A 72,089-nucleotide genomic window follows, 5' to 3' on the forward strand; every position below is an offset into this window, starting at 1 on the left:
GGGGGAAGTGAAGTAGAAAAGGATTCAGCCCCTTAGGCACTTCTCTCTCTTTCGAATTTGCTTAGAAAAATTGTTTCCATGAAGAAAATCCAAGCCGAGGCGCTTCCGTAACGTTTCCGTGAGTGATTTCGCGAAGGTTTTCGACCGTTCTTCGACGTTCTTCATTCGTTCTTCATCGTTCTTCGGTCTTCAACGGGTAAGTACCTCAAACTAAGCTTTTCAATTCGTTCTATGTACCCGTGGTGGTCCACATTGTGTTTCGTGTATTTTCATTCTCGTTTTCATTTACTTTCCGTACCCCTTTTGACGTGCTTAAGCCATTTTTTTTAAGTCATTTCTCGCTTAACCTAAAAATAAAATAAATTTCCACCGATCGTTTGAATTGTATTATCCGTTAACTTTGGTTAAAATGAATTCCGACCGTTCGGTCGTGCCGCAACCACGTTGGAAATCAAAAAAGAGGTAAAATAATAATATAATAATAAAAAAAATGTCTTTTAGTAAAATAAAGCAGAAAATCAATCGGACGTTTTCTCTTTGGAATTTCTCATTCTTAATTGAATTGACTAATAACTAAAGTGAAACTAAGGCTAAAATCAACTCGCCTAGTCAAGCTCGTCCACAAAAATAGGTTTTTGAAAGTTTACCATTTCAATTTCTTACTAAGTAAAATGGATCATTTTCAAGGTCCAACGCCTTAAAATGATCATCTTTTAAGTAAAAAAGAATCACTTGATTCACGCATAAGAAAGAACTACGTAGGTCTGATTTCCTCATCGCAATTGAGGAATACGTAGGAGCAAAGGGGAAACACCCTTGTCGACCACAAAAAGAGAAAAAAATATAAAAAGGGTATAAAGGATATAAAGACATAAAAAGGGAACGTAAAAATCAAAGTCATGTTTGCACATTCGATTAAAGGCTGCCGTCCCTTGGGACGGACGTATGGGGTGCTAATACCTTCCCCGTGCGTAAATACAACTCCCGAACCTTTCACTTAAAAGTTCGTAGATCGCGTCTTTTCCGGTTTTTCCGACGTTTTCCTCAAATAAACGTTGGTGGCGACTCCGCGCGTATTCCTTTCGTGGAACACGCATCCCGCGAGTCACGCGTCGCCCTCCCGCCGAAGGGTAGGTTGCGACAGTTGGCGACTCCACTGGGGACCTATTTTTAGAGAGTTAGGCCATTTAAATCTTGTGCAATGTTTTATCGTGACTTTCTCCTTTGTTGGTTTCCCTTTATTTGTCTTATGTTCTTGTGTATATAAACTCTTTGTTGCTTTTAGTGCGTTTTAAAATGTATGCATGAGGTAAATATTTATTCATTTGATGCACACAAACACCAACACTATTTGCACACACTGTGAGTTGAAAAAGGGCCCTATACCCGGGTTCATAGGAACATAAGGAGTGGAGGTGAATCTGTGATCATGCTAGGTCTCCGACTTGCTTGATTACAGTGAACCCTCATCTAGAGTTTTCCTCTTTGAAAACATATTGTTGCTAGTAGTCCCTACTGCTGCTGTATGTTCTTCGAAGAGGATAATACCTCTAGAAACCATCAAGAGAGATATGACTACCTTGGGGGTTATCACTAAATGCCTAGTTAGCTCTCTCCCATATAGGTCCCTTAAATAGGGGCACGGAGCAAACACGCTGCGTGCCATTTTTCACACTGCCATGCATAAGTATCATATACCCTTTTGCTTATGTTCAGTGAATATTGTCATACTATGTACATTCCCGCATTGCGCCTTTTGCATATGCATCGCATATGGGTTCTGTCTTGATCCCCTCTATAAACAAATCAACGGAGGGTCCGGGTCACCGTTTTAAATACATACGTTGGGGCACTTTGCTACCGCTAGACGTTGTGTCTAAGAAGGAGACAATGTCCCGGACACCCGCATTCTTAAATTACATCTGTGTCATATGCATTCCTTCATGCATTCATCCATTCCACCCATGAGATATCAGAGTTTTGATTTGCACCAACTTTTTGTCTCACTTTAGTAAGCATGGGGACAAATCAAACCGGCAAGAGGTTTTACCAAGTCAAGGTTAAAGGCCTAGATACCACCAGCATCAAGGAATTAGGGCGGTTGATGGAACCTCTCCAAATGCAAGCCTTCCGCAAGACTTACGGAAAGATCTTAGAGTTGACCATAGCAGAGGTATCCATAGAAGCCATTGCATCACTCACCCAATACTACGACCAGCCTTTGAGATGCTTCACGTTCGGAGACTTCCAATTGGTACCAACCATTGAAGAATTTGAGGAAATTCTAGGATGTCCTCTCGGGGGAAGAAAACCATACCTTTCCTCCGGGTGTCTCCCCTCTTTGAGCAGAATTGCAACTGTGGTCAAGGATTCAGCAAGAGGTTTGGACCGCATAAAACAGACTCGAAACGGCATAGCGGGCCTACCACGAAAGTACCTAGAAGACAAGGCGAGGGGTATGGCCAGTCAAGGAGATTGGGTCCCGTTTATGGATGTGTTAGCTTTGCTAATTTTTGGGGTCGTCCTCTTTCCAAACGTAGATGGTTTGGTGGACCTAGCAACAATCGACGCTTTCCTTGCATACCACCATAGCAAGGAAAGTCCGGTGGTAGCTGTCTTGGCAGATTTATTTGACACATTTGACCGAAGGTGCGAAAAGAGTAGCGCACGGATCATCTGTTGCTTGCCCGCTCTCTGTGTTTGGTTGGTTTCACATCTGTTCCAGCAAGACACGAGGCATCCATGTCCGCTCCAAAGCCATCGCTCGTGTACTGAAAAGAGAAGAATAGATTGGGACCGGCTTTTGGCTGGGATAGGAGGTAGAACAATCAATTGGTTCCCCCGATGGAAGGAAGGAAAGGAGGGAGTCCTTTTCTCATGTGGAGGGTACCCAAACATTCCGCTGATAGGAACGAGGGGTTGTATTAACTACAATCCTGCGCTCGCTATAAGACAACTCGGGTACCCCATGAGGGGAGCACCGATGGAAGAAAGCATGTCTCCTTTCCTTGTGAGGGATTTCGGCGCGCAAAATTTCAAGGCAATACAAAGAATCCATAAGGCATGGGAAACCCCGTTAAGGAAAGATCAAGAACTTAGGGGCATTCGTAATGGCATCATTGGTGGTTACCATGAATGGCTGAAAGTTCATATACGAGGTTTAGATTGGCTCGCCAAGTTAAAAGTTGTCAGCGAAGAGAGTTTTGAAGCACCGGAAGAGGACGAGGAAGTCCAAGCTCTCAAAAGCGAGTTAGGAAAGGCGAAACTTGCCAAGGAGAAGTTCAAGTTGGTCGCTACACACATCCGGAAGGAGTGTGCCGGACTACGGGAAAAGAATGCAACTACCGCAAGAGCCCTTGAACAAGAGGCCAAGAGGGCTCGCAAGGAAGAGTATGGCCGTAACAAATTTCGCGGAGCTCTGTGGGGTAGCATCAATGAACTCAAGCTGCGAAGGGAAGAGAGGGACCAGTCGCGAGCACATAGCATGGTCTTGAAAGAGGAGTTAGTTGCTTGTTCAAGGTCCAAAAGGAGCTTATCTCAGCGTTTATGTGAGACAGAGACCAACATGCTAGCTATCATCGCCAAGTACCAAGAAGAGTTAGGTCTAGCCACAGCCCACGAGCATAGGGTTGCAGACGAGTATGCCCAAGTATACGGGGAAAAAGAGGCTAGAGGAAGGGTGATCGACTCTTTACACCAAGAGGCAACCATGTGGATGGATCGGTTTGCTCTTACCTTGAACGGGAGTCAAGAACTTCCCCGATTGTTAGCCAAGGCCAAGGCAATGGCGGACACCTACTCCGGCCCCGAAGAAATTCATGGGCTTCTCGGCTATTGTCAGCATATGATAGACTTAATGGCCCACATAATTAGAAATCGCTAGAAAACTTGTATGGTCTCTCAGACCTTGACTAGATACGACTTTCTGAAATAAAATGAGTTGGTCCCATGTTTCTACTCCAAAAAGCTTGTGCTAATCAAATCACTCCTGCATTTTATCTCTAGCATGCATTTTTTCTTTCTTTACCCACTCCTCATGTTTGGTTTTTTAGGGAAAAACACATAACTAAACGTGCCACAAGGAATCCCTATCGCACCAGATCCAAATCTAGAACGATGGGTGATCAAGAGGAGACACAGGAACAGATGAAAGCCGGCATGTCGGCTCTGAAAGAACAGATGGCTTCCATGATGGAGGCCATGTTAGGAATGAGGCAGCTCATGGAGAAAAACGTGGCCACCGCTACCGCAGTCAGTTCGGCTGCCAAAGCAGACCCAACTCTCTTGGCAACCGCGCACCATCCTCCCTCAAATATAGTAGGACGGGGAAGGGACACACTGGGGCACAATGGCAACCCTCATCTGGGATACAACCGAGCGGCTTACCCTTATGGATTGCCGCCCAACTACTCACCACCCGTCCTACAAGACGATGCGGGCCATATTGCTTCTCCCGTCCTTGAAAGAGAGCCTCCTCAACAGCCCGACGAGGTCCACAAAGACCCTCAAGACTATGCTCGAAGGGATGTCGAGTTCTATCCCCCAATCCCCGAAGGGCCGGCACCCAGCACGTTGCCTCAGCCCAACATCACGACACAACCAATAGTTTTGTCCACGGAAGGACCGCCCCCGGCAACTGAAGAAAGGAGGAAGCTCGATCTCCTCGAGGAGAGATTGAGAGCCGTGGAAGGATTTGGGGACTATCCGTTCGCAGACATGACGGATCTTTGCTTAGTACCCGATGTTGTTATCCCCCCGAAGTTCAAAGTACCGGACTTCGACAAGGATAAAGGGACGACTTGTCCCAAGAACCATCTCAAGATGTACTGTCGCAAGATGGGCGCACACTCTAAGGATGAGAAGCTATTAATACACTTTTTTCAAGATAGCTTGGCCGGAGCCGCGGTAGTTTGGTACACTAATTTGGAAACTTCCCGTATCCGCGGTAGTTTGGTACACTAGTTTGGTACACTAAGGCAATATCAGTATAATTCCGATCGCACTCAGCTGCAGAATATGTTCAAGAAAGAGGGCGAAACCTTTAAAGAATACGCACAGCGGTGGAGACACCTGGCGGCACAAGTGGCTCCTCCTATGGTTGAGAGAGAGATGATCACCATGATGGTAGACACTCTGCCAGTGTTCTACTATGAGAAGCTAGTAGGTTACATGTCGTCCAGCTTCGCGGACCTAGTGTTCGCCGGGGAAAGAATCGAGGTAGGGTTGAAAAGAGGAAAGTTTGATTACGTTTCCTCCACAAGTGCGAATGCCAAAAGAATCGAGACAACGGGGGCAAAAAGGAAGGAAGGAGATGCCCATGCCGTCTCTTCAATGCCCGCGTGGGTCAAACCCCCGCAGACACCCCCTGGTACCCATCAGTACGCGCAACATCACCCGAGCTTCTCGGCTCATACCGGGAACGCCTCTAGTTCAGCACCTGTGCAGCCTAAGGCACCCACCCAGAGGGAAGCTCCCCAAGTTCCAACTCCGAACACAGCTCGCCCGGCCGGTAATTCCAACGCAACAAGGAACTTCCCTCTGAGGCCATTTCAAGAATTCACCCCACTCCCAATGACGTACGAAGACCTCTGGCCATCCCTCATCGCCAACCATTTGGCCGTGGTAACTCCCGGAAAGGTCCTCCAACCCCCTTTCCCAAAGTGGTATGACCCTAACGCAACTTGCAAGTACCATGGGGGTGTCCCGGGGCATTCCATTGAAAAATGCCTGGCCTTTAAATACAAGGTCCAACATTTGATAGATGCTGGATGGCTGACTTTCCAAGAGGATCGGCCCAATGTGAAAACCAACCCGCTCGCCAATCATGGAGGGGGAGCGGTTAACGTCGTTGAGTCCGATAGACCGCGCAGGTTTAAACCTTTAAGGGATGTGGCAACCCCTAGGAGGTTTATCTTTGAGGCCCTACAAAAGGGAGGTGTGATTCCTCATAGTGGGCGTAAGGAGGATTCCTGTTTGCTGCATTCCGGCGAGCTGCATGACATGGAAACATGTTTGGGAATAGAGGAATTGTTACAGCGAATGATAGATCAAGGTCGACTGGAAGTTAGCAGTGAAGGAAGAGAGGAGCAGCATATATGCATGCAGTCCACGGATGGGAGCAGTGTTGCGAAGCCCAAACCCTTGGTGATATACTTCACCAAGGGCACAGCTTCGCAAAAGCCCGGACACCCCTTAGCAGCTAAACCTGTTCCTTTCCCATACCAAAATAGCCACGCAGTCCCATGGAGATACACACCTCCAAGGGGGAAGGAAGAAGAAGCCACCGATGTCAGCTCGTTGTCAGCTAAGGTAATAAATATCACGGGACTGAGTGGTGTGACCCGTAGCGGTCGTGTGTTTGCGCCTCCGGACCTACCAGTCCAACCCGCAAACGTCAAGGGGAAAGGAAAAGTGGTGGAGGAACAAGATGGCGAAGAACCCCACGCTTCGAATAAAGATATTCCGGTTAAAGGTCTTCCGGAGAAAAAGGATGGTAAAAAGGAGGTGTCGCTAGAGGAAGCCAGTGAGTTCCTCCGTATAATTCAGCAAAGCGAATTCAAGGTTATCGAACAGCTCAACAAAACCCCGGCCAGGGTCTCGCTGTTGGAGTTACTCATGAGCTCCGAGCCTCATTGGGCTCTGCTAGTAAAAGTTCTGAACGAGGCCCATGTGGCCCAAGACATCTCGGTAGAAGGTTTCGGAGGGCTGGTCAATAATATCACTGCCAACAACTATCTCGCATTCGCCGAAGAAGAAATCCCCGCCGAGGGGAGAGGGCATAATAAAGCTTTGCACGTATCAGTCAAGTGTATGGATCATATCGTAGCCAAAGTGCTCATTGATAATGGTTCCAGTTTAAACGTGATGCCTAAGAGCACTTTGGAGAAACTACCATTCAATGCTTCCCACTTAAAGCCGAGTTCAATGGTGGTTCGTGCCTTCGACGGCACCCGCCAAGAGGTTAGGGGAGAGATCGATCTCCCAGTACAGATAGGACCTCACACCTATCAAGTCACTTTCCAAATAATGGATATTAACCCCCCTACAGCTGTCTGTTGGGACGTCCGTGGATCCACTCAGTGGGAGTTGTTCCCTCTACACTCCACCAAAAGTTGAAATTCGTAGTGGAAGGGCATCTGGTCATCGTGTCAGGCGAGGAAGACATCTTGGTGAGCTATCCAACCTCTATGCCTTATGTAGAGGCCGCAGAGGAGTCATTAGAAACCGCTTTCCAGTCTTTTGAGGTGGTAAGCATTTCCTCCGTGGACTCCTTCTCTGGGCAAGCTTGCCTGTCCGATGCAGCAGTAATGATGGCCCGAGTCATGTTGGGGAACGGTTACGAACCCGGAATGGGTTTAGGCAAAGACAACGGCGGCATAACTAGCCTGATAAATGCCAAAGGAAATCGTGGGAAGTATGGGTTAGGCTATAAGCCCACTCAGGCAGATGTAAAGAGAAGCATCGCGGGAAGGAAGAGCGGTAGTCAAAGCTCGCGGTTGAGACAAGAAGGTGAAGGAAGCCCGCCCTGCCACATAAGTAGAAGCTTTATAAGCGCGGGTCTAGGGGACAAAGGTCAAGTGGTCGCGATGTACGAAGATGATGTTCCGAGTACATTGGATTTGGTACGACCATGCTCTCCTGATTTCCAGCTGGGAAATTGGCGAGTGGAGGAACGCCCCGACATTTACGCAACGAGCATAATGTAAACCTTTACGGTTTTAAAAAACTCTATAGTTAGGCCTAGGCTTTAGAGTTTCTTTTGTTAAGGCTTTGTGTCTTTTGTTTTAAATTTATAATACAAGGATCTTTCTTCATCTGTTCCTACGTCTCTACCCATTCTCATCCATTTGCATGTTTACTTCTTTATTTCTGAAACGGCAGATCTGATGACGAGTCCCCCGAAGGTACTAATACCTGGGACCCGCCTATCAACTTCGAGCAAGAAACGAATCAAACGGAAGATGAAGGGAATGAGGATGTGAGACTTCCCCCAGAATTAGAAAGGATAGTCGCCCATGAGGACCAAGAAATGGGGCCTCATCAAGAAGAAACTGAACTAGTAGACTTGGGAGTTGGCAGTGGAAAAAGGGAAGTAAAGATAGGCACAGGTATTACCGCACCTATCCGTGGAGAATTAATAACCCTGCTGAGAGACTACCAAGACATCTTTGCTTGGTCATACCAAGATATGCCCGGTTTGAGTTCTGACATTGTACAGCACCGATTACCTCTAAATCCCGAGTGTTCCCCGGTAAAGCAGAAACTGAGAAGGATGAAGCCCGAAACATCCTTGAAGATAAAAGAAGAAGTGAAGAAGCAATTTGACGCTGGTTTTCTGGCCGTCGCTCGGTATCCAGAATGGGTTGCCAACATTGTACCGGTCCCTAAGAAAGATGGGAAAGTACGAATGTGTGTGGATTATCGGGACCTGAATCGGGCCAGTCCCAAGGACAATTTTCCTTTGCCACACATCGATATCCTCGTGGATAATACGGCCAATTTCGCTTTATTTTCCTTCATGGACGGTTTCTCCGGTTACAATCAGATAAAGATGGCGCTAGAGGATATGGAAAAGACTACCTTCGTCACCCTGTGGGGAACATTCTGTTACAAGGTGATGTCCTTTGGACTCAAGAATGCCGGGGCAACTTATCAACGAGCCATGGTAGCTTTGTTCCATGATATGATGCATCAAGAGATCGAGGTCTACGTGGACGACATAATTGCTAAATCTAAATCCAAAGAAGAACACCTTGTCAACCTGCGGAAGTTGTTCAAAAGGCTTAAGAAATATCAATTAAGGTTGAACCCCGCCAAGTGTACCTTTGGGGTCAAATCAGGGAAATTGCTTGGTTTGATCGTAAGCCAGAAAGGGATAGAGGTAGATCCCGAAAAGGTGAAGGCCATCCTTGAGATGCCGGAACCCCGTACTGAGAGGCAAGTCCGAGGTTTCCTGGGACGCTTGAATTATATTGCCAGATTCATATCGCAGCTCACCGCCATTTGTGAGCCGTTGTTCAAGCTCTTACGCAAAAACCAAACTGATCGCTGGAATGAGGGTTGCCAAGAGGCTTTTGGAAGGATCAAGAAGTGTCTTATGAATCCCCCTGTGCTTATGCCACCAGTACCTGGAAGGCCTCTCATCTTGTACATGACAATCTTGGACGAGTCAATGGGGTGTATGCTGGGGCAACATGACGAATCCGGAAAGAAAGAGCGCGTTGTTTACTACCTAAGTAAGAAGTTCACGACCTGTGAAACGAATTACTCCTTGCTCGAAAGAACGTGTTGTGCTTTAGTATGGGCATCCCATCGCCTAAGGCAATACATGCTGAGCCATACTACCTGGTTGATATCCAAGATGGACCCGGTTAAGTACATCTTTGAAAAGCCGGCTCTCACGGGACGAATCGCCCGGTGGCAAGTCCTGCTATCCGAGTTTGATATAATCTACGTCACCCAAAAGGCGATAAAAGGAAGCGCCTTAGCAGATTATTTGGCTCAACAGCCTCTTAACGACTATCAGCCCATGCATCCTGAATTCCCGGATGAGGACATCATGGCCTTGTTTGAGGAAAAATTGGACGAAGATCGGGACAAATGGACCGTATGGTTTGACGGAGCATCAAACATTCTAGGCCATGGCGTTGGAGCAGTATTGGTCTCTCCGGACAATCAATGTGTACCTTTCACAGCCAGGCTAGGATTCGACTGCACCAACAACATGGCCGAATATGAAGCATGTGCCCTGGCCGTCCAGGCAGCGATTGACTCCAATGTCAAACTACTCAAGGTGTACGGTGACTCAGCGTTGGTAATCCATCAGCTGAGAGGGGAATGGGAAACTAGAGATCCCAAGCTGATACCCTACAAAGCCTATATCAAGGAATTGGCTAAAACCTTTGATGAGATCTCTTTCCATCATGTTCCCCACGAGGAAAATCAAATGGCGGATGCGCTTGCTACTTTGGCGTCTATGTTCCAGCTAATGCCGCATGGGGATCTACCGTACATTGAATTTTGGTGTCGTGGCAAACCCGCGCATTGTTGCCAAGTAGAAGAGGAACGGGACGGTAAGCCTTGGTATTTCGACATCAAGCGATATGTCGTAAGCAAAGAATACCCGCCAGAGATTGTCGACAATGATAAGAGGACATTGAGAAGGTTGGCGGCCGGCTTCTTCATGAGCGGAAGCATACTGTATAAGAGAAACCACGACATGACACTCCTGCGGTGTGTGGATGCCAGGGAGGCGACTCACATGATCGAGGAAGTCCATGAGGGCTCGTTTGGAACGCATGCCAACGGGCATGCTATGGCCAGGAAGATCCTAAGAGCAGGTTATTACTGACTTACCATGGAAAGTGATTGTTGTGTCCATGTAAGGAAATGCCACAAATGTCAAGCGTTCGCAGACAATGTCAATGCTCCACCGCATCCTCTGAATGTCATGTCCGCCCCTTGGCCTTTCTCCATGTGGGGGATAGATGTCATCGGGGCCATTGAGCCCAAGGCCTCGAATGGTCATCGCTTCATCCTCGTAGCGATAGATTATTTTACCAAGTGGGTCGAGGCGGCCTCCTACACCAATGTGACGAGGGGTGTGGTGGTCAGGTTCATTAAGAAAGAGATCATCTGCCGATATGGTTTGCCAAAGAAGATTATCACGGACAACGGCACCAACCTGAATAACAAGATGATGGGGGAAATGTGCGAGGAGTTTAAAATCCAGCATCACAATTCCACGCCCTACCGGCCAAAGATGAATGGAGCCGTGGAAGCGGCCAATAAGAATATCAAAAAGATTATCCAAAAGATGACTGTGTCGTACAGAGATTGGCACGAGATGCTCCCATTCGCGTTACACGGTTACCGAACTTCAGTGCGAACGTCAACTGCGGCAACGCCGTTCTCATTGGTATATGGGATGGAGGCTGTGTTACCGTTTGAGGTAGAGGTCCCGTCATTAAGGATCTTGGCAGAATCCAGATTAAAGGAATCAGAGTGGGTTGACGCGCTATGACCAGCTCAACCTCATTGAGGGTAAGCGCTTAACGGCCATGAGTCATGGGCATTTGTACCAGCAAAGAATGAAGAGTGCATTCGACAAGAAGGTACGCTTGCGCAAGTTCCATGAGGGAGACCTTGTGCTAAAGAAAATGTCCCATGCTGTCAAGGACAATCGAGGAAAATGGGCCCCAAACTACGAAGGGCCTTTTGTTGTGAAGAGGGCTTTTTCCGGAGGAGCCCTGGTGCTTACCAACATGGATGGCGAAGAGCTACCTTCACCCGTGAATTCTGATGTCGTCATGCGATATTATGCTTAGAATCTGGGGCAATTAAGGATGTCGCTGCATGTTCTTTATCTTTATGTGTTTTCTGGGTATCCCCCAGGGATTCCCCGTCTACTGTATCTCTCGTCACAATCTTTCAAAGAAGTAAACGTGGGTTCGAGGCTTTAGTCCTCACGTTGGTTTTAAACTTTGCGTTAATTTGTGATCACCTGAGCCCTGCCACTCAAGTCATGGGATGCCCCAAGCGCTTAATTAAAATTTAACCTAAACCAACTTTCACTAAAAATTTGTTGCGTTTGAAAACATTCATGTATACGCATACGCATGCATATTGTTGTGGTAAAACAGGGGCAGGATCATCTTGAACTACCTTCTGGGGTAGAGACAAAGCTAGAGCAGCAGGAAACCAATCAAGGTAAGACAATAACCCGGTCATGATTGGCTGCACATTGTTTGTTTCCTACTTGTAGGTACTTAGGAACGGACGCAAATGGAGGCTAGGGTCACGACCGACCGATCGTTGCCCCTTCTCTACGCTAAACAAGCAGAGAACGTCACTGCAAGGCAACCCAGTATCCTTTGTATTTGCGGTTTTCTTTTACTATTTTTTGTTTTAAGTAAGTAAAACGATGCCTAAATTCTAACTTAAGTAAATTCGAGTGGGCGAACGCTATCCTGTAAAGAGAGGGGGGCCATGGTTACAGTTTCCCCTAAAAAAAAAAAAAAAGTGCAGGTTAGCTTGCTTGGGCGAGCTGAGCTCGCCTGGGCGAGCAACCCCTACACCAAAATATAAAAATGACAAAAGGGGGACGTTTTTGCATTCAAAAACTTATTTTCCCCCTTTTCAAAAGCCATACCTACGGAATTTACGAGTTTGCAGCCCTAGGATCTCTACTTTTCGCATTCTTCGATTCCGTTTTGCACTTTTATTTATCACCAACAAGTAAGTATTCCATCTTTAAGCTTTCTAGCTTTTCATTGGTGTATTTTGATCTCCTTTTGGTGCTCTAAATTGTGGAAATGTGCTCAAATATGTGGGGCAATTTTGGTTTGTTTTCTTGCTTGATTGGTTTGAATTGGGGGTTTGTATGAGATGGCCCTAGGCCTATAATGTATTTTGAAGTAATGGGGCATGCCACACTGTCCCCGTTCTCTTGCTATTGATGCCCAAACGCGCGCCCACCAAGTGTTCGGTGAAATGCCTCAATGGCATTAGCGCGTGATTTTTGTAGGGAAACAACCTATGGGACAATTAGGTATGCACATGTTTTCTATTTTTTGGGGGCATGTATTCGGTTTCGTAAGGGCTAGAGTAATTGCCCCCCATATATACTAGGCCTAGGAACCAAAGTTTTTATGCAAGAGAACACAAGAGTGGGTGCATACTGGGTAAAGTTACCCTTTTTGGCCAGCAATCAGCTATGAGCCACGCTACAATAATTTCCCTACGCCTAGATGTTTAGGAATTTTGTTCATCATAAATGTGTAGGTTTAGAATAGGTAGCAAAATACTTGGATGTATGTACATGTAATTTTTGGTAGTCAAAATGTCTCACAAAAAATATATATATGTTGCATTTTTATGTAAAGAAAATACCTTACAGAGATACTTTTTAATTTGAATGCCATATACTTGAATTTGCATGCGGCTTTAGGTGGCAAAAACACTTGAATAAAGCATGAAATGTAGCACCTTATTGTGTAGGTAGCCAAGATTCATCATGAAGTTTGTGTATGTATAGGTATTAGAAATACCAGAATGTGCACGTATGCAATTTTTGGTAGCCAAAATGCTTTGAGTATGCATGTATGTAAATTTAGCCAAGGAAGTGCATGTGATGTAGGTAGCAAATACACCTTGGAAGTACATATAAATAATCTAGGTAACGAAGGTGCCTTGATTACGCATGGGTGCATTTTTCTTAGGTAGAAGAATATCTTGTGCGAGTGAATGTTCGTAAGGAAGTATGTGCATGAGTTTGCTCTAAATTTACATTGATTGGAGGAGGTTGTATGCCATTTTTGTTTTAAGAGTAGCATTTCTTGGTAAAATTAACTTTCCAAATGTTTGCCTTCGCAGGAAATGGCCCCGAGGAAGCTTGCCTCAAAAAGGTCCAGGAAGGATAAGACGGCCGAAGGAACTAGTTTCGCTCCTGAGTATGACAGTCACAGCTTTAGGAGCGCTGTACACCAGCAGCGCTTCGAGGCCATCAAGGGATGGTCATTTCTCCGGGAGCGACGCGTCCAGCTCAGGGACGATGAGTATACTGATTTCCAGGAGGAGATAGGTCGCCGGCGGTGGGCATCACTGGTTACCCCCATGGCCAAGTTCGATCCAGAAATAGTCCTCGAATTTTATGCCAATGCTTGGCCAACAGAGGAGGGCGTGCGTGACATGAGGTCCTGGGTGAGGGGTCAGTCGATCCCGTTTGATGCAGATGCTATCGGCCAACTCCTGGGATATCCGTCAGTGCTAGAAGAGGGCCAGGAGTGCGAGTATGGCCAGAGGAGGAACCGGTCTAATGGGTTCGATGAGGAGGCCATCGCCCAGTTGCTATGTATACCGGGGCAAGATTTTGCCCGGACTGCTGCCAGGAGACGGGTGCGGATCATGCGCACCAACATGACCACCCTGACTCAGATATGGATGACTTTGCTGCTCAGCAACATCCTGCCCACCGATCATAATTCCGACCTCCCCCTGCCGAAGTGTCAGCTGGTGTACGCCATCCTGACGCGGATGAGCATCCATATGGCTCAGTTAATCGTTGATGCCATCTATATTTTTGCAGGTATGGCGCCTACCAGGCACCCTTTGGATCCAGATAAGTCCAACAGGGCCCTGGGATTTCCCGCGCTGATCACAGGACTCTACCAGTCGTTTGGAATCCCCGTTGCACCTACCAAGGTGATTCGGCCACCCATCACCCGGGCTTTTATTGAGAAGTACTGCACCCAGAGACAGGCTCAGGGTGATGCTCCACAGACCGCAGGCGCGCCACCACCACCTCATCAGGCTGGCCCGGCTGGGTCGTTTGACACGGAGCAGTATTTACGGCATTTGGTTCGCCAGCAGGCAGCCAACCACCGGGCACATGTACAGACTCATGATTGTCTTTACCAGCTGAGCCTCAGCATGTAGAGTCAGGGCTTCGCTTCTTTTTCATGCCCTACTCCAGACCAGTTCAGGGCAGAGGTCGCATGGCCCGGGGATTGGCCCGAGGCCCAAGCAGGAGAGGCGCCCCCAGAGGCTCCCGGCGATGGAAAGGAGGCCCACGAGGACGAGGAGATGGCCGATTTGCTTGACTTCTTGGGAGGGAGTGGAGCTACATGACTGGGAGATCCCCAGATTCATGTTTTCTTTCATATTTCTTTTATTATTTTTATGTTAGGTTATTTTTTGTTATGAGAGACTAATGTTTGTTTTTGTTGTTTCGATTGTCATTTGTACAGCGCATACATTTTTGTTTGGATTGTTGCGTTAGTGTTTATATCATTATTATCAATGATGTTTGAAATTCTGGAACCGTGTAGAGTTTTTCGTTTAGGAACATCGTCCAAAAAAATAAGACAAACAAAAATCATGATAAAAATAATAATAAAAAAAAAAGAGGAAAGAGAGAGCAAGTAAGGAGAAAAAGAAGGAAAATAGAAGATAAAGAACCAACATGTTTTTGAAAGAGATGATTTCCGACTTTTGATTGAAAGGAAAATTCGCCGATCATAGCTAGTTTTTTAAAAAATGTGTGTACACCTGAAGGGTGGACGCTGTAAAAATTTTCCCAGACGCCCAAAATGGACTCGGATGAATGCACAAATGGATAAAAGAACATGTTTTGGAAACATTGGGTTGACTAAAATAGAGGAAATGAATCCTGAGCCCTAGCATCACATGACCATAAAAATTTGACGCTTGAGTGTCCGCATAGGTGCATGCATGACCAGTTTTGCATAAAATTTCCAAATCATCATTTTTGCATTTGTGTCATGGAAATAATGTGGGGCATCCCTTTTTGTCCTTGAACCAAACCAAACCCTGACATGTATCATGTCTAGCTGTTCTACAAGCCTTGAGCCAAAATCCTAACTCACCATAAACCTTGACCCAGGGTGAGAATGTCAATCCTTACCCTCGGAAGCAAAAAATAAGAGAAGGAAAATTCCCAATCAAAGAGTGGGAGAAAGCAAAAAGAAAAGAAAGGAAATTCCCAATCAAAGAGTGGGAGAAAGCGAAATGAAAAGAAAGAAAATTCCCAATCAAAGAATGGGAGAAAGTAAAAAAGGGAAGAAGAAGAAGGAAAGAAAGCTCCTGATCAAGGATCGAAAGAAACCAGAAGAAATGTGCAGAAAGGTCTTTGGACCGGACAATATCTGTACAATACATAATTGTCACCAAATGAACAAAAAGAAGGAAAGGAAACCATGACCTGAAAGTGGTCTTCTCCCTTTGATTACCAACCAAAATCCTGTGCGTCGGTGACTTGTTCGCCTCGCGCAAAACAAAAACAGAAAAGGAAAAGGCCAAAAACACACAAAAGCCGAAAAACCCACCAAAAGAACCCATTCCCAAGGGAAGTCCTATTGATCCATGATCACGCATGTAACTTTTGATTTGATAGGAAATAATTTGCAAAGTCAAGTCGTGACATATCTATGGTTCGGAATTAGGATGAAACACTTACCTGTGCGAGATTGATACACTTTGAGTGGATTTCTTCTATTTTTGTCGAACCCAGTGTTTCCTCTAAATGGTCATTTAGAAACGAAATGCTAAACATCCAAAATCTCATTTATGGTTATGGGGGGGTTTCATCAGCAGACTCTCCTTCCCCGGTAGACGCATTGTTTTTCACTCAAAAAAGCATATGCTGCTCTAATCAGTTGGAATATTTGTCTCTTTACTAAAGCATGTTTGCATTTTAGTGAAGAAAACACCGAGACTTTTTCAAGTCTCACAAGTTATCCAGAACTACGTAGGTCTGAGTTCCTCATTGGAGGATACGTAGGAGCAAGAGCCTTGCTTTTGTCGGCCGCCCCACAATCTCTGTCATACTGACCCTGAGGTCATGTGACATGCGGAGACAAATTATGGTCATTCCGCACACCTTTTTGCCATTTAGACACAGTTGTGTCCGATGGCACGCAGAGACAAATTATGGTCATTCTGCGCCCTTTTATCATCCAGAGGCGGCGGGCCCGATGACATGCGGAGACAAATTATGGTCATTCCGCACACCTTTTTGCCATTCAGACACAGTTGTGTCCGATGGCACGCAGAGAAAAATTATGGTCATTCTGCACCCTTTTGTCATCCAGAGGCGGCGGGCCCGATGACATGCGGAGACAAATTATGGTCATTCCGCACACCCTTTTGCCATTCAGACACAATTGTGTCCGATGGCACGCAGAGACAAATTATGGTCATTCTGCACCCTTTTGTCATCCAGAGGTGGCGGGCCTGATGACATGCGGAGACAAATTATGGTCATTCCGCACACTCTTTTGCCATTCAGACACAGTTGTGTCCGATGGCACGCAGAGACAAATTATGGTCATTCTGCGCCCTTTTGTCATCCAGAGGCGGCGGGCCCGATGACATGCGGAGACAAATTATGGTCATCCCATGTCCCCCCATTTTGTGTACCTAAAACAAAGCTCTAGAATTCCAGCCTACTGGACAAGGTTGAATTTCAAGAGGGTGTTGTTTTTGTTACCAAAGAAAGATTTTATTAATTAAACAAAATAGGAGAAAGAATACTCCTCCAAGGATTTCTACTTCACCAAACATTTCTCCTTTTGTAAAGAGCTAGTGTTCAACTTACAAGCGATAAACATAATGAACTTTTTCCCTTCCATGACTAACTAACTAGTATTCCAACTCTCCTACCTAAAGATTATAGAGCATAAAGATTTACCATTCAGCAGAAGAATTACAAGAGACTAATACTATATCCTGAATTCGGTGACCTTATAATACAAAATTATCCTGAATGACCAATTTTGCAGTGATTAGGAAAATGGTTCTTGGTGCTTTATTCTTTTAATTTTATATTACTAACACACCATTTCCTTGATTTTTGCTGAAGTAAAATAGTTTGGCAGTCCAGAGCAATTTTTACACAAGCACGTAGTCATTAAGTATAATTAATTAAAGCTAATTTTGTGTACCATGTATATAGCATTTTCAATAGAACATATTTTCAAGCAGATGCTAGAATTGCTCAACATACATAGTCAGTGTCAGTGACATACGCTACATGAAACAGGAAGTGCAGATTCTCATAAATAACCTCAAGTAAAGGAAGGATGTTACTAACAATAACAAGTAACAAGTGCAGACAGACATATCACATAGTAACTCATAATTGTATCCTTAACTATGGTTGATAAAGGAAACAGCATTGTCACAATCTGGATTCAACAAATGAAACACGTCTCCCTCTCCCATTGCCTCTATAACCTCCACAACATCATTCCACCCACACTTCTCGAGCAATTCCTTGTAATACCAACCCATATCTTTCAGCAAATCATTCTCAGACTAATTTTAAAGACCCAACATACCTAACCTAGGTTAGTTCTAAAAACTATTTTGAATTGAACTAAACTGATAACTAATTTCAACAAGGCAAACACAGACACAAAAATAGGAAAACAACGGTACCATATGAATTAGTAAATGCTGGGTTCAACCATTTTTCTATCATGGAACGAAAATAAATGTTTCAGGGAGAGTGTGGTACTTACCTTTGATGGAAACTTCACTGATAGGTGAGCTCCAGGGTCACTGTAAACACAAACCCACAAAGGCACAGTGCAACTGAGGTCCAGGGTCAACAATGGTACCATATGAATTAGTAAATGTTGGGTTCAACCATTTTTCTATCATGGAACGAAAATAAATGTTTCAGGGACACTGTGGTACTTACCTTTGATGGAAACTTCACTGATAGGTGAGCTCCATGGTCACTGTAAACACAAACCCACAAAGGCACAGTTCTGCTGAGGTCCAGGGTCACTGTAAACACAAAGCCACAAAAAGCATTGAATCCCCAAGAGGGTGAAATAATGAAACTCGAAGACAAACATTTAAGATGTTATTTTACCTTAAAATTTGTAGTAAAAATCAGAAAGCCAGCTTGCAACGAAAACCATTCAAACAAAGGAAGAAGCAGACATCACTCGAAGCAAAGCAAGGTACTGACTCACACTCTACAATGGGGGAAATGACGACACGATTTATGACCAGAAAGCACAGAAAGAAGCAGGTTTGCCCATGTACCTAAATGCGACAGTGACGAACACAAACTCGAATGGGAACTGTTGCGAACTCGAACTCGAACTCGAACACCAACTCAAACGGGAACTGGTGCGAACTCCAACTCGAACACGAACAGGAATGGCAGCTTCAGGAGGACAAATAACCTACGTGATGAGGAAGAAATGGAGAAAGAGTTTTGGTTACTGAACGCGTGGAGGGAAAATGGATTTTCGGGGTTTTAGTACTTATGAAAGGGATAACATCGATTTTTTAAACAAAACCGATGTTAAGTAGTTCATGTCAACATCGGTGTTTTAAAAAACTGATGTCAACTTTCTAAGGTTAACATCGGTTTTGCAAAAACCGATGTTAACTAGTGAATGTTAACATCGGTTATTTAAAAAACCGATGTTGACATCGTCACCACATTTGTGTTAACATCGGTTTTTTACAAAACCGATGTTAACAGTTACATATTAACATCGGTTTTCATAAAACCGATGTTAATAAACTAATCTTAATTACAAGTATGCTAGTGTGCTTTTGTTAACATCGGTTTTTCCGGAAACCGATGTTAACATGCCGATGTTAAATATATATTTTTTAGTAGTGAAAAGGATGCGTCAAGTTTAACAATAACAAAAATGGAGAATAAAATTAGACTTAGGATCGTACAAAATGAAGACACAGTTATGAGGAAATTTTTTTCCTCATAACAAAAATGGAGAATAAAATTGTACTTAGAAGTTCCCCCTTCTAAGACGGTTTCCACGTGAAAACCGTCTTAGAATGATAGCTTTTCTTAGACGATTTTTACGTAAAAATCGTCTTAGAAAGTTACGCTTCTTAGAATGGTGATTTTTTAAAGATGGTTATGAAACCGATGTTGAATCTCTCATTCTAAGATGGTTAAGGAACCGTTGTGGGAATTGTTAACTTTCCACGACGTTGGTTTCAGAGACGGTTCAAAATCGTCGTCAAATGTCTCAAATAATCATTGTCGAAAATATTTTTTCTAGTAGTGACATGAACAAAAATATTGAAAGTGGTCTAAAAAGTCTTTTTAAAGGATATTAGTAAAGTTTTAATTATTATTTTGGTCATCTAATTTATTTTTTAGGTTCAATTTGATCATCTTATTTTTAGGCTTAATTGCAAAATTCATCCCCTTATTTTGTCTATTATACTAAATCGGTCCCCCTATTTTTTAGTTCATTATTTGAATCTCCCTATATTTCAAAATACATTAGTCATAGAGTTGACTTTAACTGTTGACTAACCGTTGACCGTTAAATTTTAAATGTTGACTAGAATAGAGAGTTGACCAATATTTTCTTAAAAAATAAGAACTTAAAAAAATGTTTTAAGATGGACTAAAACCATGATTCTTGAAGTAAGAAATACACTTTTTTACCACTACACCCAAATACTCATTTGAATATTTGATGTAAAATATAGTATTAAAATTTAACGGTCAATGGTTAATCAACGGTAAAAATCAGTTCTGAGGACTAGGATAGTGTATTTTGAAATATAGAAAGACTTAAATAGTGAATTAAAAAATAGAAAGATCGATTTAGTATAATAGACAAAATAGGAGAACAAATTTTGTAATTAAGCCTTATTTTTAAAAGGTTGGTCCTATAATTTTTAAAGGCATTCAACTAAGTTCTTTATGTAAGTTAGTCTATAATGATGTTGACACACTATCTGTGTGATGAATGATGTTGTTGAGGTGGTTGGTTCTCCTCTTTCCCAACATTGGAGTTTATGATCATTGGAAGATAGAAGGTATTCTTCACCAAATTATAAACTCCTTCCCTCAAATCTCTCATATGCTAGGTTCATCATGTAGTTTCCATTCACATTTCTCCATGAATTAGAGCTCAAGCATGGATTTGCAGTCCTTTTATAGTGGTGGAGTCAAAGATAATTTGCTCCAATGTGTGGTAGTGTGGGGATATCATGGGTCTCCGAAAGACTTTGACTGTTGTGAACACTGGAAAGAAATTTTGGGGCTGCCCTAACTGTAAGGTTTTTTTTAATAACCAAAAATGATTATTATTAAGTAGAACACATTGAGTGAAACACAAGGATCGTACAACCAAAGTATGAAAGTTTTACAGAGGTAAAACATAAAATTTTGACAAGTAAAACATAAGAAGCCAACAACCACGTGTACTTCTCCACTTTTGCAGAATATACATATTAAAACCATGTACTTGTTGATCCCATCCAAATGACACTCCAACATGAGACTACAAGGTTGTATGTGGATTGTGTAGTATTCATTTTTGCTTCATTTTGAAGTATGTTGTAAGCGATGCTTAATGTTTCAATGTCGGTAAAACAAAGTGGTGAAGAGGAAGAGGATGGGTGCAATTTTTTCAATGGGTTTTGCACGAACTGGTTGATGACAAATATGTTGTCATTTCGATCAAAAAAGGAAGATCCTGAATATGCAAAGTGCATCGAAGTCCAAAAATATCTTGCATCAAATTCTTCTTAGTTGTTTGTTCTGTTCTTTATGTTAAATGTAATTTTTATCACGATGCTGTTGAATGGACAATAAGAGTCTGTGTTTAGGTGTAAAGAATGATTGTGTTTATGGAGATTTTGCTGCCCTTTTGTGTTTAGTTAAGTGTATTGCAGTGCTTGTCTTTGAATGAAACTAATCTATTTTTATTTTTATTTTTTTGTGTTAATCTAAGTTAATTATGCAATACTATGTCTTTTTAAATGAAATTGTAGTCCTTTATGTAATGAAATGAATGATGTTAAAGTTTTACGAGTCAAGTAGATGGAACACACTTCCCTCTAATCTAATTTCATCTTCAACAACTACATACGTACAAAAAAAAACATTGCTAATTAAGTACTAGTGTTCAAGAGACACATCTCAAAAATCCATGGTCAACAAACAAACAATAACCCAAACATAATATAACATCCCTAATTAACATTCAAAATAGCATGGTGCAGTGGTCATGCCATCCAAAATACAACATCATGAATTCCATGTGGTGCTAATCAACAAACATCCTCTTCTTCTTTCAACTGCATAAGTCGAAAGCCTAAACCAATTTTTGTCCTAGCGACTTATCAACTCTAAATTTTAACTAACACAAGGTTGCATAACACGTACGTTACATTGACACAATGTGATGCTGTTAGCCCATATTTTCGACGAGCTAAAATATGCTCTAAGTATGCATTGGATGTCGTCTCGAGGTTCGAAGCGTATTACAGAGCAAGAGTCTGGTCAGGACCTGTTCGAATCGAAAAGAGAGAAGAGTCTTTTGAAAGGGATTCCCAGGTTCAAGGAAGTATTTGCGAAGTACAAGGCTAGGATAAGAAAGAGGGCTTTCGAATCATTGGGTGATTCAAACTGATGTATGATCGAGTCGAAGTCGAGGTAACAGGAGTTCTAGACTTAGCACAATTTCTGACAAAAAATTCACAAAATCAGCTTCGACTTCGAGCAAGACGGATAACCGTTCTAAGGAGCAGTTATGTGCATGTAAGATGTACGTGGCAGGACACTTGGCATTCGGATAATGTTCGACCGTTAGGGCAGTTTATTTTCGAATGTCTATATATAGCAGTTTTTAGTTAGATTTGGGGGGTCGCAAATCATTTCTACAGAATCCTTATACACTCAAAGTATCCAGCGCAGAGAGAAACGAGTACACAAGGAGAATGTATGTTTGTTTGTGAACCATTTTAAATTTCTGTAAACTTTACATTTCGAATGCAATGCAATTTACGCTTCACTTTAGAATTCCTGTCTTTTAAATGGTTCATTCGATCGAGTGAACTTACTGCTCCTTTACATTCTGCAATTTTCCTCCCTTGTTAATTTATTTCCAGCATTTCGATTTCTGTTAAACAATTTTACTTTCTGCAAATTTCGAACCAGTGAGTGTTTGTTGCAATGATGAACATTAACGGTTTTATGTTTAAAGCAAACACGCAAATGACATGCTCCTGAGATTCACTAGTTGGTCTCGCAAGCAATTAACTTAGACTAGCGGTTGTTTACCAAATTCCAGTGTAAACAAATTGGCACGCCCAGTGGGACCGGTCAATTGTGTGTTTTGGTTTTAAATTATTTTTAAAGTTTTGTTTGTTGCAGTTGGTTTATTGCCTTCTTAATTGTTTTGATTTTGTATGCATTTAAGAAGTGGGAAATCTGTTCCACACTTAACAGAATTCAAAACTCGTACAAGGATGGCTAGACCACCCCCAAGCAATCGAAACAATGACCTTCCAAATATGGAGGGGCAACCAACGCAAACATCTGTCAGTAATGCCAATATAAATTCTGGTATAGGAGCAATTCCTGACCAAACTGTTGGCACGGTTAGTTCAACCGTTTCGACGGTTATGAATCAAACAGGGGTAACCTCTCCCATGACCAACATGACGTTGGCAAGTTCGACCACGTCAGCGTCTGCTTTTGCCCCTTGGAACAACCCTAGTTTAGGGAATCCCAGTGGAAGTCCCTTTCGACCGCCTCAAAACCCTCTATATGGCATGCCTACATCTTTGATGGTAGGGTTGCAAAATTCTCAACCAAACATAGAGAATCTTAATATGTCCTCTCCATCAGGATCTGTAGCGGGCAATCAAGGTAGGGTAATTCCGCAACATTTAACTAATACATCCGTTTTGTCACTCAGACAACAAATGGATGAAAGTAACCATGATATGGTTAACATGTTAACACAACAAATAGGAACTGTTATTAACCCTTTAATTCAAAATACAAATGACAGTTACCAAACGTTAACAAATCAAATAAGTCGAATTGCTGACTTTTTTGGGGCACCACCCATACAACAACCACCAATTCGACAGATCCAAATACAGGCGCCTGTCCAAGAGATACAGATGCCTAATAACCCCGGGATGCAAATGGCTCAAGCACCACAACCAGCGGCACGCATAGAGCCACCAGTCCAACAGGTCGAACCAAACCCTGGTATAGTATTGGTAAATAGGAACCAAAATGCTGATGAAGTAATAGGGAATATTCAACAAAACCGTTTCGATATGCAGAATAACCTAGCCCAAATGGTCGAAACGATTTTGGTGCAGAATGGTTTGAACTTAGGCTTACACAGGCCTAATTTTGTGTCTCCATTATCTGAGTATGTGTTACAGACAGAATTACCAAGGGGTGTGAAAATCCCTAAGTTTACCAAGTTTGCGGGAGAGACAAATGAGTCCACTGTCGAACACGTTGCTAGATATTTGGTCGAAGCAGGGGATTTGGCTAATAATGAAAATTTAAGAATGAAATTTTTCCCTAGTTCCTTGACTAAAAATGCTTTTACATGGTTTACAACCCTTCCTCCTCATTCCATACATAATTGGAACCAATTGGAAAGGATTTTCCATGAGCAATTTTATATGGGACAGTCTAAGATCAGCCTTAAAGAGTTAGCCAGCGTTCGACGCAAGGCACTTGAATCAATTGATGATTATTTGAACAGATTCAGACTCTTAAAGGCAAGGTGTTTCACCCAAGTCCCTGAACATGAATTAGTCGAAATGGCTGCTGGTGGCCTAGACTATTCGATTAGAAAGAAATTAGATACCCAGTATTTAAGGGATATGGCTCAATTGGCTGATAGAGTTCGACAACTCGAACGGTTGAAGGCCGAAAAGGCTAGAAATTCTAAATTCCACAAGAAGGAAAAGGTTGCTTATATCGAAACCAATGACAGTGACCAGGAGTTCGATATTATATATGAAGATATCGAAGACAGTGAGGTTGATTTAGCAGAATTAAAACCTGGACCTCCTTATGTTTGTAAACTCCTTAGACCTTCCAATGGAAAAAACCCTGTTGAACCTAAAAATGATAAATTTATGTCTAAAACTTACACATTTGACATAACTAAATGTGATGAAATATTTGATTTATTAGTCACAGATGGCCAGATTGTTGTTCCTAAGGGCTTGAAAGTACCCCCAATCGAACAACAGAAAAAAAGGGGTTATTGTAAATTTCATAATTTCCTTGGCCATAAAACCTCACGTTGTGTTCTTTTCAGGGATTTGGTTCAAAAGGCTCTTGACGAAGGAAGGCTAAAATTTGGTGAGAAACCAAAGGTTGTTCAGGCAAATGCTGAAACATCCAAAGCTGCCGAAACTCTCTATGCGAAGCCCCAAGAAATAATGATGGTCGAAACAATGGAGGTGTCCCATGTGCAAGTTCAGGATGTATCTGAAGAGGATTACAACGAACAGATGAAGGTTGTTTATCCTCAGGCTGAGGAGGAGTTAATTGATTTCTTGAACAGATGCAAACTCGAAAACAAGATTGTGATGCTCTGCCCTCGCTGCAGTGCAGTATGTGATAAGGAGGCTACTGAGGGCCTCAAGAAATACCAAGTTGTTAACAAGGGGGCAAGGCAGAACCAACGTTTCGATAAAGGCAAAAGAGTTATGGTGCAGTCGAATACTAATCAGAAGTCGGGTCGAAGGAATACTTTCGCTCCTCCTGGTTCAGTGCCGGTCGAAAAATGGATGCACCAGGGACTCATAAGATTCAACAAAGGGATTATGGAAGTAGGTGGTTCGAGTGGAACGAAGCAAATTGGCCCACAGGAGGCCAATAGGTACTCGTATAGGAACAATTACAAAGGAAAGAATCCTATGACGAGGACCCAATGGCGTAGGTTCCAGCGTCAGAAGAAATTGGCCCAGCAGAACCCGCAAATGGGCCAATATAAAGAAGTGTCTAGGAGGCCAGTAAAGGAGAGACTCCTGCCTCCAGTGGATGAAGACAAGATGGAGGATGAGGATCTACTAGATTCTGAGCCAGATTTCGATGTCATCTGTGTGGTATCTATCTTGCCATCTGAATATGATGTCCAATCTGAAGTTACTGAGATCGAAAGTGAGTTCGATCATTTTGATATGGCTGACCCAAAGCCAGTATGTTACTATGTTATGAATAATGGCTGTGTGGAAGAGCAATTAGCTTATTTCGAAAAGCCAGATTTTCAGATGAAAAGTCATCTCAAACCTCTTTTCATCAGAGCAAAAGTTGAGAATGTTGGAATCAACAAAGTGCTCATTGATGGAGGAGCGGCTATCAACTTAATGCCTCGATCTATGCTCTACAAGATCGGGAAACATGACACTGATCTATCTGCCCACAACATTGTGCTTTCGAATTATGAGGGTAAAACTGGCTATTCTTTGGGAGCCATTCAAGTAGATGTTGCTGTAGGCAGTATAGTTCGACCAACTCTTTTCCTGGTGATACAGTCTAAGGCTAATTTTAACTTGCTACTAGGAAGGGAGTGGATTCATGGAGTTGGAGCTGTGCCATCTACCCTTCACCAGAAGCTCATTATCTGGAGGGAGGATGGGATTGTGGAAAATATAGAGGCGGATCAAAGCTTCTATAAGTCAGAGGTCGATAATGTTACTGCACAAACCTTTGACAAAAAGTTGGCTAACATAGCGCCTTGTGGTGACAAGGAGGCTGTTGTCGAATCGAGTGACAATGTTGTCCACTCTGTCAAACTCCATCCTACCTATGGGTTTATATGGGAGAGGGAGGAAATTAATGCTGTTCCCTCTGAAGATGGAGTCATTCCACCAACTGGGTGGAATATATATGAAGATTAATATGACTGAGGCCACTGCATGGGCCAGAATTACGGCTTATATGGCCGAAAATAGACTAAATACGGCCTTTGAGGCTGAATTTCAACAAAATATGGCAGATGAAGCCAAGATCGAAGATCATGAAAACAAAGAAACAAAGGATCGAAGATTGGATTGTATTTATGATGATGAGCCGCTGGGTTTTGAGAAAAATCCCATAAGTGAGGCGCCAAAGATGCAGGCTCAAGATCCTTTGGAAGAGGTCGATATTGGAGATGGCTCGATTAAAAGGCCAACTTATATCAGTGCCAATATCACCTCAAGTTTAAAAGAAAAGCTGGTGCCTCTTCTTAGAGAGTTTAAAGACTGTTTTGCTTGGGATTACCACGAAATGCCTGGGTTAAGCAGAGAAATGGTCGAAATGAAGTTACCAATTAAGGAAGGAAAAAGACCAGTAAAACAACTACCGAGAAGATTCGCACCAGAAATCATGTCCAAGATCAAGGAAGAGATCGAAAGGCTGCTGAGGTGTAAATTCATCAGGGCTGCCAGGTATGTCGAATGGTTAGCAAATATAGTCCCTGTCATTAAAAAGAATGGAACTCTTAGAGTATGCATAGATTTTAGGGATCTAAATAATGCTACACCTAAAGATGAATATGCTATGCCAGTAGCAGAAATGTTGGTAGATTCGGCAGCTGGTTTCGAATATTTAAGCATGTTAGATGGTTATTCTGGTTATAACCAAATATTTATTGCTGAAAACGATGTGTCGAAAACAGCATTTCGATGCCCTGGTGCTTTAGGCACTTATGAATGGGTGGTTATGCCCTTTGGGTTAAAAAATGCTGGGGCCACTTATCAAAGGGCCATGAATTCCATGTTTCATGATTTTATTGACACATTTATGCAAATTTATATTGATGATATAATCATCAAATCCTCCTCAGAAGATAGCCATTTGGATTACCTTAGGCAATCTTTCGAACGAATGAGGAAACATGGATTAAAAATGAATCCATTAAAGTGTGCTTTTTGTGTGCGTGCAGGAGATTTCCTAGGTTTTGTGGTGCATAAAAAAGGCATTGAGATAAATCAAAATAAGACAAAGGCTATTCTTGAGACGAGGCCTCCTTCGACCAAAAAACAGCTTCAGTCTTTGCTAGGAAAAATCAACTTCTTGAGGCGATTCATTTCGAATCTAAGTGGCAAAGCTCAAATTTTTTCGCCATTACTTCGACTCAAGAAAGATGAACCATTCAAATGGAATGAAGAGCATCAAAAGGCTTTCGATGAAATTAAAGAATATCTGATCAAGCCTCCCGTGTTAATGCCTCCTAGTCGAAACAAGTCCATGAAGTTGTATATTGCTGCGTCTGACAAGACCATTGGTAGCATGTTGGCTCAGGAAGATGATGATAGCATAGAACATGCAATTTATTATCTTAGTCGTGTACTAAATGATGCAGAAACTAGATATACTGCCATAGAAAAACTTTGTCTTTGTCTGTATTTCTCTTGTGCAAAACTTAAGCAATATATAAAGCCTGTTGATGTTTATGTGTATTCTCATTATGATGTTATTAAGCACATGTTGTCAAAACCGATTTTACACAGTAGAATTGGAAAATGGGCTTTAGCATTAACAGAATATTCTTTAACATACAAGCCTTTGAAATCTGTTAAGGGTCAAATTGTGGCAGATTTTATTGTAGATCACTCAGTGGTCGAAATGTCGCAAGACTATGTCGATACAGAGCCATGGATTTTGTATTTCGATGGTTCGAAACACAAACATGGAACTGGAATTGGAGTTTTAATAATATCCCCCAATAAAATTCCAACTAAATTCAAGTATAAAATCAAAGGGCTTTGTTCTAATAATGAGGCTGAGTATGAAGCTCTAATTACAGGCCTTGAAATTTTAATTAGCCTGGGGGCAAGAAATGTTAATATAAGAGGTGATTCAGAATTAGTGTTGAGGCAATTAACACAAGAATACAAATGTGTTAATGAACACTTAGCAAAATATTTTGTTATAGCAAGTTCTCTTCTGAATCATTTCGATTATATTAACATTGAGCATGTACCTCGACAAGAAAACCGAGAAGCAAATGATTTAGCCCAAATAGCTTCAGGGTACAAAATGTCGAAGGAAAAGTTAACTCAGTTGATCGAAATAAAAGATAAACTGGTGTTACCAGAGCCATTAAGCACTAAATTGCCAATGCCAAAACTTGTGGGGGCAAGTATACCACAAAATAATGAAGATGAAAGTATGAATGATCTTCAGGAAAAAATTCAAATTTTGGCCATTGACAATATGTTAGATAATGATTGGAGAAAGTCCATTATTGAATATTTGGAAAATCCAATAGGCAATGTGGCTCGAAAGATTAAATATAGGGCCTTAAATTACGTGATTATGGGAAATGATTTGTTTAAAAAGACTGCAGAAGGAGTGTTGTTAAAATGTCTAAATGAATCAGAAGCATACTTAGCAGTTTCCCATGTTCACAGTGGGGCTTGTGGATCACATCAAGCAGGCCATAAAATGAAATGGCTTTTATTTCGACAAGGTTTGTATTGGCCTTCGATGTTAAAAGACTGCATAGAATTTGCTAAAGGCTGTCAGGAATGCCAAAAGCATGCAGGGATACAGCATGTACCGGCTAGTGAGTTACACTCCATAATCAAACCTTGGCCTTTCAGAGGATGGGCTTTGGACCTAATTGGTGAAATCAAGCCTGCCTCTTCGAAGAACCAGCGTTATATATAGTTGGTATCGATTACTTTACAAAATGGATCGAAGCAGTCCCTTTGCCAAATGTTGATCAGGAAGCAGTAATTAGTTTCATTCAAAATTATATTATTTATAGGTTTGGTATTCCCGAAACAATTACCACTGATCAAGGTTCCGTTTTTACTGGACGAAAAATGAAAGAATTTGCCCCAAAAAACTGGCTTTCGATTATTAACCTCGACACCATATTATGCGCAAGCAAATGGTCAGGTCGAAGCAGCCAATAAGATTGTAATCAACTTGATTAAAAAACACATTGCCCAAAAGCCAAGAAATTGGAATAAAACGTTAGATCAAGTTCTATGGGCATGTAGAAATTCTCCTAAGGAATCAACTAATACTACCCCATTTCGACTGACTTATGGGCACGATGCTATACTGCCGGTCGAAATACATTTGCAATCAGCTAGAGTACAAAAACAAATGGACATTCCGATCGACCATTATTGGAAAATGATGTCAGATGAGTTAGTTGATTTAGACGAGGAGAGATTAAGAGCATTAGAAGTCTTGACTAAACAAAAAGAAAGAGTTGCTAAAGCTTATAATAAGAAAGTGAAGTCGAAAACTTTTAATGTTGGAGATTTAGTTTGGAAGGTTATCCTGCCCATGGATAGTAAGGATCGAGCTTTGGGCAAATGGTCCCCAAATTGGGAAGGACCGTTTAAAATAATTCAGATCTATTCGAATGGTGCTTATGAATTAGAGGAATTAACCCCTCAGAAACGTACTTTGAGTATAAATGGTAAATATTTGAAAAAATATAAACCAACATTGCTCGAAGTTAAAATAAGCATAGATAGACAGAAATAATGGAAACATAAAAATGGCGATAACAGTAAAATTGCCACAAAAGGGCATGTGTCAATATTACATCAAAAGTAGAATCGAAATACAGAATTCGAAATAAAGAAATTATAGTTCTACTAATGCATGACTAAGTCCTCATATAGTTTCTTCAAGGTGGCCATCTCTTTGCTCAAAACCTGGTCAGCACTCTCCATAGCTCTCGCCTCATCTGCTACCGCTTGAGATGCACTAAAGGCCTTCAGGCCTTCCCTCCCTTTTTCGGCAACCAGCTTCTGAATCGAATCAGCAGCCTTCTCCTGGAGTTCTTTGCGTTTGGCCTGCTCTGTTACAATTTTCTGCCTTAGATCATCGACCTGAGACAGCAAATTTGTAATAATTGCCTCCCAGGAGGAGATGTTATCATCACAGGCTTTGATCTCAGAAGATCCTTCTTTCGCCTCTTTGGTGAGACGCTCGACTTCACGTTGAGCCGCTCGGGCTTTCTCGAGCAGAAGGATATGTGCCTGTTTCTGGGCATCGAGTCTGGCGCCATTTTCGCGTTTTTTCTGCACAGTATTTTGCAAATTGATCGATAATGGACTCGATTTGTATAACTTTGCCCAGAATCTCATCAGAAGTAAGGGGGTTATGCAATTTCTTCAAAAAGTTCAGTGCCCAAAAGCAGCAGAAGGGTTCTCTTCAATGGATTTTAAGTACGTCTGCCCGTGCGTATTCCATTGATAACTTCAAAAGCAGGCAATCTTGGCGTACTGTAGAGGTTATATCAGCATCAGATGAGGACGAAGCACCAGGATTCTTTTCACTTGAGGTGTTGGCTTGACTGGTGTTCAGCAGGAGTCGAAGGGCTGTAGCAGGGTCTTCGTCTTGCATTTGAATGAAATGTATCCTCTGCGATCCCTATGCTAGCGGAAAGCTTAGATGTCGAAGACGCTGGGAAAATGTCTGAACCTCCAGCTTCAGCCTCTTGTATGGCCTCTTCATCGGAAAAGTGTTCTTCAGATGAACTTCTCTGACTCGATCCCTGAGGACTGCTGGGTCCAATACCTTGACCTTCACCCTGTTCCTCAACATTCACTGCATCCGTCTCAGGAGCAGGAGAGGTTCGAGCACATGAGGGTATTTCTTCTACAGAAACATTTTGTTGTACCTGATTCGAATTGTCATGGAAAAGGTTAACAAATAGTTTCGTATTAGTTATGATTAAAATCATATTAAGAATGATACCTCGACGGTAGGGTGTTCTTGTGGTAAGTCCGGTTGTTCGACAAGGTTGCCCATCTCAGCAATAGAGGGAGTAGTTTCTGTTTCAGCGCCTGCCAACATCAGTCGAAGGTGGTTGGACGTCAACAGGTTGATTTCTCACCTTGTTCTTTTGAAGACTTGGTCTTCTTCTTTTTCTTCCTGACTGGCTCACCACCCTCGACCCAATGGCGTAGGTTCCAGCGTCAGAAGAAATTGGCCCAGCAGAACCGCAAATGGCCAATATAAGAGAAGTGTCTAGGAGGCCAGTAAAGGAGAGACTCCTGCCTCCAGTGGATGAAGACAAGATGGAGGATGAGGATCTACTAGATTCTGAGCCAGATTTCGATGTCATCTGTTGTGGTATCTATCTTGCCAATCTGAATATGATGTCCAATCTGAAGTTACTGAGATCGAAAGTGAGTTCGATCATTTTGATATGGCTGACCCAAAGCCAGTATGTTACTATGTTATGAATAATGGCTGTGGTGGAAGAGCAATTAGCTTATTTCGAAAAGCCAGATTTTCAGATGAAAAGTCATCTCAAACCTCTTTTCATCAGAGCAAAAGTTGAGAATGTTGGAATCAACAAAGTGCTCATTGATGGAGGAGCGGCTATCAACTTAATGCCTCGATCTATGCTCTACAAGATCGGGAAACATGACACTGATCTATCTGCCCACAACATTGTGCTTTCGAATTATGAGGGTAAAACTGGCTATTCTTTGGGAGCCATTCAAGTAGATGTTGCTGTAGGCAGTATAGTTCGAACCAACTCTTTTCCTGGTGATACAGTCTAAGGCTAATTTTAACTTGCTACTAGGAAGGGAGTGGATTCATGGAGTTGGAGCTGTGCCATCTAACCCTTCACCAGAGCTCATTATCTGGAGGGAGGATGGATTGTGGAAAATATAGAGGCGGATCAAGCTCTATAAGTCAGAGGTCGATAATGTTACTGCACAAACCTTTGACAAAAAGTTGGCTAACATAGCGCCTTTGTGGTGACAAGGAGGCTGTTGTCGAATCGAGTGACAATGTTGTCCACTCTTGTCAACTCCATCCTACCTATGGGTTTATATGGGAGAGGGAGGAAATTAATGCTGTTCCTCTGAAGATGAGTCATTCCACCACTGGGTGGAATATATATGAAGATTAATATGACTGAGGCACTGCATGGCCAGAATTACGGCTTATATGGCCGAAAATAGACTAAATACGGCCTTTGAGGCTGAATTTCACACAAATATGGCAGATGAAGCCAAGATCGAAGATCATGAAAACAAAGAAACAAAGGATCGAAGATTGGATTGTATTTATGATGATGAGCCGCTGGGTTTTGAGAAAAATCCATAAGTGAGGCGCCAAAGATGCAGGCTCAGATCCTTTGGAAGAGGTCGATATGGAGATGGCTCGATTAAAAGGCCACTTATATCAGTGCCAATATCACTCAAGTTTAAAAGAAAAGCTGGTGCCTCTTTCTTAGAGAGTTTAAAGACTGTTTTGCTTGGGATTACCACGAAATGCCTGGGTTAAGCAGAGAAATGGTCGAAATGAAGTTACCAATTAAGGAAGGAAAAAGACCAGTAAAACAACTACGAGAAGATTCGCACCAGAATCATGTCCAAGTCAAGGAAGAGATCGAAAGGCTGCTGAGGTGTAAATTCATCAGGGCTGCCAGGTTATGTCGAATGGTTAGCAATATAGTCCCTGTCATTAAAAAAGAATGGAACTCTTAGAGTATGCATAGATTTTAGGGATCTAAATAATGCTAACACTAAAGATGAATATGCTATGCAGTAGCAGAAATGTTGGTAGATTCGGCAGCTGTTTCGAATATTTAAGCATTTAGATGGTTATTCTGGTTATAACCAAATATTTATTGCTGGAAAACGATGTGTCGAAACAGCATTCGATGCCCTGGTGCTTTAGGCACTTATGAATGGGTGGTTATGCCCTTTGGGTTAAAAAATGCTGGGCCACTTATCAAAGGGCCATGAATTCCATGTTTTCATGATTTTATTGACACATTTATGCAAATTTATAATTGATGATATAATCATCAATATCCTCCTCAGAAGATAGCCATTTGGATTACCTTAGGCATCTTTCGAACGAAGAGAACATGGATTAAAAATGAATCCATTAAAGTGTGTTTTGTGTGCGTGCAGGAGATTTTCCTAGGTTTTGTGTCGGTGAATAAAAAGGCATTGAGATAGAGATCAAACATAGCAAGCTATTTGTAGTACGCAGGCTCAAAAGCTATCAGCACTTCAAAAAACAGCTTCAGTCTTTGCTAGGAAAATCAACTTCTTGAGGCGATTCATTTCGAATCTAAGTGGCAAAGCTCAAATTTTTTCGCCATTACTTCGACTCAAGAAAGATGAACCATTCAAATGGAATGAAGGCATCAAAAGGCTTTCGATGAAATTAAAGAATATCTGATCAAGCCTCCCGTGTTAATGCCTCCTAGTCGAAACAAGTCCATGAAGTTGTATATTGCTGCGTCTGACAAGACATTGGTAGCATGTTGGCTCAGGAAGATGATGATAGCATAGAACATGCAATTTATTATCTAGTCGTGTACTAAATGATGCAGAAACTAGATATACTGCCATAGAAAAACTTTGTCTTTGTCTGTATTTCTCTGTGCAAAACTTAAGCATATATAAAGCCTGTTGATGTTTATGTTATTCTCATTATGATGTTATTAAGCACATGTTGTCAAAACGCGATTTTACACAGTAGAATTGGAAAATGGGCTTTTAGCATTTAACAGAATATTCTTTAACATACAAGCCTTTGAAATCTGTTAAGGGTCAAATTGTGCAGATTTTATGTAATCACTCAGTGGTCGAAATGTCGCAAGACTATGTCGATACAGAGCCATGATTTTGTATTTCGATGGTTCGAAAACACAAACATGGAACTGGAATTGGAGTTTTAATAATATCCCCCAATAAATTCCAACTAAATCAAGTATAAAATCAAGGGCTTTGTTCTAATAATGAGGCTGAGTATGAAGCTCTAATTACAGGCCTTGAAATTTTAATTAGCCTGGGGGCAAGAAAATGTTAATATAAGAGGTGATTCAGAATTAGTGTTGAGGCAATTAAACAACAAGAATACAAATGTGTTAATGAACACTTAGCAAATATTTTGTTATAGCAAGTTCTCTTCTGAATCATTCGATTATATTAACATTGAGCATGTACCTCGACAAGAAACCGAGAAGCAAATGATTTAGCCCAATAGCTTCAGGGTACAAAATGTCGAAGGAAAAGTTAACTCAGTTGATCGAAATAAAGATAAACTGGTGTTACCAGAGCCATTAAGCACTAAATTGCCAATGCCAAAACTTGTGGGGGCAAGTATACCACAAAATAATGAAGATGAAAGTATGAATGATCTTCAGGAAAAAATTCAAATTTGGCCATTGACAATATGTTAGATAATGATTGGGAAAGTCCATTATTGAATATTTGGAAATCCAATAGGCAATGTGGCTCGAAAGATTAAATATAGGGCCTTAAATTACGTGATTATGGGAAATGATTTGTTTAAAAAGACTGCAGAAGGAGTGTTGTTAAAATGTCTAAATGAATCAGAAGCATACTTAGCAGTTTCCCATGTTCACAGTGGCGGCTTGTGGATCAGCATCAAGCAGGCCATAAAATGAAATTGTTTTGATTTTGTATGCATTTAAGAAGTGGGAAATCTGTTCCACACTTACAGAATTCAAACTCGTACAAGGATGGCTAGACACCCCAAGCAATCGAAACAATGACCTTCCAATATGGAGGGGCAACCAACGCAAACATCTGTCAGTAATGCCAATATAAATTCTGGTATAGGAGCATTCCTGACCAAACTGTTGGCACGGTTAGTTCAACCGTTTCGACGGTTATGAATCAACAGGGGTAACCTCTCCCATGACCAACATGACGTTGGCAAGTTCGACCACGTCAGCGTCTGTTTTGCCCCTTGGAACAACCCTATTTAGGGAATCCCAGTGAAGTCCCTTTCGACCGCCTCAAACCTCTAATGGCATGCCTACATCTTTGATGGTAGGGTTGCAAATTCTCAACCAAACATAGGAATTTAATATGTCCTCTCCATCAGGATCTGTAGCGGGCAATCAAGGTAGGGTAATTCCGCAACATTTAACTAATACATCCGTTTTGTCACTCAGACAACAATGGATGAAGTAACCATGATATGGTTAACTGTAACACAACAAATAGGAATGTTATTAACCTTTAATTCAAATACAAATGACAGTTACCACGTTAACAATCAAATAAGTCGAATTGCTGACTTTTTTGGGCACCACCATACACAACCACCAATTGACAGATCCAAATACAGGCGCCTGTCCAAGAGATACAGATGCCTAATAACCCCGGGATGCAAATGGCTCAAGCACCACAACAGCGGCACGCATAGAGCCACAGTCCAACAGGTCGAACCAACCCTGGTATAGTATTGGTAATAGGAACCAAAATGCTGATGAAGTATAGGGAATATTCAACAAAACCGTTTCGATATGCAGAATAACCTAGCCAAATGGTCGAACGATTTTGGTGCAGAATGGTTTGAACTTAGGCTTACACAGGCCTAATTTGTGTCTCCATTATCTGAGTATGTGTACAGACAGAATTACAAGGGGTGTGAAATCCCTAAGTTTACCAAGTTTGCGGGAGAGACAAATGAGTCCACTGTCGAACACGTTGCTAGATATTTGGTCGAAGCAGGGGATTTGGCTAATAATGAAATTTAAGAATGAAATTTTCCCTAGTTCCTTGACTAAAAATGCTTTTACATGGTTTACAACCCTTCCTCCTCATTCCATACATAATTGGAACCAATTGGAAAGGATTTTCCATGAGCAATTTTATGGGACAGTCTAAGATCAGCCTTAAAGAGTTAGCCAGCGTTCGACGCAAGGCACTTGAATCAATTGATGATTATTTGAACAGATTCAGACTCTTAAAGGCAAGGTGTTTCACCCAATCCTGAACATGAATTAGTCGAAATGGCTGCTGGTGGCCTAGACTATTCGATTAGAAGAAATTAGATACCCAGTATTTAAGGGATATGGCTCAATTGGCTGATAGAGTTCGACAACTCGAACGGTTGAAGGCCGAAAAGGCTAGAAATTCTAAATTCCACAAGAAGGAAAAGGTTGCTTATATCGAACCATGACAGTGACCAGGAGTTCGATATTATATATGAAGATATCGAAGACAGTGAGGTTGATTTAGCAGAATTAAACCTGGACCTCCTTATGTTTGTAAACTCCTTAGACCTTCCAATGGAAAAACCCTGTTGAACCTAAAAATGATAAATTTATGTCTAAAACTTACACATTTGACATAACTAAATGTGATGAAATATTTGATTTATTAGTCACAGATGGCCAGATTGTTGTTCCTAAGGGCTTGAAAGTACCCCCAATCGAACAACAGAAAAAAAGGGGTTATTGTAAATTTCATAATTTCCTTGGCCATAAAACTCACGTTGTGTTCTTTTCAGGGATTTGGTTCAAAAGGCTCTTGACGAAGGAAGGCTAAAATTTGGTGAGAAACCAAAGGTTGTTCAGGCAAATGCTGAAACATCCAAAGCTGCCGAAACTCTCTATGCGAAGCCCCAAGAAATAATGATGGTCGAAACAATGGAGGTGTCCCATGTGCAAGTTCAGGATGTATCTGAAGAGGATTACAACGAACAGATGAAGGTTGTTTATCCTCAGGCTGAGGAGGAGTTAATTGATTTCTTGAACAGATGCAAACTCGAAAACAAGATTGTGATGCTCTGCCCTCGCTGCAGTGCAGTATGTGATAAGGAGGCTACTGAGGGCCTCAAGAAATACCAAGTTGTTAACAAGGGGGCAAGGCAGAACCAACGTTTCGATAAAGGCAAAAGAGTTATGGTGCAGTCGAATACTAATCAGAAGTCGGGTCGAAGGAATACTTTCGCTCCTCCTGGTTCAGTGCCGGTCGAAAAATGGATGCACCAGGGACTCATAAGATTCAACAAAGGGATTATGGAAGTAGGTGGTTCGAGTGGAACGAAGCAAATTGGCCCACAGGAGGCCAATAGGTACTCGTATAGGAACAATTACAAAGGAAAGAATCCTATGACGAGGACCCAATGGCGTAGGTTCCAGCGTCAGAAGAAATTGGCCCAGCAGAACCCGCAAATGGGCCAATATAAAGAAGTGTCTAGGAGGCCAGTAAAGGAGAGACTCCTGCCTCCAGTGGATGAAGACAAGATGGAGGATGAGGATCTACTAGATTCTGAGCCAGATTTCGATGTCATCTGTGTGGTATCTATCTTGCCATCTGAATATGATGTCCAATCTGAAGTTACTGAGATCGAAAGTGAGTTCGATCATTTTGATATGGCTGACCCAAAGCCAGTATGTTACTATGTTATGAATAATGGCTGTGTGGAAGAGCAATTAGCTTATTTCGAAAAGCCAGATTTTCAGATGAAAAGTCATCTCAAACCTCTTTTCATCAGAGCAAAAGTTGAGAATGTTGGAATCAACAAAGTGCTCATTGATGGAGGAGCGGCTATCAACTTAATGCCTCGATCTATGCTCTACAAGATCGGGAAACATGACACTGATCTATCTGCCCACAACATTGTGCTTTCGAATTATGAGGGTAAAACTGGCTATTCTTTGGGAGCCATTCAAGTAGATGTTGCTGTAGGCAGTATAGTTCGACCAACTCTTTTCCTGGTGATACAGTCTAAGGCTAATTTTAACTTGCTACTAGGAAGGGAGTGGATTCATGGAGTTGGAGCTGTGCCATCTACCCTTCACCAGAAGCTCATTATCTGGAGGGAGGATGGGATTGTGGAAAATATAGAGGCGGATCAAAGCTTCTATAAGTCAGAGGTCGATAATGTTACTGCACAAACCTTTGACAAAAAGTTGGCTAACATAGCGCCTTGTGGTGACAAGGAGGCTGTTGTCGAATCGAGTGACAATGTTGTCCACTCTGTCAAACTCCATCCTACCTATGGGTTTATATGGGAGAGGGAGGAAATTAATGCTGTTCCCTCTGAAGATGGAGTCATTCCACCAACTGGGTGGAATATATATGAAGATTAATATGACTGAGGCCACTGCATGGGCCAGAATTACGGCTTATATGGCCGAAAATAGACTAAATACGGCCTTTGAGGCTGAATTTCAACAAAATATGGCAGATGAAGCCAAGATCGAAGATCATGAAAACAAAGAAACAAAGGATCGAAGATTGGATTGTATTTATGATGATGAGCCGCTGGGTTTTGAGAAAAATCCCATAAGTGAGGCGCCAAAGATGCAGGCTCAAGATCCTTTGGAAGAGGTCGATATTGGAGATGGCTCGATTAAAAGGCCAACTTATATCAGTGCCAATATCACCTCAAGTTTAAAAGAAAAGCTGGTGCCTCTTCTTAGAGAGTTTAAAGACTGTTTTGCTTGGGATTACCACGAAATGCCTGGGTTAAGCAGAGAAATGGTCGAAATGAAGTTACCAATTAAGGAAGGAAAAAGACCAGTAAAACAACTACCGAGAAGATTCGCACCAGAAATCATGTCCAAGATCAAGGAAGAGATCGAAAGGCTGCTGAGGTGTAAATTCATCAGGGCTGCCAGGTATGTCGAATGGTTAGCAAATATAGTCCCTGTCATTAAAAAGAATGGAACTCTTAGAGTATGCATAGATTTTAGGGATCTAAATAATGCTACACCTAAAGATGAATATGCTATGCCAGTAGCAGAAATGTTGGTAGATTCGGCAGCTGGTTTCGAATATTTAAGCATGTTAGATGGTTATTCTGGTTATAACCAAATATTTATTGCTGAAAACGATGTGTCGAAAACAGCATTTCGATGCCCTGGTGCTTTAGGCACTTATGAATGGGTGGTTATGCCCTTTGGGTTAAAAAATGCTGGGGCCACTTATCAAAGGGCCATGAATTCCATGTTTCATGATTTTATTGACACATTTATGCAAATTTATATTGATGATATAATCATCAAATCCTCCTCAGAAGATAGCCATTTGGATTACCTTAGGCAATCTTTCGAACGAATGAGGAAACATGGATTAAAAATGAATCCATTAAAGTGTGCTTTTTGTGTGCGTGCAGGAGATTTCCTAGGTTTTGTGGTGCATAAAAAAGGCATTGAGATAAATCAAAATAAGACAAAGGCTATTCTTGAGACGAGGCCTCCTTCGACCAAAAAACAGCTTCAGTCTTTGCTAGGAAAAATCAACTTCTTGAGGCGATTCATTTCGAATCTAAGTGGCAAAGCTCAAATTTTTTCGCCATTACTTCGACTCAAGAAAGATGAACCATTCAAATGGAATGAAGAGCATCAAAAGGCTTTCGATGAAATTAAAGAATATCTGATCAAGCCTCCCGTGTTAATGCCTCCTAGTCGAAACAAGTCCATGAAGTTGTATATTGCTGCGTCTGACAAGACCATTGGTAGCATGTTGGCTCAGGAAGATGATGATAGCATAGAACATGCAATTTATTATCTTAGTCGTGTACTAAATGATGCAGAAACTAGATATACTGCCATAGAAAAACTTTGTCTTTGTCTGTATTTCTCTTGTGCAAAACTTAAGCAATATATAAAGCCTGTTGATGTTTATGTGTATTCTCATTATGATGTTATTAAGCACATGTTGTCAAAACCGATTTTACACAGTAGAATTGGAAAATGGGCTTTAGCATTAACAGAATATTCTTTAACATACAAGCCTTTGAAATCTGTTAAGGGTCAAATTGTGGCAGATTTTATTGTAGATCACTCAGTGGTCGAAATGTCGCAAGACTATGTCGATACAGAGCCATGGATTTTGTATTTCGATGGTTCGAAACACAAACATGGAACTGGAATTGGAGTTTTAATAATATCCCCCAATAAAATTCCAACTAAATTCAAGTATAAAATCAAAGGGCTTTGTTCTAATAATGAGGCTGAGTATGAAGCTCTAATTACAGGCCTTGAAATTTTAATTAGCCTGGGGGCAAGAAATGTTAATATAAGAGGTGATTCAGAATTAGTGTTGAGGCAATTAACACAAGAATACAAATGTGTTAATGAACACTTAGCAAAATATTTTGTTATAGCAAGTTCTCTTCTGAATCATTTCGATTATATTAACATTGAGCATGTACCTCGACAAGAAAACCGAGAAGCAAATGATTTAGCCCAAATAGCTTCAGGGTACAAAATGTCGAAGGAAAAGTTAACTCAGTTGATCGAAATAAAAGATAAACTGGTGTTACCAGAGCCATTAAGCACTAAATTGCCAATGCCAAAACTTGTGGGGGCAAGTATACCACAAAATAATGAAGATGAAAGTATGAATGATCTTCAGGAAAAAATTCAAATTTTGGCCATTGACAATATGTTAGATAATGATTGGAGAAAGTCCATTATTGAATATTTGGAAAATCCAATAGGCAATGTGGCTCGAAAGATTAAATATAGGGCCTTAAATTACGTGATTATGGGAAATGATTTGTTTAAAAAGACTGCAGAAGGAGTGTTGTTAAAATGTCTAAATGAATCAGAAGCATACTTAGCAGTTTCCCATGTTCACAGTGGGGCTTGTGGATCACATCAAGCAGGCCATAAAATGAAATGGCTTTTATTTCGACAAGGTTTGTATTGGCCTTCGATGTTAAAAGACTGCATAGAATTTGCTAAAGGCTGTCAGGAATGCCAAAAGCATGCAGGGATACAGCATGTACCGGCTAGTGAGTTACACTCCATAATCAAACCTTGGCCTTTCAGAGGATGGGCTTTGGACCTAATTGGTGAAATCAAGCCTGCCTCTTCGAAGAACCAGCGTTATATTATAGTTGGTATCGATTACTTTACAAAATGGATCGAAGCAGTCCCTTTGCCAAATGTTGATCAGGAAGCAGTAATTAGTTTCATTCAAAATTATATTATTTATAGGTTTGGTATTCCCGAAACAATTACCACTGATCAAGGTTCCGTTTTTACTGGACGAAAAATGAAAGAATTTGCCCAAAAAACTGGCTTTCGATTATTAACCTCGACACCATATTATGCGCAAGCAAATGGTCAGGTCGAAGCAGCCAATAAGATTGTAATCAACTTGATTAAAAAACACATTGCCCAAAAGCCAAGAAATTGGAATAAAACGTTAGATCAAGTTCTATGGGCATGTAGAAATTCTCCTAAGGAATCAACTAATACTACCCCATTTCGACTGACTTATGGGCACGATGCTATACTGCCGGTCGAAATACATTTGCAATCAGCTAGAGTACAAAAACAAATGGACATTCCGATCGACCATTATTGGAAAATGATGTCAGATGAGTTAGTTGATTTAGACGAGGAGAGATTAAGAGCATTAGAAGTCTTGACTAAACAAAAAGAAAGAGTTGCTAAAGCTTATAATAAGAAAGTGAAGTCGAAAACTTTTAATGTTGGAGATTTAGTTTGGAAGGTTATCCTGCCCATGGATAGTAAGGATCGAGCTTTGGGCAAATGGTCCCCAAATTGGGAAGGACCGTTTAAAATAATTCAGATCTATTCGAATGGTGCTTATGAATTAGAGGAATTAACCCCTCAGAAACGTACTTTGAGTATAAATGGTAAATATTTGAAAAAATATAAACCAACATTGCTCGAAGTTAAAATAAGCATAGAATAGACAGAAATAATGGAAACATAAAAATGGCGATAACAGTAAAATTGCCACAAAAGGGCATGTGTCAATATTACATCAAAAGTAGAATCGAAATACAGAATTCGAAATAAAGAAATTATAAGTTCTACTAATGCATGACTAAGTCCTCATATAGTTTCTTCAAGGTGGCCATCTCTTTGCTCAAAACCTGGTCAGCACTCTCCATAGCTCTCGCCTCATCTGCTACCGCTTGAGATGCACTAAAGGCCTTCAGGCCTTCCCTCCCTTTTTCGGCAACCAGCTTCTGAATCGAATCAGCAGCCTTCTCCTGGAGTTCTTTGCGTTTGGCCTGCTCTGTTACAATTTTCTGCCTTAGATCATCGACCTGAGACAGCAAATTTGTAATAATTGCCTCCCAGGAGGAGATGTTATCATCACAGGCTTTGATCTCAGAAGATCCTTCTTTCGCCTCTTTGGTGAGACGCTCGACTTCACGTTGAGCCGCTCGGGCTTTCTCGAGCAGAAGGATATGTGCCTGTTTCTGGGCATCGAGTCTGGCGCCATTTTCGCGTTTTTTCTGCACAGTATTTGCAAATTGATCGATAATGGACTCGATTTGTATAACTTTGCCCAGAATCTCATCAGAAGTAAGGGGGTTATGCAATTTCTTCAAAAAGTTCAGGTGCCCAAAAGCAGCAGAAGGGTTCTCTTCAATGGATTTAAGTACGTCTGCCCGTGCGTATTCCATTGATAACTTCAAAAGCAGGCAATCTTGGCGTACTGTAGAGGTTATATCAGCATCAGATGAGGACGAAGCACCAGGATTCTTTTCACTTGAGGTGTTGGCTTGACTGGTGTTCAGCAGGAGTCGAAGGGCTGTAGCAGGGTCTTCGTCTTGCATTTGAATGAATGTATCCTCTGCGATCCCTATGCTAGCGGAAAGCTTAGATGTCGAAGACGCTGGGAAAATGTCTGAACCTCCAGCTTCAGCCTCTTGTATGGCCTCTTCATCGGAAAAGTGTTCTTCAGATGAACTTCTCTGACTCGATCCCTGAGGACTGCTGGGTCCAATACCTTGACCTTCACCCTGTTCCTCAACATTCACTGCATCCGTCTCAGGAGCAGGAGAGGTTCGAGCACATGAGGGTATTTCTTCTACAGAAACATTTTGTTGTACCTGATTCGAATTGTCATGGAAAAGGTTAACAAATAGTTTCGTATTAGTTATGATTAAAATCATATTAAGAATGATACCTCGACGGTAGGGTGTTCTTGTGGTAAGTCCGGTTGTTCGACAAGGTTGCCCATCTCAGCAATAGAGGGAGTAGTTTCTGTTTCAGCGCCGCCAACATCAGTCGAAGGTGGTTGGACGTCAACAGGTTGATTCTCACCTTGTTCTTTTGAAGACTTGGTCTTCTTCTTTTTCTTCCTGACTGGCTCACCACCCTCGACCGTCACAGAAGGTTCAGGCTCGATCTGCTTCACTTTCTTTTTCTTCTTAGGCATTTGAGCCTGGGAATCGCCTGCCTCTGTTTGGTCAGCAGATTTGGTCGAAGTCTCAGGTGATTTTCTTTTTCTTACAAGAGGTCTTTCCTCTTCTTCCTGTGTTATGAGGGTAAAGAAATGTCAGAATATAGACTTAAAAGAGTTATAATATTGACATTAGGAATAAAACTTGCATCTTTTTCTTCGTCGAATTCGATGACCACACGCTTCGAGCGTTTTGAGGTCGTGGTAGTCTCGGTGCTATCATCTTTCTTATGATTCTGAAAAAATAAAGAAATATGAGGCAAAGACGTTAAGAGTAAAAGATAAGTTCAGAAGAGTTACCTTCTCTTCTTGTTTCCATTCTTGGATCTTCACCCCAGTGGGTTTCTTGGGTCTCACATCAGCTCGAGACGTTTCAGCAATTTTCTTTGTCATGATTGTTTTGCCTGAAAGTAAGAATATTAGAAAAGGCAAAAATACATATCAATTTAGAAAAATCAAAAGTTAGTACCTCGAGCTTGAAGGTTTGAGCGGATATTCTCGACCGTTGGTTGTGTAAAACCACTCTCAAGTCTGGAGATCATGATAGTTGTGTCTCCAACCGAATGGCCCGAATAATATTTCTCCCACCAGGTAACAAATCCCATGGTGCAGAAGTGGGAATGGTTGAACTCAAAAGGATGCAGGTTATAGTTTTCATCAAGAGAAATCTTCAAAAATTTCTTGAAAGTCTTTTCTGAAAGATTGGCCCCTCTTATGACGTCTCTAGGATCTTCGAACAAGCTTTTGGGACGGATCTGCGAGAGGCCAAATTGTCTTGAAACCAAATTAGGCTGGTATCCAACCAGGCCTAAATAGTTCGATTGAACACCTGTACGACAGGACAGGATCTGTGGATTCAAATAAAATGACCATATTTCATTCACTTCTTCTTCATTGTCCGGATCGACAGCAGGAAAATCGTCAGTGAACCAGGCCGGGCCGACCTCTCGACTAATGAATGGAGCATGTTGGGGAAGAAACTTGTCAAAACTTAGAAAAATCTTCATGTACTTGAGGAACAGCTTTTGTGGGTTTTGATCGAAGGTCTTGGGTGTTAATCGAAGTACTCTCTGGCCTTCGATCGAGCGATTGGCAACTTCTTCAGCATAATCTTGTGGGATTATTAATCCCATTTCTTGTTCGAAAGTGGCATTAAGCCACAACTGGAGAAGCCACATAGGCCCAGATACTAAGAAGGAAGACCCATCCTTCGATTTCTTCAGGTCATCACATGCCTCTCCAAGCGATTCATATAGCACTGCTAACAAGAGGCGTCCAAATCCAAAGTTCTGACCTTCATGAATTTGTATTGCCATTGGAATAAATCTTTTGGCTACTTGCAAGGATTTTGTGCAAAAGACGTAGTGAGATAGCCATAGGGTCAAGAAGGCTACATGCTCTTCATCAGAGACTTCCTCTTCGACCGATCCTTTGTGTTCAGCTATATATTTGGAAAAGGTGTTCTCCTTATATACTAGCTTGATATTATCACTAGATTTAGTGGGATCATACGTTTCTCCGCTAGGCCTAAGGCCTGTGAGGGCAGCTACATCTAAGAGAGTAGGGGTCATCATACCACATTTAAATTGAAAGGTGTTGGTAGAAGACTCGAAAAAATGCATAGCTGCTATCAGCATTTCTGGTCGATATTCAGGACCAAATCGAGAGAATTGTATTAAGTCAAATATGCCATATGTCTTCCAGAAATCATCATACGCTTGTTCGACTCGATCAAGCCAAGGTATGTAATCCCTATGGGCTATTGACGGGGCGGATCGAAAGAGTTTGTGGGGTTTGCTTAAACAATTGAAGTTGTAAGGCTCACTATCAAAAATCCTAGGTTCGCAAGTTGGGTAGCAGGGGAATACCTTGTTCATTGAACTCGAGAGTGACTCTTGGTCTGGCAGAGGTCCACCGAAAGCGTAAACTGTCCTTTCCACTGCGAAAGGGATCATCACCTCCGATTCCCAGATTTCTGTGTGTTCGGCGTCACCTTGTGGTTCTGGAACCACCTTCTCTCCGTCGTTCCTGACTGTGAAACGGTGCCATTTCCCAGCAAACGGAACTGCTTGGCCTTGCGACATTATGAGAAATCTGAAAAAGGATGATTTTCTCGTGAAGGGTTTTGTAGCTGATAGAATCAGTGAGTGAGAGCTTGGGTTCACGAAGAACAGTGGCGAAGCTCAGAGATAGGGTGAGGTTGATGATGAAAGGAGTAACAAGTTAATAGGAAGATCTGAAAGCAAGAAAGGTTTCGCCGGAAATATGAAGCAAAGAAGAGGAAGGGTTTCAGAAGCAAGGAAGAAGAAGGGTTTTGGAAGAAGCTGAAGGGGTTTTATCTGTAGTTCTGGCGCTATTTATGGGGTTTCACTTTAAAAAAGAGGAAAATAATATAATAAGAATCAAGGGTCAGAAATCAATCACATCAGATTTCCCTTTTGACTCCCCAGCGTGACACGTGTCCCACTCTGCCTAGAAAGGTGGAATTAATGATGGGTAATGGAGATCGAGGCGACGGTTACACAGTGAACGTGCGATCGTGACTTCGTTTCCGGGAAGCTGGTAGAAGAAGAGAAAAATTGTCAACTTCTCATCTTCCTTCGATCTCGAATCGAAGCAGACATTTTTTGGGGGCAATTTGTTAGCCCATATTTTCGACGAGCTAAAATATGCTCTAAGTATGCATTGGATGTCGTCTCGAGGTTCGAAGCGTATTACAGAGCAAGAGTCTGGTCAGGACCTGTTCGAATCGAAAAGAGAGAAGAGTCTTTTGAAAGGGATTCCCAGGTTCAAGGAAGTATTTGCGAAGTACAAGGCTAGGATAAGAAAGAGGGCTTTCGAATCATTGGGTGATTCAAACTGATGTATGATCGAGTCGAAGTCGAGGTAACAGGAGTTCTAGACTTAGCACAATTTCTGACAAAAAATTCACAAAATCAGCTTCGACTTCGAGCAAGACGGATAACCGTTCTAAGGAGCAGTTATGTGCATGTAAGATGTACGTGGCAGGACACTTGGCATTCGGATAATGTTCGACCGTTAGGGCAGTTTATTTTCGAATGTCTATATATAGCAGTTTTTAGTTAGATTTGGGGGGTCGCAAATCATTTCTACAGAATCCTTATACACTCAAAGTATCCAGCGCAGAGAGAAACGAGTACACAAGGAGAATGTATGTTTGTTTGTGAACCATTTTAAATTTCTGTAAACTTTACATTTCGAATGCAATGCAATTTACGCTTCACTTTAGAATTCCTGTCTTTTAAATGGTTCATTCGATCGAGTGAACTTACTGCTCCTTTACATTCTGCAATTTTCCTCCCTTGTTAATTTATTTCCAGCATTTCGATTTCTGTTAAACAATTTTACTTTCTGCAAATTTCGAACCAGTGAGTGTTTGTTGCAATGATGAACATTAACGGTTTTATGTTTAAAGCAAACACGCAAATGACATGCTCCTGAGATTCACTAGTTGGTCTCGCAAGCAATTAACTTAGACTAGCGGTTGTTTACCAAATTCCAGTGTAAACAGATGCCTAACACAAAGCAACTTTATTTTTGTCTAAATAAAATGACGACGTTTTGGTCTCACCCTTCATACATCAATAAACTCATTGTAAATGGCACATCAACATTCAACAAAAAAAAAAAAAAAAACACAACACACCACTGCCATTGCAAGACAAAAAAATGGAAGATCCTAAATATGCAAAGTGCATTAAAGTCCAAAATATATAGCTCGCATCTGGAGTTTCTTAATTGTTTGCTCTATTCTTTTTGTGTTAAATGCAATTTTTATCACGATCGATGCTGTTGGATAATAGTTTGTGTTTAGGTGTAAGAAATGTGTGTTTAGTGAGATTTTGTGAGGGAGATGTTGTTGTCTTTTTGTGTTTAGTTAAGTGTTTTGGAGGACTTGTCTTTGAATGTCACTAATCTATTTTTTTCATTTTATTTGTGCAGTGTTAACGTAAGCTAATTGTGCAATACTATTTGCCTTTCTAAATGAAAATGTAGTCCTTTTTGTAATAAAATGAATGATGTTAAAGTTTTATCAGTTGAGTAGTTGGCACACACCTCCTTCTAATTTAATTTTTTGTTTTTGTCATGAATTATTGGTAAACAAAATTATGACGTTTATAATATGTATAAAAAATAAACACATATGGAAAGCTAAAATCCATTGTTGTCTTATACTGACTTATATTATCCATTACATCCATGTCATAGCATCTTTAGAAGTTTTTAACGACTACATAATATTATAGTGATATAATATTATATCCATCACATCCGTGTGACATAATGTTGACTTCTAAATAAAGCATATGTCAACCTATAAGTCTTTAGCCAGAGGTGCTCTAAGGATAATGTAATTGAAGCTCAAACTCTAAACTCAAAAACAAGGTTTTTTTTATGTTGGCAAATAGTGTAACATCCCAATTTTTCGTAAATAAATTTAAAAAGCTTTTTAGTAAAATAAATAAATAAATAAATAAATATAAAACAAAGAATAGACTGAGTACCCTAGGTATAAATAGTTATGTTAAGTCAGGTGTCTCCTCTTCTCCTCATTTTCGTTTTTCTCTTTTCTCCACTCAAAACCCTTTCTTTTTCCCGCAATCCACTAAACCTGTCTCATAAAAACAACGATCTCGAACTCATTTACCGTTGGATCGTCGTGAAATTTTAGCAGCTAGTTCACAATCCAATTCCGAACATTCTCACCGTTGGGAATTTTAAATCATGTCTAAGATTAGAGGAAAACCCTTCGCATTGTAGCCTTTTATTTTCCCGCAAAAACCCAAAACTGTCTCGGTAAAACTACGATCCCGGTTTCGTTAACCGTTGGATTTTCATGAAATTTGGATATGTTGTTCAAAATTCAATTACGCACACGTTCACCGTTGGGATTTGCGAGATAATATTTGTGGATGGAGAAAAAGAAACCGCATGAATACAGTACAAGTGGAGGCTTCAATCTCTTCTTCGTCTCTCTGACGTTCAAGAATTCTATCGGAGCAGTCGGAGGAAAAACTGGAGGAATCTCATGAAACCGCTAGAGATGTCGCTATCGTTGTCGGAAGACACGTGAGTCCGCTTAGAGGTAAGGGATGAGTTATTCACAATTGGGGGTTAGTGAGAACATGTGTAGGGATCCTTAGAGAACTAAATTTGGGTTTATTTTGGGATGTTTATTGAATTATATAATTTTTCTTTATGATAATGAATACAATATTATTGTGTTCTATGTACCAATTGATGTCTTGATGAGAATTGATTGATAAACTTGAGTGCTCTTGATGTCTTTGTGTTTAACCCATGATTTTGATACAATTGTGAAAAACTATTTCAGAGGTTTTACATCCCATGTTGTGATAAAATCTTTTGTATAAATTGTTATGTTGAGGTTATGAAATGATGATTCAAACTGTGAGTATGTGATAAATTGAACATGTGACAGATGATGAAATACATGTGTATTGAGATGAGATGTGTGTATTGAGTTGTGAACTATGAACTGTGCAATCACACAATTGTAAGACCCTTTAAGGGCGACGAGTATTGTGATGGGATCCGCTGTGGGAATCCGATGAGTTAAAATGATTTTGAAAACAATTGAGTAAATGTGTGTATTGCATAGTTCATAGGTAAAGTGTATATGATTCATGAGGTGTGATAACATGTTAAATTGAGATTATACCATTGTGATTGGAATTAAGTGTATGTGATAAATTGAGTATGTATATGATTGAGATATATATGTGCATTGAGTTGTGAACTATGAATTGTACAATCACACGATCATAAGTCCCTTCAAGGGCGACCAGTTAATGCTAAGTCCCTTTTAGGGCGACAAGTTGATGCTAAGTCCCTTTTAGGGCGACGAGTTGATGTTAAGTCCCTTTTTGGGCGACGAGTTAATGTTAAGTCCCTTTAAGGGCGACGAGTTAATGATAAGACTCTTAAAGGGCGACGAGTTAAAATTATTTTGAGAACAATTGAGGAGTCGTGTGTTTTGTACAATTCATAGATAGAGTCTGTGTGCTAAAATATTTTCTGGGTTGGACCTGAATCAGGAGGGAGAGGCCCTGACGGACTCTTCAGAGTGTAGGCCTTGGGGGTCACACAGTTTGAGTGCTCCTTTAAGCCTATGTTGATCCCATATGGTTTGACCATTCTTGCAAAACACTGTGACCCTGACTGGTCTCCCTATGATATTATCTAGTGAGAGTGACTTGACTTCCTAGGCGCCCGACGAGGTTTTTCACTGACATGGTACCACATTGCATATAGGCTTGAGTCTTAGCATAACTGTTTCATGCGCTTGCTAATTGTTTATTATGAAATTGATGTGTTATTATGTCTTGATCAAAGCGTGTGATTCTTGTGTAATGTGATTGATGATTGAAAAGTGTGATTGATGGATGAAAAGTGAACTTTGAATGACAAAGTGGTGGAATTACGTGAATTACATGTAAGTAAGTTTTATTTGGTTTATATGATATGTATATCTAGTTGTCTTGTTTCTCTATTAGTTAGGAATGTGATAACTCACTCCACGTGTGTTGTTTGTGTTTGGATCCTGTGATGATCTTGAACTTTGTGTTCGGGGGAGCAGATGACTAGGTGAATTGCTTTAAAAAACATTATGCTGAAGGACATCGAGACACAACGCTCTGATAGAATGTGACAGTGAGACATAAATTTTTATATTAATTGCATGATGTTAGTATATTTTATTTTATTTCACTGATCTAATAAAATATTTATGTAAATTTTGACGGCCTTATTTTGAGCCGAATATGTTTTAATAAGTTTTAACTGATAATAGTGAAATGAATGTGAACCTTTTACCCGTGTGAATTTGGTTACCGATATTTTTAAATATTTTGTTTATATATATATATATATATATATATATATATATATATATATATATATATATATATGTCGGGGTAGAGGATGTTACAAGTAGGTCACATGTGTTGACAAAAAATTCAACATATAGCTTTTATTTAAAGTAATAGTTCTTTTCTTAAAATTTGATTTAGATCTATTGTTGGGTCAGTCCTATCTTTTTAACAACTACATATATATATACAAAAAAAAAAAATAACTTGACTAATTAATTAAGTACTAGTGTTCAAGAGACACATATCAAAAAACCATGGTCAACAAACAAACAATAATCTAAACATAATATAACGCATCCTTATAATCATATTCCAAAACCTCATGGATTCCAATGTGGAACTAATCGACAAAAAATGTCTTCTTTCAACCGCATAAGTCGAAAGCCTTAACCAATATTTTCACTAGCAAATTATCAATGCGGACTCTGAATTCTAACTAACACAAGGTTGCATAACATGTAACACTAACACAATGTGATTCCTAACACAAAACAACGTCATTTTCGTCTAAATAAAATGACAACGTTTTGGTCATCACCCCCTCATACAACAACACATTAAATGTAACATGGCACATCAGTATTAGACAAAAAGCAAATGACACAGCAATGGTCATGTTGGATTTTAACATTGACGATTTAGATGGACCTAATAGCAATGATTTAATTGAATCAATTTTAAAATTATATGATTAAATTGAATCTTTTAAAAATAAGATAATCAAATTAAACTTAAAAAATAAATTAGAGGATCAAAATAAAAATTAGACTAATAGGACCAAAATCACATTATTTTAGTATATTTAGAGTATTCCAATCAAGTGCTAAGGATTAATTATTTTCTGACATATTAAAATCCATTTAAGATTGATATTTTTCAAAAAGATAGTGTTTCCCATATACAGGAATTGGCCATAACTATACATACTAATTAAGAGACAATTTAAAAGTAAATCATAAGAAGATACTGCTTAACAGTAACGCAACGAATCTTTATATGTCGACTTAGAATATTATTATCCCTGCAATTGAAAATGAGTTACATAATTTTCTCTCTCTTTAAATTCATATGTATTTCCACCCAATTGTAAACTACAAGAAGAAACTGCTTAATAGCGACGCAAAGAATGTTCTACATATGCATGTCAAACTTAGAGTGCCTTTATTGCTACAACTAAATTAAAAAGAGTAGCATAATTTTCTGTCACTTTAAATTCGTGTGTAGTACTGTTATCAACTTAAACCCAATTGCTCAATCTACAACAATTGCACACTTTTAAGCAATTATGCCTAGAGTGGCTGTTAATATTTCAAAGTGGGCAAAAAAAAAAAATACGACATTATTCAAATTTTTATGATTTTAATTTATTTTATGCATTCACATTATATTCTTCTCAACCTTCCTCTTTCTTTCTCATAATATTATACTCATTGCGTTTATTTATTTATTTTTATCTTAAATTCCTATCTCTCTATATCTTATATATGTACACCCCAATTAGGTGTGAAATTAAAGTTCAAGTACAGTACTTATGCATCAAAAAGTTTTCGATGTAAGAACATATGAGAGGGCTCATGTTCAAGTACAATATAATAACGTTCTTCAATATATATTAGAGCATTAGAATGAGCCTTTTATTTGCCATGCAAAGGCCTTTTATATTATAAATAATAGCACTTGGGAGGAAATAACCTTAGAACTCTAACACCAATTCAAAACTCTATGTCTCATACAATTAGTCAATTAGATAATTGCGAAAATTAATTATATTTCTCAACCAAATGGGGAGCTTCTACCTTGTGCCACAGAACTAGAATTGATCATAGGACTAGTCCTATCTGGTTGAAGTGGTGATCTTTTTGGAGAAGGCCTTTCTACCTTCATAGATGCATCAAATTTGTTCTGATCACTTACACTTTCTCCATGGAGTATCATTGGTTTTGTGTCATAAATCTCCGATATGGGATCACTATCCATTGATGGTGGTGAAATCTGAACCTTATGATCACCTTTGAAAGGGTCATCTTGAGGACTAATGCATGATGAAGCTGTTCCCAAATCTTGAAGCCTGAGATCATCACTCCAAATCAGTGGACTCTTTCCACTACCACTATAGGGGCAATTAGGCCTCTTCTTACCCACAAACAAAGTTTCATTGTTATTATTAGATGGCATAAAGCCATCAAGTTGTTGGTCACCACTGGCATAAATGTTAAGATCTTGAAAAGAAGGGTAATTGAGAGAACCAAATTCCTTCATGACCCCCATTTCAGTGGTGCCTAGAGGAGCTCCCATACCCTTCATGTTTGTGGCCATGTTTTCTCCTGCTAGTGTGTGATAAGCCTTCTCCAATATACTCTGCATGTATTTTCCTTGAGCCTCAATCCTCAGCTGAAGGTTCTTTTGAACCTGCCAGACCATGATGCACCTAATTAAACCCATCTCAAACTTAAGAGATATAATTACATATGGACTTTAATAGGGTTGAGTACCCTTAATTTGTACCCACATAAATATAACCACTTTTTTTGCCTGATAAAGAAAAAACATGGACTTTTTAAAAGGTCGTGTTTACCTCTAGTTGTTCATGCAATCTTCTCTGCACCTCCATTTGCATCCTAAATAGAGCATCAACAACCCAATTAAAAGAATCAAGGGAAAAACTTAGGACATGTTTGGAAGTTGATTTTTTGGAGAAATAATCAAAAAAATAATCTCCCAGTCAGGAAAAAAATATTTATTTTTCTTAAAATAAGTTAAATCACACACATAATTTATTTTAATAAACTAAAAAAATAAGTAAATTTAAAGAATATAATAGAGGGTGGAAAATTCTCTTCGAATTTCGTTTGTTGTGGTTGTGGATTTAATAGAAGATAGAATTAAACTAAGCATACTCGTTCATGTTGCGGCCAATCATGGCAGAAGAGGAGCCGATATTTCTTTGAAGTTCTAAAGCCGAAGCTGCCAGGATAAAAGATGCAATGAATATATGTAGAAGAACTTCATGAACTGTAAAGATAAAACCTTAAACAAAATGAAAATTAAGTAATTAGAAATTAAGAAGAATAGTCACCTCTCATGCCATCCTTAATCGAGTGGTCATTGAAATCCTTGTGGGGCTGCTTTCCAAGCCTGAATTTCTATGAAACTCAGAAGAATAAATTAATCACCGAACATAAAGGAAAGGGGAAAAAGAAGAAAAGAGAGGCAACAAAACAGCCAGAGAAATAGACGGTTTCACAAAAGTGTGATAAAATGAAAAGTAAAAGAAGTGTGGAATTAATTGAATATGGTTTGTGTTCGAACCTGAAGGTGGCTCTTAAGGTGGTAAAGGGTGAGACCCTTCACTCCCATAACCCTCATGATTGTTTTAGGAGTGGCCTCTGCAAATCATAGAACACAAAGGAAAGAGTTACTAAAAGAATAATAATACATGAACACATGAATACACTAAATTAACACCTTTTGCTTTTCTATTTTATTTCACTTTTTATCATATCATATCAAATATTACATTTCCATTTATATGTTTGGGTGTAAATTGGCACATGAATGTCCATGATGGTCTTCTTTTTTTTTTTTTTTGGCGAACGCGGATATCCTTCGGCTGAGAGCAAAGGATTAGCTCCTAATCAGTGGATACGGAAAAGTATATATTAACAGATATCAACCGAATATCATACATATGGACATGCAAATAAATATTATTATGTATATATAGTATATAGTTTGCCCAGAATGAAAGAAAATAACAAATTAAAAGGGGTGTTAGAATAGTACTATCAGGTCCTCCAAGCTGAGCAACAGCATCAACAAAGCGTTCATGTAGTTCAACAGTCCAACGGAGGCGTGGCTTTGGGTCAGTGGTGAGGACAAGCCCTGAGTCCCCTTGCACACACATGGACCTGTCATGGGAATTCATAGTTGAAGGCTTCTTAGGAGGGAACATTCGTTCCATCTCTCACTCTTTCTCTAAGATGAGAAGAAGCTAGGAAGAATACCAAGAACTTCAAGAACAAATTCGATGCTATGAGGGATGAATAGGGTGCGTTTTAATTGAAGAGGAAAATGGAGGTTGTGCAAGGCTTTAGCTATAGCTACCTCCTCTAAAGTATAGAGAATAAGGGAAGTGCTACCTTGCTTAAAAAGAATGTATTAAACAAAAAATATTTGTTTTTTTATTTTTTTTCTTAAAAAGGAATAAAGCATTCTTATTCTAACATGTAAGCCTTCCTTTGTAAAAGTCACCGCCTCTCTTTCATTTCAACCTTTGGCTGTAATATCAATCATATAATTTTATTTTTATACATTGTTACAGTGGTTTTATCTCTCTCTTTCACATAACTTTTTCACTCCTTTCATCATATAAAACCATTCATTATTTATATTTTTATAAAATATATAGATTTTAATTTATATATACAACTGGTGTAAAGATTTTTCTACAGAATTTTTTATTTTCAAATATAACATTTAAAATAAATATAACAAAAGTTAACAAACTATAAATGACAGTATACAATTACATAATGTACAACTTTTTGTGCTTTTATTTTTCTCTTTCTCTATCTATTTATACAATTATAAGTAAATCCACACTTATTATAACTTGTGTATTTTAATTTTAATCATTTATAATAACATCTGGTTATGGATATTTATTCTCCTTGGCTCCCATAGAAAAGACCCTAATAACGCTGCAACAAGCACAATTATTTTTAAATTATGCATGCACACACGCCATGATGTATAACAACTACTTTCATATATACATGGGTGATTAAACCTCATTGTGACTACAAAGAAGGGAAAAGAAAAAATAAATAAATGATGACAACTCATTCTTCCTTACTTTGTGAAGTAACTATACCATACATTAAGCATTGTTTTTACTAATATGGTCTTGTATAATGAAGCCCAATCGTATAGAGATATCCTTTATGGAGTTTTATATTATATGTAGCTTTCTGGGCATAACGAGTGAAACCACTCATACAACGACGTTCTGATGGACAATATGGACTATGCTTTCTGGTACCCTAGATCTCTTACATTATTGAACAGTACGTTAGCTCAACGTGTTATGGGCATAATCTTGGCATTTGTTCGTTTATGTGATGCATGGTCATTTCGTGGTACGACACCCTTTTCAGCATAATGATTAGTATGTACCCATCAACGACCTCTCAGCTACAATGGAAATAGCAGCTTTATGTCCCTAGCAAGGAAAATTTTGATCACATAATAAATTAAAGACATAAAAAAAATGTTTATTCTATGAGTCGCGCGCCAAGATAATAGCATATATCTTGATATGCATATGTAATTACAAGTGAGTTGATTGAATGAGTATCAATTTTCACAAGGCTCTGTTATATGTGTCATTTTATATGTTCAAATATTATATAAAATTCTATATACTTGGTAGGACTCTTGACTAGCTAATAGTAAGATTAGTTACATAGTATTAATATCTATAAAATATTATTGGGTAAAATGAGTAAAACATAACTTATTTGTTAAGTAAATTAAACCCTTCCTTATATGTATCCAAATTATCTATTTTGCTTCATATATATTCATGCAGATCTTCAACAATAAATGGTATCTAATAAAAAAGAATGATGAACTTAAAACAAATATATATATATATATATATATATATATATATATATATATATTTTCTTATATGAAAACACGACATCATCTGATATCAAAATTAAAAATAATAACCAACTAAATTAAAATATTTAAAAATTTAAAGTCAAATATAATATAATCATCAAATCTCTAAAAAAAATTTTAAAAAAAAATCAAATCTATAAAATTATTCTGCCGCTCTTCTTGAAGATTATTATTAATAATTGAAAGTTCATAGTTAAAATAAAATAATGCGTGTATATATATTCTGTATGTTTACGTACGTGTGTGCCAATCGAACTTCTATATATTTTTCATATTAACGAGAATGGAAAAAAATAACTAAATACGTATGTTAGTGTGGAACCAACTTTAGCCCTGTGATTTAAGGTAGTATCGATATTAGTCCATGATAATAATACAAAAAAATTTACATCAATATTATAGGTCATATGTATTTTTTTATTAACAATACAAAATTTACATCAATAATATTAGTCCATATATGATAATAATACAAAATTTACATATGTACTTTTTATTAATAATACAAAAAAATTTACATCAATAATACAAATTTTGGGTATATTTTTCAAAATAACGATAATGAAAAAAAAAACATTAAATTCTGCGTGTTTTTGTATGTAATAAAGCGGGAAAAAACAGACAATGTTAGTATGCATGGAACCAACTTTAGCCCTGTGATTTAAGGTAGTATCGATATTAGTCCATGATAATAATACAAAAAAAATTACATCAATATTATAGGTCATATGTATTTTTTATTAGAGACAATAAAACAATTTTACTTGAGTCTAATAGGACCACTATATAATAATTATACTAAGACTTAAAATTAAGATTTCTGATTAAGATAGAACAACCACATACTAGTTAATCCATAGTGATTAATATTAACTATTTTAATTCCTAAGCAAAAATATTAATACTTAACAAAAATTCATGTCTTTGAGATTTGATAGTTGACTTTGACCAAATTTTGTAATGATCTAACTTATATGTCTTTTATGTGAATTGAGCATGACAAAGTGTACCAGAATCTTACGAAATATCTCAAAATGAGTAGAGGTGAATACCTTCTTATTAGAGATGGGTCCAAGGATACATATTTATCTCTAAAATTTAATAGGGATAGATGCTGGTATAAACACTGTGAGAGTTTAATTTTGTTTTGGCTTTGTATATAAGAGAGAGTAACAGAATTTTAAAATTTTGTTATAAGTGCTAGCCTAAGAGTGAAGGGTTGTTACTTTGTTTTGCTTGTATAAAAGGGCAATCATACATCTTAATAAAGCGTTGTTTTTCATTCTATCATTTTCAGTCTCTAGTGCTATTCCTAGTGTGTGTGCAATTCTGTGCTTAGAAAACACTGAGTAATACACAAGTGAATGTGTGAGGGAGTGAATTGCATCTCTTGCAATTGAGAGAGGAACAGTGTGTGTTCCAACAATTGGTATCTAGAGCATTGGTTTCGATAGAAGGGGCAAGAATCGCTAAAGAAAGGTTCTTGGAGGTGTTCTTGAAGGAGTTCTTTGATGGCTGCAGTATCTGGCTCAATTCCTGCAAATCTACCCGTTCTCACAGGAAAGAACTATGAAAATTGGAAGATTCAGATCAGGGTGGTGATGCGATTCCAAGGGGTTTGGGAGTTCGTAGAAGAAGGTTATATACCTGTGGGAGAGAGAGCAACAGAGGAACAAAAGGCTGCTGATAGAGAAAAAGAAAAGAAAGATTGCAAGGCACTTTTCATTTTGCACCAAAGTGTAGATGCTGCTAACTTTGAAAAGATAGCAATGCCTCAAACCTCCAAAGAAGCATGGGACATTCTGCAGAAATCTCATGATGGAGCCACAAAAACCAAGAAGATCAAGCTGCAAACTCTGAGGAGACAATATGAACTACTACAAATGGAAAAGAATGAATCAGTTGCTGAGTACATCACAAAAGTGCAGACAGTGGTGAATTCAATGAAGGGCTATGGAGAAAAGATAACTGTGCAATCAGTTGTAGAGAAGGTGCTTAGAACCATGCCACCCAAGTTTGACCATATTGTGGTAGCCATCGAGGAATCCAAAAATCTTGAAGAGCTTAGCCTAGAGGAATTGCAGGGATCTTTGGAATCTCATGAACAGAGAATGAATGAAAGGATAAATGAGAAGAAAAGTGAACAAGCCTTGCAAGCACGGTCTAATCCAAAGAAGCATAGTGATAGATGGAAGAAAGAGAAAACTGAAGGGAAGAGCAATAAATGGAGGGGAAATCAGAACAGTGATAAAGACCACAAGAAAGGAGGGGGATCCAATTCCCAAAACTCTTCAAATAGAAAGAAGTTTGACAAAAGAAGTATTCAATGCTTTAACTGTCAAAAGTTTGGGCATTTTGCTGATGAGTGTTATAGCAAACCCAATAACAAAAGAGAACCTAAAGGTGATGATGCAAAATTGGCTCAGGAAGAAGATGATGACACTGAACAGGTACTGCTAATGGTAACTACTCAAATTGAAGGGGCAAGTGATAATTGTTGGTACCTAGACACAGGTTGCTCCACTCATATGACAGGAAGAAGAGAGTGGTTTCTCAACCTTGATCAATCTGTGAAGAGCCAAGTCAAATTTGCTGATGATAGAATCTTGACTGCTGAAGGAATTGGGAAGGTCCTTATCAAAACAAAGGATGGAGGTCAGTCTTGCATCACTGATGTACTCTTTGTACCAGGTATGAAAAGTAATCTACTCAGCTTAGGTCAATTATTAGAAAAGGGCTTTATGACTAAGCTTGAAAACAAGATGTTGAGAGTGTTTGACAGAAATCACAAGCTCATTTTGAAGTCCCCTCTTTCAAAAAATAGAACATTTAAAATTGAGATTGATGTGATAGAACAGAAGTGTTTTACTACTACAGTAAACAGTGAAGAGTGGTTATGACATTACAGATTTGGCCATTTAAATTTTAGAGATCTGATTAAGCTAAACTCAAGAGAAATGGTGCTGGGTTTGCCTCAGATCAAGCCTCCTAGTGAAGTATGTGATGGTTGTTTACAGTGTAAGCAATCAAGAAGCACTTTCAAACAAAATGTACCAATCAGGGCAAAAGAGAAACTTGAGGTGATTTACTCTAATGTGTGTGGCCCTATGCAAACTGAATTTCTGGGTGGAAACAGATACTTCATATCCTTTATTGATGAATTGACTAGGAAAGTATGGGTTTACCTAATAAGAAGGAAGAGTGATGTCTTTGAAGTCTTTGAGAAGTTCAAAAATATGGCAGAAAAGCAAAGTGGCTCATTGATCAAGATATTGAGAACAGATGGTGGTGGTGAATATGTTTCTACAGAATTTCAAGAATTTTGTGATCAAGAAGGCATAATTCATGAAGTGACTCCTCCCTACACACCTCAACATAATGGAGCTGCAGAAAGAAAAAACAGAATCATAATGAATATGGTAAGGAGCATGTTCAAAGGCAAGAGTCTGCCCAAGTACTTGTGGGGAGAGGCAGTGTCTACAGCTGTCTTCATCTTGAATAGGAGCCCTTCAAAGAGACTGGAAGGAATAACACCTGAAGAAGCTTGGAGTGGTGCTAAACCAAATGTGAGCCATTTCAGAATCTTTGGATCACTTTGTTTTAGGCATATCCCAGATCAGTTAAGAAGGAAGCTAGATGATAAAGGTGAACAAATGATCTTACTCGGATATCACTCAACTGGAGGCTATAAGCTGTTTGATCTGAAGAGTAAGCAGATAATAATCAGTAGGGATGTGGTATTTGATGAATCTAGAAGCTGGAACTGGGAGCAGAATACTGAAATGAAGGGACCTTCAATAATGATAAGGTCAGAAGAGGAAGAAACAAGTGAAGGGAATGGTAATACCACTCAAAGAGAAGTGAGACCCTAGAGAAATGCACCCAAACCAGCTAGATTTCAAGGTTTTGAGATGTTGTCTGATGCTGATGTAAGTGCAGATGGGAATCTTGTACATTTTGCTCTGTTTTCTAAAGCAGAACCAATAAACTTTGAAGATGCTATGACTGATCAGAGGTGGGTTGAAGCTATGACAGAAGAGCTTAAATCTATTGAGAAAAATCAAGTGTGGGAGCTGGTATCTCAACCAAAATCGAAGAAGCCCATTGATGTGAAGTGGATCTATAAGATTAAGACAAATCCAGAAGGCAAGGTGGTCAAGTATAAAGCTAGACTTGTGGCTAGAGGATTTTTACAGAAAGCTGGGATTGACTACAGAGAGGTGTTTGCACCAGTTGCTAGAATTGAGACTATTAGAACAGTAGTGGCAAATGCTAGCCTAAAGAATTGGACAATGCACCAACTAGATGTGAAGTGTGCTTTCTTAAATGGTCCTCTTGATGAGGAGGTCTATGTGACTCAGCCACCTGGATTCTCTATAGCTGGCCAAGAGTCAAAGGTTCTCAGGTTGAGAAAAGCTCTTTATGGACTTAAGCAAGCCCCAAGAGCTTGAAATAAGAAAATTGACAGTTTTATGATGAAAATTGTCTTTGATAAGTGTAGCTGTGAGTTTGGAGTCTATGTAAGATCCAAATCAGTAGGTAATATCATTATTATATGCCTCTATGTGGATGATTTGTTGATCACTGGTGGTAATGAAAGTGAGATAGCAGAACTGAAAATGGAATTGATGAGTGAGTTTGAAATGACTGATATGGGGTTCTATCCTATTTCCTTGGATTTGAATTCAAGAAGACTGAGAGAGGTATTTTGATGCACCAGAGCAAGTATGCAACAGAAATATTGAAGAGATTCAACATGGTTGAATGTAATTCAGCAGCAACACCAACAGAGGCAGGTCTTGTACTTGAAAAGGAGGGCAAGGAAGACAAAGTCGATGCAACTGAGTTCAAACAGATTGTTGGTTCTCTCAGGTACTTGTGTCATTCAAGACCTGATTTGGAATTTGTTGTTGGACTGGTAAGTAGATATATGAAAGGACCCAGAATTCCTCATCTCCTAGCTGCCAAGAGGATTCTAAGGTTCATAAAAGGGACCATCAATGCTGGAATTTTATTTCCAAATAAAGACAATAGCAACTCAGAGGAATTGATGGGATATACTGATGCAGATTGGGGAGGAGACAGAGATGACAAAAAGAGTACTACAGGTTACATATTCATGTATGGTGCAGCACCAATATCGTGGTGTTCTAAGAAGCAATCCATAGTGGCTCTATCAACATGTGAAGCTGAGTATGTTGCAGCTGCAATGAGTGCTTGTCAAGCTGTCTGGTTGGACACATTACTACAGGAATTAAAAATCAAGGAGAGTGATGGAGTGAAGCTTTTTGTGGATAATAAGTCAGCTATAAGCCTATCAAAGAATCCAACCTCTCATGGTAGAAGCAAACACATAGAAACAAGGTTTCACTATCTTAGGGATCAAGTGAACAAAGAGAAATTGGAAGTGGAGTATTGCTGCACATTTGATCAACTTGCTGATATTTTAACCAAACCCCTCAAAGGGGAGAGGTTTAAAATGTTAAGGGACAGAATTGGCTTGATGGACTTAGGAGATCAGAATTAAGGGAAGGTGTGAGAGTTTAATTCTGTTTTGGCTTTGTATATAAGAGAGAGTAACAGAATTTTAAAATTCTGTTATAAGTGCTAGCCTAAGAGTGAAGGGTTGTTACTTTGTTTTGCTTGTATAAAAGGGCAATCATACATCTTAATAAAGCGTTGTTTTTCATTCTATCATTTTCAGTCTCTAGTGCTATTCCTAGTGTGTATGCAATTCTATGCTTAGAAAACAGTGAGTGATACACAAGTGAATGTGTGAGGGAGTGAATTGCATCTCTTGCAATTGAGAGAGGAACAGTGTGTGTTCCAACAAACACTATAGTAATTGTCTCACCCCTAGATCTTTTATGTATATGAGTAAAGTCAGGTATGAGAATTTGAGTTTTGATATATAGGCACCTAACAAGTATAAAGATCTTATTAAAGTTGCTACCCACATAAATATAAGATATGTACTATATATAATATCTTGTCTAGAGCTTAGAGCTTATATATTGTCATCCCCACTTCAATTGAGACGTTGTTAAGAAAAAGAGATGGATATATACAGACACTACAATCTATTATAATCAATTAGTTAACATATTGATTAACTGTATTCTGAAATAAATAAAAAAAATCGTTGATTTAAGTTATCAATTTAACTATGAAAAATATTCTAAATAAAAAGACAAACAAATCCATACCAACTATTTTATGTTAATATGTGGAGTATCTCTCGATATAGAAATAAAAGCAAGACCCATAACACTCAAATCAGGGACGTGTATAAACTTTTCGAAGCGCTAGGTACATTTTATGCCTTGAGTTCTACTCTTATAATTTTTGAGTTTATATTTCATTTTTTATTTTTTGATCTCTACCATTGTTAATTAAAATTTAATAATTGAGAAATTTCAGCATCTCAACTTATGGTCATTCATTCAATCACTTCATTTTGCAATATAGTTGATTTCAAAGTGAATATAAAAATTTTAATTTTGAAAATTGTAAGTATTATTAATAATATTCTATAAATATCCATTTAGAAATAATCAATTTTTCAATATACTTCTAATAGGGAATTATTTTTATTGTTAGTGTTTTTTTAGTACATTCAATTTAGGGAAAAAAGAAACCTAAACTATAAATATTAAATTAATGGTCACTCAAACTTAAATTTGTTTCAAGATTAATTAATACAATTTTTTTAATTTATTCTTCTTTAAATCTTCAAATTTTGGGATCTAATAAAAACGTTTAAAGTGATTCTATATTTTATTTTTTAAAAACTTGTGAATTAAAATAAATTCATTGCGAAATAGTTAAAACTAAAAGAATTGATCTTTAATTAAATGTGTTATCTCACCACTATTATTTTCATCAAAATATTTTTTTATGAATCATAATATCTTTATGAAGTTTAATCTCCATGTTGATTTTTAATGTGATCTTTTATTTGAATTCAAAGCAAATGTAAACACATTTTTCTCATAATATTTTAAATAAATGATAAATTTCTCAAATAATTTATAACAATATTTATTGTCTACATATTTTTTAATTGCATAATTTTATTAAAAATTAAGTATAAATAATATAATAAAATTTATCACTAAATAATTTAAATTTAAAATCTTTTTTAAATGCATTTGTTAAAATAAAATAAAAATTGAAAGGATATGCATAAGGTTGCCGCTTAGCTGGCCTTGCTCCAGCCACGACTCTGACTCAAATCAAAAACGATTTTACTTATAGTAATGTTGATTATATTTATATTTATAAGAGTCTTAAATGGCTAAATTAATTCCTTGGCATGAGGCTCAAGGTCTTAAAGTATTACCCTAATCTAGTACCTTATGGAGAGGTTGACTTTTGAATGATTTATAGATCATAGGCCTATAGTCTTTATCTTATGTAGGTAAGTTAGAGTTGATCAGAGCGGTTATTCAAGGAATTGTGAATTTCTGGATGGGGATTTTTCCTTTGCCGCAATCTGTTCTGGACCGGATCAACGCTTCGTGCCGTAATTTTCTGTGGGGAAAAACGGATATTGGCAAACACAAGCCCTTGGTTGCTTGGTCAATAGTTTGTTCTCCGAAAAAAGAAGGGGGTTTAGGCCTTTTTAATCTCAAGGACTGGAACCTTGCGCTTCTTTCCCGTATCCTGTGGGACTTTCATTGTAAGAAAGATTTTCTATGGGTTCGGTGGGTTCACCATTACTATTTCAGAGGGAGCGATGTGTGGAATTACAATTCTTCTTCATCAGATTCAGTTTTGATAAAGAAAATCATTCAAATAAGGGACTTTATTATCTCTAAAGAGCAAAGTACGAAAGAGGCCAAAAAGAGGATTCAATCTTGGAGCACCAGTGAACAATTGCTTGTTGACAAAGTCTATGAATACATTAGAGGTGTCAAGCCTACTGTTAGTTGGTGTTCTGTTATATGGAACCCAGCAATCCCCCCTAAGATGTCTTTCATTTTGTGGCTTGCTAAAAGGAATCGACTGCTTACTCTTGACAAAGTTGCTTTTTTGAACAAGGGTTCCTTCTGCCCTTTATGTGCAAATGAGTCTGAGTCAAATGCTCATTTGTTCTTTTCTTGCAGGAAATCTCTCCAAGTTTGGGCTCACATTCGTGATTTGGCTCCTTTCCGCAGGCGTTTCGCTTCTTTACAGCGCATTACTGACTCTTTAATTAGGGGCAGATCCACATCAGGTGTTCAAGGAAAATTACGTTGTCTAGCTATAGCAATTACAGTCTACTGCATTTGGCTGTCAAGAAACAAACTGATTTTTTAAGATTATCAATTTTCTGTCATAGAGGTTATTAGCAAGATTAAGTTTCTTATGTATAGACAAGCGCACCTGTTGCATTTGTTTTAGCATCTTGATATATGTCTTTTTGTATTAGGGAGACTTTTGATTTTCTTTAACTGCGGGGTATGCCCCATTTATTATTGTATCATTTTGGGTTTAATATAATTTACATTTTTTTCCAATAATCTTGTGCTTTATGGAGAGGTTGACTTATGTAAACAATTTAGCAATTTGTATTAGTCCGGTGCTTTGAATCAAAGTGGTCAATTATGCAAATTGGTCTAGTTCAAAACAGTTTCACGTGACCTAGATTTTCAATTTAAGAAAATAGGATGACATTTTTAGCTTCTTAATTCAAAATTATTTATTCATATAGATCAGTTCACATTAATCAGATTATTTTATCTAAAAGTAATTTCGAGTTAAAACTCTAAATATGTATTTGTGTTAAATATTTAAAAGAATTTGTCATCCATAATAATTCAAGTCACTATAAGTAGGATTGACTCTTATAAAATATAAGTGATTTAGTAAAAATAAAAATAAAAACACTAATATATATGTTTGTTGTTAAATTTTGTATGGACAGATTTGAAAGTTAAGATATAGTTGTATTATTTGTAGACGCAAAAGCCATTGCAATGATATGGAGCTTGAGAGGAGTAGGGAGTAGCTAGGGGACCTTCTAGCTAGATTTAAAGCATTGTAAGATTCAAGCCCTTGCCACTTTTGTGTTACTGAAGTTTCCCTTCTGCATTTAAACTGTGAATACACATTATATTAAATTTCAAATTGGCTTTATTTACATTAAGAAATAATGATCATAAAATATGAAGTGAAAACTGAAACCCTTCTCTCCTTTGGGAATGAGAAAAATAGAAAGAAATTAAATGCGGTGATTCTTCCAATCGAATGAGAATAAATGCTTTCTTTTTCGACAATCAAAGGAAGATTCCAGTTCGAAAAGTATAAAAGTTAATGTGATACAGAAAATGCTTATTTTAACAGTTTATAATAATGTTATTGTAAAACCATCTTTATAAAAATCATTCCCACCAGGCAAACTTGATCTGGACCGTCGTAAATATAGATGATCAGGACACTAGCTAGCTAGATTTGCTTTTGTATTCTTCCCTTGCATTTTTATTATTAGCATCTTGATATTGATAATGTCTGTCAATTTTGATTACTTTTAAATGCAGAAGTTTTCAGAATTATATATAGAAAGATAGATAAAAATTGGAATTGCTGGATTTCAATTTTATTCACTAATATGTGAAATAAAGATGGGATACAAATCCCTTTTAAATGGAGAAAATTAGCACTGGATCAATAATTTCCCATTATTTCATGCATAAGAAATACGAGATTCACAGTGAAGAAGTTGAGGCATGTCTTTTTGCTTTGCGGATCCGTCAGCATTCAATAAAAATAAAATTTGTCTCAGAAGTGTATCCGACAAGCCATGAATTGATCCAAATGTGGATTAGATTATAGGATATAGCCATATAGGTTTAGTAACTAATCTGCAATTTAATTGGTAAAAAAAGTAATATAATTATTTAATCTGTAATTTGTAATTGGTTATTATCTGTAATCTGTAATTAATTTATCTTTTGCGTTGGAGGGTAGAAGATTATAGGCTTCTTTTTTACTAAAAGGGGCACTTTGAAGCGGTATTTTTCAAGGGGTGAATTTTAAAAATTACTTAAAAGAAAATAAGTCCTAATAGGTATTATGATTCGTTAGTTAGAAGTCATAACACTTTTACGACTTTTTATATTTTTAGGTGAAATTGTAAAATTATTTACTAGTTCACTTTAAAGTCATAAGTAAGTTTTTTTTTTCTGTTTTATAACTTTAAAGTTGTAAAATCTTTTTTTTATTTACGACTTTGAAATCGTAAACTACTTATTTTTAATGTTTCAGTTATTTTTTCCCAAAGTTATAATTTTTTTAAGGTTTACTTTTTTCTTATTTTTTAAAATTTTTTAAAAAATTATTTAAATATATAATAAATAATATTAATTTTACTTATTAATAGTAAATTTTTTATGATTTTATTTTATATGTTATTAATTTATTTTAATGTTTTATTATTTAAAATATGTTTATATATTTTTAATATTGTTTTATTTAAATGTTTTTGTTTATTTAAAATTTAGATAATCTAATAATAAAAATACATAATAAAATTAAAAAGAGATACTAAAAATTTGAAATACTTTAATTTAAGAATTGATGACATTTAAAATGAAAATTACATATTTTTTTAAACTAATAATAAGATGATGTCTCACAATGAGTTCTTTTAGATATGTGTTGGTCTCTCATCTTGTTGGATTGGATTTGCATGTGTTTGTTGTACTCTTGGTCTACGACCTCTATCTCCTCTTGTTCTAGGATGCTCACGTGTGATTGTATGTTGTTGTTGAAGAACATGATCATCACCGTCATCATCATCATCGTTATTGTTGTTATCATCATCATCATCCTCCTTATCTTCATGACCCATGTCACGCATTTGAGTAAGTAATGATGGACGATAACAAGAAGTCAATGGTGGTAGATTATATGCAGATGGTGGAGTGTTGAAAGTGGTGGCAAACATTTGTGAGGGGCCATAAAAAACATTTGAGGTAGAAAGGACTTGAAATAGTATCGATGCATATATGATGAGAAGTCGATTGGTTGAAAACTTTGTTGACATCCTTGAGACGCGTATCCAGAGAAGGTTGCTAATTGATATTATGCTTGTGATGGATAATATTGGAACATAAATTCAGGAACATCACTAGAGGTACATTGGGTTCAGCATATGATTGATGTTGATGATCACCAGGATAATAATGTGATTCAAATTTATAAAGTTAAAAATAATAATGAATAATAATATCAATAATGTTTTTAAATTATAAATTAAACTTACAACTTCAGTAGATAGTTCTCTTTCATGCAATATATATCATCTAGTTCTGTGTATATACCATTGCATATATTCTGAATTTTCATGCAAAAGACTTTAGTTCATTTCACCATGAACAATATAATCATTCCAATCATTCCAATAATTCCATTTGGCAATTCATTGACGATGATGGTGAGGTCAAAAAATATATGTTCTCCCTCTCATATCTATGTCATGGAGTTGATCTAGGTTTGATGGTTCATCTAGAATAATTTGTCGCAGTCCAAATTGTCTTGTGACCCTGTCTATTGGATGTCATTCCACAATTACAAAACATATGAGAGAGACTTTTGTCCGAACAATCATTGATACCTCAACATCATTAATTAATGGCCTTATTTCTAGTGTGTCATAAGGAATCCACAAGAACTACAACACATACATTATTATTGTCACATATTTATAATTGAATAGGAAACAAAAAAAATAGTTAAGTCATCAAAATTAAGAAATGAACCTCATTAATATGTAGTTTATCAAATATGATGTGTATCAATCTCACTGAATTGGTGGGAATATTTGTTTCGGTCCTTGGACGAGACCACCTTCAAGCAAGAGGAAAGCTGGGTCCTTCTTGTACTTCTTCCATGGATAGGTGATCTATCTTTGGGGTAATACATTTAATGCGGTCCCACACCTATGATTGTAGCAACAATAAACATCCATCGATTTCTGTTTGGTCTAGCTTCACAGCCCGATCTAGAGCTCGGAAAAGGGATGCTAATATTGTTGCACCCCAATTGTAATGACTTGCCTCAATTAAATTTGATAATAAAATAAAATACATAAAATGAACTCTATCTGGCATCAAATAGCCGCCTATGAGCATCATGATATGAGCTCTAGCATGCAGTGCAATGACAACATCATTAGCATCAACGAGAAGTTGCTGAAAATTTTGTCGCAGCCAACTTAGACAAATCATTTTCCCCTAGTAATGTCTGACAAGCAACACGTACATTACCGGTGATGATACCAGTTACCGGCAATCCATCAATCTTTAAGTCCAACTGTAAGGCCACATCCTGTAAAGTAATGGTTGCTTCTCCATGTGGAAAATGAAATGTGTGTGTCTCGGTTCTCCAACGTTCAACCAACGCACTAACCAAATGTTGGTTAATATCAACTTTTCTGACATTTATAACATGATCGAAACCAGCTAAAGTGATTAGATTTTTGACCCGATTATCTATCCGATCCAAGTTGGTAAAAGCCCAAATAGAATTATACCTCGGACGAATCATTCTCTCTTGGTCTTCCCACACTTGATTAGAAACATGGTTGTCTTGTAAGCGCAACAATGAGCCATCAATTGGTCCGGGTTGTGCATATGTCATTGGTTGACAATGAAGAACAAAACAAATGGATAGAAAGATGAAAATAAGAATGGAGAAGAATGAAAGTTGGGTGGTGTAAGGTAATGGTTGACACAAGTATTGGTTTTTTTCCAAAGTATTACCTTTTGATATCTTAACTTGTATAATATTGATGCATCAGCTGGAGTCCAATATACACAACTTATATTTGTTTTAGTGGTTTGTGATACAAGTTATTATTGAATAGCTTTATTTCTGGCAACATAAGTGATTATTGACTAGCTTTATTTCTGGCAAGATTCCATGGTATCATACATCTTTTCATGTAAAAGACCCTATAAGTATGTTTCACGAGATAGGAATTGTGAGTGGCAAGATTCCACGGTATCATACATCATTTCATGTACCCTATAAGTATGCTTGACGATATACGAACTGTGAGTAGCATGTGCATGTTTCTTACAAAACTTTGCTTTATACTATTCATGCATGTGCAAGCTTCACGGGTACAATTTATTGAAGCGTACAAAGCTTTAATATTAGTGTTTTTAGCATCCTCTTCTGAAGCTACCATGTGCAAACATTAAAACACTGCAGTTTTCAACTTTTTCATTGCTAGCTTCACGAGAATCATAAATGGAAGCCATGTGCTAGCTTCATGAGTGCTAAACACTGTTGTTTTCAACTTTTTCATTGATACACATTGGTTGAACAACGCACTACATTAAACAAGCTTCATGTAAAATCAAAATGGTGCAGTTTTATTCAGCATTTTGCAGCACTTTAGCTGCATTCTCTGCAACTAATGTTGCTGCATTAAACAACATTTCTGCATTCTTCAATCAAAACGTGCGAAATGGTAAGGAATGTAGCTGGAGGTGTAATAAAAACATGCATGTTGAAATCGAGAATAATCAAACAACTTCAAAGTCATTGAACTTCCTAAGACTCACTATTCAGATGAATGGTGAAGATTGAAGCAAGAACGAAATGGAGGGCACATGTGCAATTGAGGAAGTCGTTGAAGATCACATGACTTCACTATTCATGTTAAATTATTTTATATAAATTAATATATTTTACGTTGATTGCACGGTTAGTTTAGTTTATACGTGTTGAATTAATTTTGTTTTAGTATATTAATATTTAGTTATTATTAATTTAGGGTTTAGTTAGATAAATTATTATACATGTTAAATTAATTTTGTTTAGTTACTATTTTATGTTTTAGTATACTAGTGTTTAGTTATTATTAATTTAGGATTTACTTAGATAAATTATTATACATGTTAAATTAATTTTGTTTACTTACTATTTTATGTTTTAGTATACTAGTGTTTAGTTATTATTAATTTAGGATTTAGTTGATAAATTATTATACATGTTAAATTAATTTTGTTTAGTAACTATTTTATGTTTTAGTATATTAGTGTTTCGTTATTATTAATTTGGGGTTTAGTTAGATAAATTATTATACATGTTTAATTAATTTTGTTTAGCTACTATTTTATGTTTTAGTATATTAGTGTTTAGTTATTATTAATTTAGGATTTGGTTAGATAAATTATTTTTTAGAATATTAAATTAGTTAAAGAATTCATTATTTTATGGTATTATTATTTTTATTGATGGTGGATGCAGTAGTTAGTATTCACTATTTAAAACATTGTTCAATTTGGTGTAATTTATAAAAGGACGTGTCGTTTCATACTTATAATTCACATTTACACAATCTTACATCTATTGCATCTAAACAACTAGTTGGTTCTCTCATTTTGACATGTTACTTAGAGTGTTACTGGTATATTTTTTGTTAGCGTTACATACACAAATTTAGGAATTTTTCTGCACTTTTGTATTTTTTTTAATAGTTTTTAAAAATATATTTTTTACGATAGATACACAAAACTGATGTCATTTCACTAATAAATTGCTTTTTTTTTTTATAGATGACTAGCGAAGAACTCATAATAAGAGATAATGTTAGCGACTTCAGTGATGACGAGAACAATGCAATTTTCATGAACATGGTGAACCAAGCAATCAAAGTGAGACATTTTCATATTTTGAAACTATTAGTAGCCAACTTTAAGAAAATCAAGAGTACTCAAATCCTTATCAAATGAGAGGGAGTGCTAGTACAAATGACCTTTATGAAGGGTTAACATTTGAATCAAAATAGGCAGTTTGTGAATGGCATTAAACAATTTCATTTTATGCATTCATTTAATTTTGATGTGGTCGAGAACGAGAGTGACAAGTACGTTGTCTTGTGTAGTCAATATGGTAATGGATGTTATTGGAGGGCGAGAGTATCGTTCAGCAAAATACGCAAGAGGTGGGAGTTGAAGAATTAAATGGTATTCACACTTGCACAAATTCTCTCATATCACAAGATCATGTTAGGTTAGACTCTTCTATAATTGCTCATAATATTGTTCATTTAGTGAAAACAAATCCTAATATCGAAATCAAAACCTTGATTGCAGACATGCATCAACTGTTTGGTTACACTATTTCATACAAAAAAGCATGGACAACTAAACCAAAAGCCCTTGAAATGACATTTGGAAGTTGGGAACAATCATACAATTACCTGCCTGTATGGTTGACAACTGCTCTACATTTTGTACTAGGTACCATAGTAAAATACAAAACTTCATCTTCAATGGAGGAAGGTGATAATGACTCTCCTAGGGTGATTCTTAATTGTGTATTTTAGGCATTTAACCCATGCATTGAAGGCTTGAAATATTGCAAGCCACTTCCGCAAGTAGATGAGACATTTTTAACCGACAAATATCGTGGTACTTTGTTGACTGCCATCGGACAAGATGGTAGTAGGAACAATTTTCTACTTGCTTTTACAATTGTTGAGAGCGAGACTAAAGAACCTTGAATGTGATTTTAGCATTATTTGCGGAGATATGTGACACTGCAACCAAATTTGTGTATTATATTAGACAGGAGAACCAGTTTGCTAGTAGCTTTACAATCGGAATGCGTTGGGTGGAATGGACCGAATGTTTCGTCTGTGTATTGCATTCGCCACATTGCATCAAATTTCAACAAAAAATTTAAAAATGTTGACTTAAAAAAAGAAGTCATCAATATGGGTATGCTTCTTCCTATTTCATGCATCATATTCTTCCTTTATTACATCTTCACTATATTTATTACTCATTGTTTTATCTTTTGGCATAGAATATGAGATGAGGAAACCACGATTTGAGGCAAAGTTTCTCGCAATGTGAGTAGAGTTTCCACAAGCAGCAAATTGGTTGGATCAAATTCCTAAAAGTAAATGGACTCAAGCCTACGATGAAGGAAAACGGTATGGTCATATGACTACCAACCTTGCCGAATGTATTAATTCTGTTTTGAAAGGAGCTCAAGCATTACCTATTACTATCTTACTCAATGAAACATTTAATAAAATAAATGATTCATTTGTTACTAATGACATCAAAATCATGAATATGATAAAGGCATGACATAGGTACTCTAAAGACGTATATGTCATGATGCAAGAAAATCAACACATTGCTACCTCGCATGTATGTTTGAGAAATAGGGGAGTTTGAGATTTAAGAAATTGCAAATGCGCGACTTGATCGATGAGCAATGGCATGC

General features: G+C 38.5%; 4 protein-coding genes across 4 annotated transcripts; all 4 read right to left on the bottom strand.

Moving 5' to 3' along the window:
• Nucleotides 1-30,596: 30,596 nt before the first annotated feature.
• Nucleotides 30,597-31,104, bottom strand: LOC114386089. Its single transcript, XM_028346096.1, has 2 exons — nt 31,022-31,104; nt 30,597-30,944 (listed from the first exon to the last, which is right to left on the bottom strand). Exons 1-2 carry the CDS (start codon nt 31,073-31,075, stop codon nt 30,597-30,599), a joined length of 402 nt encoding a protein of 133 aa, XP_028201897.1. The 5' UTR covers nt 31,076-31,104.
• A 10,762-nt stretch (nt 31,105-41,866) lies between these two features.
• LOC114386090 lies at nt 41,867-45,332 on the bottom strand. The gene is made up of 5 exons (XM_028346097.1): nt 43,718-45,332; nt 43,549-43,652; nt 43,398-43,484; nt 42,973-43,320; nt 41,867-42,895 (listed from the first exon to the last, which is right to left on the bottom strand). The coding sequence occupies exons 1-5, from the start codon at nt 45,330-45,332 to the stop codon at nt 41,867-41,869; spliced, it is 3,183 nt and encodes a 1,060-aa protein (XP_028201898.1).
• A 6,386-nt stretch (nt 45,333-51,718) lies between these two features.
• On the bottom strand, nt 51,719-54,287 carry LOC114386958 (myb family transcription factor APL-like). Its single transcript, XM_028347041.1, has 6 exons — nt 53,949-54,287; nt 53,475-53,551; nt 53,242-53,308; nt 53,063-53,129; nt 52,741-52,783; nt 51,719-52,574 (listed from the first exon to the last, which is right to left on the bottom strand). Exons 1-6 carry the CDS (start codon nt 54,124-54,126, stop codon nt 51,939-51,941), a joined length of 1,068 nt encoding a protein of 355 aa, XP_028202842.1. The 5' UTR covers nt 54,127-54,287; the 3' UTR covers nt 51,719-51,938.
• A 13,728-nt stretch (nt 54,288-68,015) lies between these two features.
• On the bottom strand, nt 68,016-68,477 carry LOC114386091 (protein MAIN-LIKE 1-like). The gene has a single exon (XM_028346098.1). The coding sequence runs from the start codon at nt 68,475-68,477 to the stop codon at nt 68,016-68,018; it is 462 nt and encodes a 153-aa protein (XP_028201899.1).
• Between the last annotated feature and the right edge of the window lie 3,612 nt (nt 68,478-72,089).

The sequence above is a fragment of the Glycine soja genome, chromosome 15 (genome assembly GCF_004193775.1).
Source record: "Glycine soja cultivar W05 chromosome 15, ASM419377v2, whole genome shotgun sequence".
In the NCBI taxonomy this organism is placed as follows: Eukaryota; Viridiplantae; Streptophyta; class Magnoliopsida; order Fabales; family Fabaceae; genus Glycine; species Glycine soja.

Coding starts and splice junctions, on each gene's coding strand:
- LOC114386090 (XM_028346097.1), bottom strand. CDS start 45,332: ATGTCGCAAGGCCAAGCAGTTCCGTTTGCTGGGAAATGGCACCGTTTC. Junction 43,653..43,717: donor CTCAAACCTTCAAGCTCGAG/GTACTAACTTTT, acceptor TCTTACTTTCAG/GCAAAACAATCATGACAAAG. Junction 43,485..43,548: donor AATGGAAACAAGAAGAGAAG/GTAACTCTTCTG, acceptor TTATTTTTTCAG/AATCATAAGAAAGATGATAG.
- LOC114386089 (XM_028346096.1), bottom strand. CDS start 31,075: ATGGGCAACCTTGTCGAACAACCGGACTTACCACAAGAACACCCTACC. Junction 30,945..31,021: donor AAGAACACCCTACCGTCGAG/GTATCATTCTTA, acceptor AATTCGAATCAG/GTACAACAAAATGTTTCTGT.
- LOC114386091 (XM_028346098.1), bottom strand. CDS start 68,477: ATGACATATGCACAACCCGGACCAATTGATGGCTCATTGTTGCGCTTA.
- LOC114386958 (XM_028347041.1), bottom strand. CDS start 54,126: ATGGAACGAATGTTCCCTCCTAAGAAGCCTTCAACTATGAATTCCCAT. Junction 53,552..53,948: donor TCAGCTTGGAGGACCTGATA/GTACTATTCTAA, acceptor TATGATTTGCAG/AGGCCACTCCTAAAACAATC. Junction 53,309..53,474: donor ACCTTAAGAGCCACCTTCAG/GTTCGAACACAA, acceptor TGAGTTTCATAG/AAATTCAGGCTTGGAAAGCA.